Source organism: Hemiscyllium ocellatum, chromosome 15, assembly GCF_020745735.1.
Source record: "Hemiscyllium ocellatum isolate sHemOce1 chromosome 15, sHemOce1.pat.X.cur, whole genome shotgun sequence".
NCBI classification, from domain to species: Eukaryota; Metazoa; Chordata; class Chondrichthyes; order Orectolobiformes; family Hemiscylliidae; genus Hemiscyllium; species Hemiscyllium ocellatum.
In genome coordinates this window covers 4,118,335-4,190,423 of record NC_083415.1, presented here as the reverse complement: position 1 = coordinate 4,190,423, position 72,089 = coordinate 4,118,335, and the positions used below count along the sequence as shown (strand labels likewise).

Sequence of the window (72,089 nt, the reverse complement as noted above, 5' to 3'; positions counted from 1 at the left end):
TCTCATAAAAGCAACACTCACAAAAGGTTAGGGAAAGTTTAGGGAACATTATGGGACAGTTCATGGATAAATGTGAGGATCCGGGATCATTAATTGTAACAGTCTGCGCAGAATAATTGGAGATTGTAAAGAGAGCTATGGAGTTAGTATGGAAAAAGGGAACGGGGGAAAGAAGGGTAAGAAAATTATGGCTAAACTAAGAGATGCATGCTTAAAAAAGAAAGAGGAAGCTAAACAACAACACGAGCAGAAGGTTTACAACAGTTGGTTACATAATGCTACAAAAAGGGGGCTAAGTGTCACTAAGGATGGGCTTCCTTTGACCCTCCATGAGCTCAAGGTTGCATGTGCAAATTTTGATGAAAATATTAACAAGAACAAACGGTTGGCCAACCAAGCGGTGGAGACGTCATTGTCAGACCTGAGGCTGGGTGCAGGATGGGAAGATAAGGGAATTAGTTCTAGGAATGTGGAATCCCCTCCCCAACCCCCTCCATCGGGTACAATACCCCAGGAGGCACGTATTGAAAGGAGTTTTACCCCAAGCACAGGTAAAAAAGGATATTGGCCTCCACCACAGTGTGAACCCGAACGGCAATTGCCCTACCCTTGGACAGAGGAGGCTGACGATGACAGTTCAGAGATAGAAGAACCCTCAGGTCACATGTTCCCTATGCGTACTGTTCCTAACCCTCAAGGGGGACGGGTAATAGTCCCCGGCCAGCCGCGCGCTAACCCTCCTGTCGCTGCGATTCTTTACCCCCCTACCCTAGAAATTTTTACGCCATGGAAACCGCAGGAAATTTTGGCACTGACTATGAATCTCCCTGACAAAGATAAGGATCCACAAAAATGGTGTGAATCAGTTGAAAGTATTTGGCAGGCTTACGGGGCAGTGGGAGAAGATATCTGGAACTTTTTGAGGGTTGTGTTTCTTGGCTCTAAGTGGACAAAATTTTTGGAAATATTAAATATGCCCCCTGGTGCCAACAGTTGGACTGCCTTTACAGCACAACACCCGAATCAACAACAACAGGAGCAGGAAATTAAAGAAGCAATGCGACAGGTCCTCAGAAAACTGGTTGATTTAGCAAAAATCATTGATTTAAAACCAAAAAAGGGGGAGGGTGCTGAGGAATACCTACAGAGGTTTAATGAAACTTATGGCACATATTCTGGGGACCCTCTTTTCCTTTTGGGAGCGGGGGCTGTCTCACAACAGTATAATAGTCTCTTGATGAACACTTTGCCTAAACCTACACAAGATAGATGGAAAACTAACAACTTAAATTGGATCAATTCCTCACAGGGTGATACAGCTAGGGCAATTAAAGCATTATGGGGCGAGGGTGACGGTCCCAAGGCCGAAAAACCTATTAAATCCGAATTTGTTGTACGGGAAAGTGATCAAAATACCATGGCCCCCTTGCGGCAACCTCCCACCCTTTCCCAGCAGACACAGCAGCAAGGGCTGTGGAGATTACCCGGTCCCCAGCTGCAGTCTGACAATAGAGGCTATCAGCTGGAACCGGATTTTTATGTCCCAGGCTGGCAAAACCAAAAGGTCTCAGAAAGCTGAATTAATTGCATTAACTAGGGCATGTGAGCTAGCCTCCGGACTTACAGCTAATATATATACTGACTCTAGATATGCTTTCAGGGTTGCCCATGATTTTGGGACACTATGGGAAAATCGAGGCTTCCTCACCTCGTCTCGGACCCCTATCGTACACAGGGAGGAAGTCATTAATTTGTTACAGGCCATTCAAAGTCCTCGCGAATCGGCCATTATTAAATGTTCCACGCACTCTGCCGGAATGGATCCGGTTTCTATGGGAAACAAACAGGCAGATGAAGTTGCTAAACAGGCTACGGAGCTCCCTGGCTCCTTTATGATGGTTCAGAGGAAATCTATTCGGGCCTCAGTTCCTGACAAGCCGCATCCCTCCACCGCTGATATTGTTGCTTTACAGGGGGACGCCCCTGACAATGTACTTCATGAATGGACTGATCTGGGATGTTTCAAGGACGTTGACGGTCTTTGGAAAACCCCAGTAGGCCAGGTGTGTATGACTGATGTTTTAGCCGTCTGGGTGGTCGATGTTGTCCATCACTTAACATACTGTGGGGCTAGACAAACTGCAGATTTAGTCTGGGAATCTTGGTGGCATCCCAGTGTTCTGCAATTGGCTAGAGCACAAACTAAAAAATGCTTGACATGTATGCAGCATAACCCTGGCAAGGGGGTCCCCTGTGAACAGGGTAGAACCCCGCTGCCTGAAGGCCCCTTTGATACGTTGCAAATGGACTTCACTGAGCTACCCAGAACGGCCAAGTGTAAATATGTTTTAGTTATTGTAGATGTTTTTAGTAAATGGATTGAGGCTTATCCTGCAGCCGATAACAAGGCTGACACTGTTGTTAAGACTTTACTCAAGGAGATTATTCCTAGATTTGGTATGCCGCGGACACTCAGTTCCGATAATGGCCCTCATTTTGTGGCCCTTGTTAGTCAAGAACTTTGTAAAGTTCTTAATATCAAGCAGCAGTTCCACTGTGCCTACCACCCTCAGAGCGCGGGAGTGGTGGAACGTGCTAATCAGACCTTGAAATCTAAATTGGCCAAACTGTCAGCTGACAATGGTCTCTCGTGGCTCCAAAATTTGCCCATTGCCTTGTTTCAACTCCGGGTGTCCCCGGCAGGGGCCCACCGTCTCTCCCCTGCCGAGATTTTGTATGGGCGGCCCCTCCGCACTCCCTTTAGCTCTGACTTCTCTGATTCTCCTGTTGACATACATCAGATGTCAGATGGGATGATCTCCTATGTTTTATCCTTAACTGATGCCTTACGCATGAACCATGCGATGGTTAAAGCTGCCAGGCCTTTGCGGTCGGATTTGCCATTGCCTCCAAACATCCGACCTGGCACCTTTGTATTGATCAGAAACTTTGCCAGAAAGCACGGCTTGGAACCCCGGTGGGAGGGCCCTTTCCAAGTCCTCCTTACCACCCCTACTGCTGTTAAGGTTGAGGGTCGTAAAGCCTGGATCAGCCTACACCATTGCAAGCTTACTGGGGAGGAATGATAATAAGGGGCAGCTACTGCTGTATGTATTTTCTCTTCCCTTGACATAGGTGCCACTAAGGAAGGAAGACTGAAGAAAAGTGAAACGATGAAACCTACACTCTTTCTCTTTGGCCTCTGCCTAACAGCGACACGGACATCAATGCAGACCAGTAACACCACCAGCGGTGCACCCCCCACTCTCCAAGGGCCTACAAGCAACTCTAGTGCAGCCACCGCGGAGACGTGGATAAAAACAGGCACCCCCGCGATGACTTCACACTCTACAGATGTTACTACTAAAATGACTAATGGTTTTGTGAGTGTGGCACCACGTATTGCTTCTGATGGCCCCAATGGTACAGTAATAGTCCCGAGGGATCTCGTGAGTACTATGAGTGACAATATGACTATTAGCACCCCCCCCAATGAGTTTATCACTGCCCAGAGTGATAGGTACCCAGTCTAATAATATAAGTGAGTCCAGTCAGACCCTAGCTACCCCTTGCAACCTCATCGGGGATTGGTGGGTATGGAAACAGGAGAATAGCATAACGCTGAATAACACAGGCCCCATGAGAATAGTTCAGGTCAGAGTGAATGCCACGTGTGATCGTCATGGCCCAGGTAACAGTGGGTTTAACCAGACAATTTGTCCCTTGGTCGGCTTTCCTGACTACTCTAAGGCCACTTCTAATTATAGCAGCATAGTCATCCAAAATCTTGCATGGTCACAGGATTGCGTAGAGCATTTGCAAAACCTAACAGGACTTCAACAGTGGTGCCCTGGATGTAATATTACAACTCTGGATGCCAGGACAGAATGTCCTCGTAAATAACAATTCATAATACTGGCATCTGCCAGGAAGTAATGTATGTATGCCTACGAGGAAATGGCACCAAATCCGAGGATACCTATACGTACTTAAATGATACACGCACGTGCTGCCATGCCTTTGCAAATAATACTGCAGCGGACCCCAGAGACTATTTGTTCAGAAGAGACCTGTGCCTGGTGGAATTTACTGTGTCAGCTGTTGGGATGGCTAAAGTCTATTGGGCTGGACATTCTCTCCATTCTGGCCATCATTCTTGACATTTGTATTAGTATCCGAATCGCTTGGGCCCTTATTAAGAGAAGTTGTCAGACTTGTCCCGCACGACGCCGATGTAAAAAGGAGACAAGCCCGACATGGACACAGAAGGAAGGATTGACACCTACACTTTTGACTGATAGCAATTCAGATGTGGAAACAGGAAAAGAGTTTGCTCGACTTCAACGGATTAATATCTGAGGATTATCATAAAATGATAAAAAGGGAGGAATGATAAGTTGGAAATAGATATAGTGACCATATAGAAAATGGAGCTCAGAAAAGTTAACTAAGATGGCCCCGGCATATTGGCTGTATTTCCCGGCATCCTAAGCGACAGGCTAAGCGAAACTAATTGCTAACATAGCAATTTGTAAGAAGCCAGCCTAGTTGTATAAACAATCCTTCCCACAGATCTGAGAATGATATAGTACATAGCACTAGGTCAAAGGGCAGCCATCAGAGGAGTACTGGTGCCTCACGGTCTAGCTGTAACACAGTAATGAGGTTTGAATGTTTACATTTAAGAGCATCTCTGAGATCTGACTGTTACCTTGAAGAGCAGGAGAAGAATAATGGGGGCTAATGTCTGACTTTAAAGATAGTGTTAATATCTTAACCAGATGGCTGCTGGTGTCTGTGTGTTAGATTTAGAGCATTTTTTGATGTGTAAGCTTACAATTAAGTATACTTTAATTAATATACTTTTTGATAGCCTAATGACACGGGACTCTGTATTGCGTGAGAAGTTATGTATAAATGTAACAACTTTCCCTATCGAGAGTGAGAGAATCCACTCTTTAGTACCCGGCGTGGTCTAAGGTGGCTTTTCTCCCAAGCCTTGTTTGTATATTCATATACTGACAGTCTTGAATAAAAACAGTGCTGTTGAAAGGTATTAATTAAGTGGTGGTTCTCTGTTCTTGGACAGGCGTTCACAAGAAGCCCAGGAGCTCAAGGCTGAGCTTCCACAACATGTTCCAGGCATCCACCACCCTCTGCGCAAAGAACTTTCCACACATATCTCCATTAAACTTTTCCCCTCTTACCTTGAACTCGTGACCCCAAGTAATTGAGTCCCCCGCTCTCGGGAAAAATCTTCTTGCTATCCCGCCTGTCTATACCTCTCATGATTTTGTAGATCTCAATCAGGTCCCCCCTCAACCTCTGTCTTTCTAATGAAAATAATCCTAATCTACTCAACCTCTCTTCCTCACTAGGATCATCCATATCAGGCAGCATCCTGGTGAACCTCCTCTGCACCCTCTCCAAAGCATCCATATCCTTTTGGTAATGTGGCAACCAGAACTGTACACAGTATTCCAATTGTGGCCGAACCAAAGTCTTATACAACTGTAACATGACCTGCCAACTCTTGTACTCAATACCCTGTCCGATGAAGGAAAGCATGCTGCATGCCTTCTTGACCACTCTTATTGACCTGTGTTGCCACCTTCAGGGTACAATGGACCTGAACACCAGATCTCTCTTGTACAACAACTTTCCCCAGGACTTTTCCATTTACAGTATCGTTCACTCTTGAATTGGATCTTCCAAAATGCATCACCCCTCACATTTGCCCTGATTGAACTCCATCTGCAATTTCTCTGTCCAACTCTCCAATCTATCTATAATCTACTGCATTCTCAGACAGTCCCCTTCACTATCTGCTACTCCACCAAACTCAGTGTCATCTGCAAACTTGCTAATCAGACCATCTATGCTGTCCTCCAGATTATTTATGTATATCACAAACAACAATGGTCCCAGCACGGATCCCTGTGGAACACAACTGGTCACATTCTCTTCCTCTACTACTCTCTGTCTTCTGCTGCCCAGCCAGTTCTCTGACCATCTAACTAGTATAGGTTGGACCCCATGTGAGTTCTCTTTCTCCATCAGCCTACTATGGGGAACCTTATCAAAAGCCTTACTGAATTCCTTATTGCCTCTGCTAAGAACCATGATATCGGATTAGACCAAAGAGACTTGAACAAACAGCTCTGCCAACCATCCAACCCAAAATTTGAGTCCGTTACGTGGATGACGACCTTTGTCATCACTAAACAAAACAAATTAGAGGAAACCTTCAAGACCATCAATAATACCCTTACTGACATAAAATTCACTAAAGAAGCAGAAAACAACAACAAACTCCTATTCCTAGATGTCACGGTAGAACAAACAGCTAATGGGGAACTTCGAACCAGCATCTACAGGAAAACAACACATTCAGACCAACTACTGAACTACAGGAGCAATCATCCCAACACCCCAAATGGAGTTGCATTAGAACATTATTTCAATGAGCCACCACACACTGTAGCACAGGGGAACTATGAAGCACAGAAGAAAATCACCTATACAATGCATTAAAAAAGAACAGGTACCCAATGAACACAGTCCACCGATTTCTCAGCAACAAACCCAAACAAGCAGACAAAACACATCCAGAAACCTTAGCCACTCTCCCCTACATCAAAGACACCTCAGAAATGACTGCCAGGCTACTCAGATCCCTAGGCATCATGGTGGCCCACAAAACCCACTAACACACTGAAACAGCAGCTAATGAACTTGAAAGACCCAAATCAGATAACAAACAAAACTAATGTCATTTACAAAATATCTTGTAAGAACTGTAACAAACACTACATTGGACAAACAGGCAGAAAACTAGCCACCAGGATACATGAACACCAACTAACCACAAAAAGACATGACCCGCTCCCACTTGTATCCTCACATACGGATGAGGAAGGACACTACTTCAACTGGGATAACATATCCATCCTAGGACAATCCAAACAGAGACACACACAAGAATTCCTAGAAGCATGGTATTCCAACTAGAACTCTATCAACAAACACATTGACTAGGATCCCATTTACCACCTGCTGAGAAAAAGAATCAGAAACCTAAATACATAAATAGAAAGCGGGCTTTGCCACCAACGCTTCATCCGGAGGCTCACTGAAGATGTTACCTAGTATGGTGACGAAATGTCTGAAAAATGAACCTTTCAGCTCAGTGAGCAAACCGACATCCAGTCTAGTGAAGTTATCTGGGTGGAACTGTGTAATAAGAAAAGAATTATCAGCGTATTGGGATTGTAATATAGGCTCCCCAATAGTCAGCTGGAAAATAAGAAACAAATTTGAAAGGAGATCTCAGTCATCTGTAAGAATAATAGGGTGATAATGGTAGGAGATTTTAACTTTCCTAATATGGAATGGGACTGCCATTGTGTTAAGGGCTTGGATGGAGAGGTATTTGTTAAGTGTGTACAAGAAAATTTTCGGATTCAGTATGTGGATGTACCTACTAGAGAAAAAGAAACTTGACATTTTTTTGGGAAATAAGGCAGGAGTTAGGTATCAGCGAAGGAGCACTTTAGGGCAAGTGATCATAAATCTATTAGTTTTTAAATTGTGATGGAAAAGGATACAGCGGATCTAAAACTTAAAGTTCAAAATTAGAGGAAGGCTGATTTTGATGGCATTAGGTACGAACTTTCAAAAGCTGATTGGGAACAGATATTATCAAGTAAAGGGATGGCTGGAAAGTGGGAAGCCTTCAAAAATGAGGTAATGAGAGTCCAGAGACAGTATGTTCCTGTTAGGGTGATGGCAAGGATGGTAGGCTGTAGGGAATGCTGGATGACTAGAGAAATTGAAAGAAGGAAGCATAAACAGCAGGGATCGAGTGAATCCCTAGAGAATATAAGGATGGTAGGAATGTGTTTAAGAAGGTAATCAGGAAGGCAAAAAGGGGACATGGGATAGCTTTGCCAAACACTGTTAAGGAGAATCCAAAGGGTTTCTGCAAATACATTAAGGACAAAAGAGTAACTAGAGAGAGAATAGGGCCCCTTAAAGATCAGTAAGGACACCTAGGTGTGGAACTGCAGGTGGTACTAAATGGATGCTCTGCATCAGTGTTTACTGTGAAGGATATGGAAGCTAAAGAACATGGGAAATAAATACTGATATCTTGAGAAGTGTCTATATTACAGAGGAAGAGGTGTTGGACATCCTAAAAATGCATAAAGTTGGATAAATCCCTGGGATCGAATCAGGTGGATCCTAGGATTTTGTGGGAAGTTCTGGAAGTGATTGCTGAGCTCCTTGCTGAGATACTTGTATCATCAATAGCTGCAGGTGAGGTGCTGGAAAATTCGAGGTTGGCTAATGTGGTGCCATTATTTAAGAAATGTGGTTTAAAAAATGCCAGGGAACTATAGACAAGTGAGCCTGGCATCAGTGGTGGGCACATTGTTGGAGGGAACACTGAGGCGCAGGATGTACATGTATTTGGAAAGGCAAGGACTGATTAGGAATAGTCAACACGACTTTGTGTGTGGGAAATCATGTCTCACTAACTTGAGTTTTTTGAAGAAGTGATGATGAGGATTGATGAAGGCAGAGTGGTAACATTGTCTGTATGGACTTCAGCAAGGATTTCAGCAAGATTCTGCAAAGTAGACTTGTTAACAAGGTTAGAACATGTGGAGTCCAGGGAGCGCTAGCTATTTGGATGCAAAATTGGCTTGAAGATAGGAGACAGAGAGTGGTGATGGTGGAGGGTTGCTTTTCAGACTGGAGGCCAGAGACCAACAGTATGCTGCAAGGATTGGTGCTGGATTCACTGCTTTTTGTCGTTTATATAAATGATTTGGATGTGAATATAGGAGGTATGGTCAGTAACTTTGGAGACGACACCAAAGTTGGTGGTGTAGTGGACAGTCAAAAAGGTTACCTCAGATTACAACGGGATCTTGATCAGATGGGCTAATGCACTGAAGAGTGGCAGTTTAAGTTTAACCTAGATAAATGTGAGGTACTACATTTTGGTAAGGCAAATCAGGGCAGGACTTAATACACTTAATGAGTGTTGGGTACTCGTTTTCCCTGATAATAGGAATAATCAGGCACAGAAACTCCACAATGTCTTCTTTAAGTCTTTGTTGCAGAAGTGTGTCAGTGACATGGATGGGACAAGACAACTGCAAAGATGGTGTAAGGCTGCTGCTTCCTGTCCAATCATGGCTCACATTCTTATATCCATGTGATTTCTGTGGTTTAGTGTTTTCTGTCCACAGCAATGTTAATTTCTACAGTAATGTCAATTTCCATAGCAATGTCAGTTTCTACATCAATGTCAATTGGAACTTATCCCTGCGGTTACCCCCTGCTGTCCACTTAAGCGCTTCAACCATTAACCACAATAGTTCTGTGAAGAGCATCACATCACTACCCCCATGCTGTTGGCCTAAGTGATCCAACAATTTTAATGGTCCCATGTTCTCTCTATAATCAGTTACCCATTTAGCAATACAAAACTACTGTTCTTCTCCTTTAAGTAGCTACTAAGAACTCATCGCTGATCTAATCAAGTGCCACTATGTTTTTGCAATGCAAGACCGCTATTCTTTGCCCTGTAAGCATCTGCTAAGAACTCATTCCTGACCTAATTAAGTCCAACTTAACCCTTTCTTGTTGTGTGAGCTTCCACTGAATCCACATTAAGGTTCTGGGAGTGTTGCTGAACAAAAAGACCTTGGACTACAGGTTCATAGTTCCTTGTAAGTGGAATGGCAGGTAGACAGGATTACGAAGAAGGCATGTGGTACGCTTGCTTTTATTGGTCAGTGTATTGAGTATCAGAGTTGGAAGGTCATATTGCAGCTGTACATGACATTGATTAGGCCACTTTTGGAATGCCGTATTCAGTTCTGCTCTCCCTGCCATAGGAAAAATGTTGTGAAACTTGAAAGGGTTGGAAAAGATTTACAAGATTTTGCCAGAGTTGGAGGGTTTGAGCTACAGGGAGAGGCTGAATAGGCTGGAGCTACCTTACCTGGAGCATTGGAGGCCTTATAGAGGTTTATAAAATCATAAGGGACATGGATAAGGTCTTTTCCCCAGGGTAGGGGAGTTCAAAACTAGAGGGCATAAGTTTAAGGTGAGAGGGGAAAGATTTAGAAGGGTTCTTAGGGGCAACTTTTTTTCACGCAGAGGGTACCTAGGGGAAATGGTGGAGGCTGAAACAATTGTAATAATTAAAAGGCACCTGGATGGGTATAAGAAAAGGAAGAGTTTAGAGGGTTATAGGCCAAACGCTGGCAAATGGAACACGGATTTATTTCAGATATCTGGTTGGTTTGGACGAATTGGACCGAATGGTCGGTTTCAGTGCTGTACCTCTCTATCAGTCTATGACTCTAAGTTGGGGTTGTCCTCCTTGGAGATAAGAAGGCTGAGATGAAAGCTGATTGAAGTTTTCAAAATCCTAGAAGGTTGGACAGAGAAGAAGACTTCCACATTCATCAGAGATTGTCCTGCACCTCCATACATATCATTTATTGTATCTGTTACTCCCGATATGGTCTCCTCTACAATGGGGAGACAGGACGCCTCCTTGAAGAATATTCCAGAGAACATCCCGGGACACACACACACGAAACAACCGCACTGCTCTGTGGCCAAGCACTTTAACTCCCCTTCCTACTCCCCCAAGGACATGCAGGTCCTGGGACCCTCCAACCACAGGGAACAATGTGGATTTCACCAGTTTCCTCATTTCCCCTTCCCCACCTTATCCCAGATCCAACCTTCCCACTCAGTATTGCCCTCCTGACCTGCCCTCCATGTCCATTGGCCTTCCCACCCATCTGCTCCACCCCCTCCTCTCCTTCCGATCACCTTCACCCTCACCTCCATCTACCTAGTGCACTCCCAGCTACCTTCCCCTCAGCCCCATCCCCCCTCCCATTTATCTCTCAGCACCCTGGCCCATAAGCCTCATTACTGATGAAGGGCTTTTGCCTGAAGCGTTAATTCTCCTGCTCCTCGGATGCTGCCTGACCTGCTGCGCTTTTCCAACACCACTCTAATCTTGAGTCTGATCTCCAGCAACTGCAGTCCTCACTTTTTCCCAGAGTAAATAGTGTATGAAACTGTTTCTACTTGTAAAGGTTACAAGAGTGAGAGGCATAAATTTAAAGTGATGTGGAAGTGAAGCAAGGGTGATGTGAGAGAAAGTCTTTTACACATAAAGACTTGCTAGGTTACGGAATGCATTGCCTGAAAATGTGGTGTGAGACATTTAACATAACATTAGATAGTTTTTTGAATAGTCATCATATGCAGGGCAATGGGGAAAAGGCACCGATCCTCTGAAAAATATCCAACCCAGATCCAGATTCTCACCTTATCCCTGTAATGCCACATTTACCGCACTAATCCACCTAACCTGCACATCCCTGGATACTATGGGAGCAATTTAGCATGGCCAATCCACCTAACCTGCACATGTCTGGGGTATGAAATGAAACCAAAGCAGCCAGAAGAAACTCATGCAGACATTGGGAGAATGTGCAAACTCCACATAGACATTCACCTGAGTGTGGAATCAAACCTGAGTCCCTGGTGCTGTGAAGCAGCAGTGCTAACCGCCTTACCACCCATTTTTATTTGTGGCGTATTTAACCTTGAAGAGATCAGAATTCTCCACTACATTAATTTATATTAATATAAATTATAAAATATTTTACAATAATATTTTGTAAGATCTGTTGTCCATGGACATGCCAAAAAAGCTTCCAGCCTACCACCATATTTATTCCTGTCTGAAAGTGGCTTCCTATGGGTTGAAGTTGAGCCCATGTTTCACCCTGATAGTTCTTGAAGTGAATGTCTGCCAGTTCATCTCAGAGGGCAGTTAAGAGTCAGTCACATTGCTGTGGGTCTGGAGTCACATAAAGGTCAGGTCAGGCAAAGATGGCAGATTTTGTTCCCTAAAGGACATTAGTTAAACAGATGGATTTTTATAATTCATGAGCATCACTGAGACTAGATTGAAGTAAATGTATGTAAATACCATCAGCTGCTGTGCTCAGATTTGAGCCAGTGTTTCCAGAGCTTGGGCCTTTGGACGACTGGCCCAGTGGTACCACCACGAAACCACTCCTCCCCAAACATACACTGACCTTTGGTATTGGTATTTTTAACAAAATTATTCTTCCATTAGATGCAGGTATCACCTGGTAAGGCCAGCATTTGTTGCCCAGTCGTAATTGACCACTTGCTACAGGTATGAGGCCAAATTGTAGACCAGATCAAGCAAGGATAGCAGATTTCCTTCCCTAAAGAACTTTAGTGAACCAGGTGGGATTTTAGGATAGTCTGCCATAGGTAATTTGATTACTATTAATGAGACTGACTTTATATTCTAGATTTTTATTAATTCAATCTAAATTCTCACAACTGCTCTGTTGAGATTCCAATGCATGTTCCCTATTCATAAGCTTGAGTCTCTGGATTGTTAGTCTAATTACATAACCAATGCACCACCATCTCCACAAACCTGGCAGCACGGTGGCTCAGTGGTTAGCACTGCTTCCTCACAGCTCCAGGGAATCAGGTTCCATTCCAGCCTTGGGTGACTGCCTGTGTGGAGTTTACATGTTCTCCCCATATCTGTATGGGTTGCCAATCACAGTCTAAAAATGTACAAGGGAGACGGGTTAGCCTTGGAAAATGCAGTGATAGAGGGATGTGTTAGGAGGCTGGGGTTGGGTCTGAGCAGGATGCTTTTTGGAGGATTGGTGAAGACTCACTGAGCCAAATGGCCTCTTTTGCACTGTAGAGATTCTATGTTAGTTTAAGCTTGTGAACAATAACTGACAGATTCTGGACCTTGGCTGGGTTACGTTGTTCACTACCCACCCTGAAAAAGTATGGATCTCGATTTGTTGTTTCAAGAAGACCAATCATAAAACAGACAGCACATTACAATTATGACTATTCTCATTTCATTTCTGAAAGGTCCATGATCATGAGGTTTGGGGATGAGAATGCAGCAGAACCTTCATGTCTATGAAAGACACACTTGGGGAGGCGATAACCAAGTGGCATTAGTGCTGGACAGTTAACCCAGGGACCCATATAAATCCCACTATCACAGATGATAGAATTTGAATTCAAATAAAAAAAATCTAGAATTAAGAATCTAATGATGACACTGCTGATTGATGGAAAAAAAACATCTGGTTCACACATGTCCTTTACAGAAGGAAACTACCATCCTTACCTGGTTTGGTCTACATGTAACTCTCGACCCACAGCAATGTGGATGCCTCTTAATTACTCTCTGGGCAACAAGGGATGGGCAATAAATGCTGGCCTGGCCACTGGCACCCTCATCCCATGAATGAAGGGGGGGGAAAAAAAAATTCAAGCATACCTACTGAAAGAAAATGTGGCTAGTGAGGCTTAATTTGACTGGACGGTTGTGTTTTCACGAGACATTGTTGAGAATTTGATCAGTAACACCACAGAGAATGAGCCTGAGGGCTGCATACCAAGTCTATAAGCAAGTGGCCCTCCTCAGAGGACACACACACACACCCGGAACCTTTCGACGGGGTTGGGAGTCGGTATCTTTAGGCGGACGGACCCGCCCCCCTGTCGGTAGTGGTTTCCGGGTGTTCCAGTCATCCCCTTCCCCGGATGGTTTCCGGGTGGTGTAGATTTTCTCTTCCCCGGGTTGGGGGATTGAGGGGGCCGGGGAGCAGCAGCAGCAGCAGCAGCAGCAGCAGCAGCTATGGCTACCCGCAGCCTGACCGATGCCTATGTGCTGATGCGGAACCGAGCGGCCCAGAGCCGGCAGTTGCTGGCCGAGCAAGTGAGTACAAAGCCGGGACAGGTCCTGTCCTTGGCCCTGGGCCGAGGCGGCGGCGGCGGCGGCGGCAGCGCTGCGGTGAGTGCCCGTCCCCAGTCCCCAGTCCCCGTGTTAGTCTGTCAGCCGGGGGAAGGGAGCAGCAAGCCGGGCGGGCACCAGGCCCGGGCACCGGCACCAGGGGGCCATGGGCAACATTGATACCGAGTCTAGCAATAACCCTCCAGACCGCAGTGTGGGTATACAGGTTATTATAGAAGATACAGGTGTGGAGTATTCTGTATGATTTGTACACGCTGTGTAGTATAAAACTAACTTTATTATACAGAATATCACTCCAAGGGCCATTCGGTTCCTTTAAACCGCTGAATAGTCACAGAGAAAGAGGCCAGGTCACCCCCATGAGCAATTCACTCAGTCCTGTTAGCCCCATATTTCTTCCCCCGATACCCCCCCCCCCTTCCCCTCCGATAATCATCCGATTTCCCTCCTATAACCACGACTGCTTTTGCCTCCACTGCAATCTCAGGTGGCGCCTTCCAGATCCTGACCGTCTGGTTCCTGAAGAGAAGTTTCCCCCTGTTACCTGTGATTTCTGTTGTCGTTCGCCTAAAATCAGTTTCCACTGGCTTTCCAACTTTGCTGCCAGTCGGAACAGGTTTTCCCATCAGCTGTGTCCAGGCCTTGCACGATTTTGAACCAAATGTCTCAATCTCCTCTTCAAGGAAAACAGTGGCAACTTCTCCAATTTACCCGCGTAACTGAAGTGTCTCATCCTTGCTAATGTGCTTTTAAATCTTTTCTGCACATTCTAGCTAAAGTGCAATGCCTGATGTTGTAGTTAATACTCCAGTTGAGGCTGATCCTAAATTGTTATGAAGATTTACTGTAACATCCTTGCTTTTAGACACTATGCTTTTACTTATAAAACACAAGGTTCTGTCTGCTCTGTTTCACTACATTCCACTTGCAATGATTCATGCGTATAAACCCAGGTCCAACACCATATCTGGATTTTTTTTTGTTACGCTGCCTCTTGTTATTCATATGAGATGTATTTCTCTTTTCTGCATTAAATATCATTTGCTGCATGCCAGTGTATTCCACCACTCATGTCCACTTGATTTATTCTGCTCATGATTCATTATACTCTCAAATTTTATTTGGCAACCTCACCTCATCCAGTCTAGAAAACAATCATTTCCCACAACTCTGTTTTCTGTCACAAAGCAAACTTTGTGCACACGCTGACCCTTTTACGTTGATTTTGCTACTAAGCCTGTATTATAGCATTTTACAAAAGTCAGTCAAGTAGCAGAAGGAGAATGCTTATGAAAACATGGTAGTAGTGTCATGTTAATATTGTGCTGTCTTGTGTTCTCCAGTCTCTTCTGTTTACTATGAACCTTCAACCTGGTTCTTGGTTGTATTATCCATATGACGTGTGATATGGATTTTATTTGTTCATGGGTATTGCTTGCTAGATCAGCATTTATTGTTAATTCCTGATTGTCCAGAGGATAGTTAAGAATCAACTGTCTTGCTAAGGATGTTAATGGACCAGATGGTTCTTTTGCAACTATCAACATGGTCCCACATTATGTACTTCCAGCAAATGTAGTTAAGCAATATTAATCAACATTATCTGCTTGCCATTAGGCTTGCTTTTATTCCAAATTTTAATTAATTTCAAATCATACCATCTGGCATGGTGGGATTCAAACTCATGTCCCCAGAGTTCTGTTTTTCAGTCCAGTGACTTGACCACAACACCACGCACCTGCTTCGTCTTACTAGTTATTTATTTTATTATCTGAGAACTCTGAGTTTATTTGTGCTGCATTCTCCCCTTGTGGAAAGGGACTGTGACTGTAACATCCCCTTCCAGACAACCATTTGTTACACTGTTTTGCGTGTCAACCTTTTTGTTTCAGATTCATTCTCACTCCATTGAGGTGTTCCTCTTCCAATTAGTTATTTTTCCACCGAATTGCTTCCTGTCTTTCTCCATAGCTAAAGTCTCCTTCTGCTATTTGACCCATCTCATTCCCTAGATCCAAATCGAGCAATTGACGCTTATGATGGCTGGATGCGCTCATCCAAATTCTTTGTAATGTTTGTGATGTGTCCCACCTTGATTACCCTCCCAGGGTGAGCTATTTCAGATTCTCACCATCTTCCAGGTGAAAGAAAATTCCTCAAATCTCTCCTTAACATCCTGCCTTTCACCTTACAAATATGACCCCTTGGTGTGTAGAGTTTTGATTTGGGATTTTATTTTGAAAGCATATATGTTTAATGGTTTAATTCTACTTTAACAATGATGTAATGAATAACTTATGAGTCAAATTTGAACAAATCTGCAAAATATACATTTTCCTTTACTTGGAACCCCATAACTTGTAGAAGCAGCAGAATGCTTTTTCACTCAAGTCCACACACGCTGTATAAGGTAAAGACTATCTACTATTCAGGATGATTTGCAAGTAACTACATTTGCTGGGAGGACAGAACAAAAGAAGTGGGAGCTGGAGTAAGATCTACAGCCCCTTATGCCTGTCCCACCATAACATAATCATGACACTTCTGCCCCACGCCTCATGCCAGCTCCTCATAGCCATCAACTCCTCTATTCCAAACATTTATGTACCTCCTATTTGAATACTTTGTGTTCTATTTTCACAACTCTTTACTACTCAGGAGAATAAATTTATTTGTACCTCAGTTTTAAATGCATGTATCTTTCTTTTGCAACTATGTCCCTTAGTTCGAGATTCCTTCCCTAGTGGTAACATCATCTCAACATTTGCATATCAAGCTCCTTCAGAATCTTGTATGTTTCAATTCATTATGTGGGACTTCAGTAAATAGATTCTGGAATATTATCGTAACAATATGCCAGACATCAAAAGTGCAACAGGACATCTTGGTGGCTTTAATATCTAAAATTATCTCATGAAGTTTATATTTGAAAAATTAAATCAAACAGTAAATTAAGATTTTTAAACTTATTTTGTAGTCAAAAAGTGTGGTGCTGGAAATGGCATAGCAGGTCAGGCAGCACCAAGGAGCAGGAGAGTTGATGATTCAGGCATAAGCTCTTCAGGCTTAGAGTTGAAAGAATCCATTTGTATAGTATGGTGATATTACAGCTTTAAGAGATATATTTTGTCTTGGTTTCTTTTTTTTTAATGAAGAAAGGTTGTGACAGATGGCAAGCAGTCTGCTCAAAGCCTTTTAAAGTAAACAGCTTGTGAGGTCTTGGGGTTTTTTAACAAGTTGGAACAATAGAAACAGCCTGAATGGTCGGCATCAAGTTTGCACAGAACTAGGATTTGTTTTTTAGTTTTGGCCTTCAGTAGCGGGTGCTGGGGTCTTGAAACCGTAGGGAGAAGCTGTTTCTCCTGTATCTCTCTCTCTCACTGTTAAAAATTGGGGTTCTCTTACTGCTGCTAAAATTGCATTTGAGGCAATCTATTTTACTGAATTTACATCTGCAAACAGTGTGATTATTAGCTGTTACTATATCGGGACAGGTACTGTTTAGTAGTTAAATCTATTATTCTATTAAGTTTAGCAATACTGTTGTTATTCCAATTTTGCTTTTGTATTTTAATTATAGTGTATGAATAAAAAATGGTAGTTTGACCCAAAGGAATTACGTCTGGAATGCAACATCTGGCACTCGCCTTTAAAATAGGAAAATGTTAGGGTCTAAGCTATCTTTTTCTATTTTTAGGTTGTTTCAGGTATATGCCCTTCATCAGGAACGTGGGGTGGGAGTTGGTGTGAGTGGAGAAAGGGAACTGAGAGATAAATAGAATGGGGATGGAGCTGGGGGGAAGGTAGCTGAGAAGGCGATAAGTAGATGCAGGTAGGGGGGTGATGGCGATAGGTCAGAGAGGAGTGTGGAGCGGATAGGTGGGAAGGAAGATGGACAGGTGGGACAGATTAAGAGGATTGGAGGGTTGGATCTGGGATGAGGTGTAGGGGAGAGGAGATGTTTATTTAGCTTCACCTTCAGTACATCTGTTCTATTCACCTTAGCCATTCCCAATGGTGGTAAGTTCCAACTTCAAACCACTCTTCACCTGAAGATGTTTCTCATGAATTATACTAAATTTATTATGAATGATTCCCCTGGCCCTTGGTATTGGTCTTGCTTGCAAGCAGAAGCATCTCCTCTCTATTTATCCTCTCGGTATGTAATTCTGAAGACTACATAGCCCACCCCTCCACCTACTCTTTCTTTGAGAAAATTGACCCTATTTGTTCAGGTTTTCATGATGTGTATAAACTCTCAGTTCTGGCATCATTTTAGTAAATCTTTTTCTGCATCTGTGCCAGGATCCCATTTCCTCTTTGATTTGAGGATTACTTAGTTTACTGGGTCATCCCAGCAGCTGGATTTAAACCGAGGTAGTCATGGGCTTTATCACTTCAGGACATCCCAAAGTGCTACGCAGCTAATGAAACACTTTTGAAGTGAAGTGTAGTCATTGTTGCATCGTAGGAAATATGTCGGCCAAATTAGCACAGCAAGCTCCCACAAACAGCAATACGCTGTTGGCTGGATAGTTTATTTCAGTGACATCAGTTGAATATTGATAAATATTGACACATGGACTGGCTGATATTTTACTGATGTCTTCACCTCTAGCCCAGCGCACTGATGTCAAACGCACCTCTGTTGGATAGTAGTCTTAATCAATATTGGGTGTATCAGGGAGGAGAAAACTGGGACCATCAGAGCCTTGCTGGTTACTAAACTACAGCTTTTTCTGCCCAGACTTTGCAAGAAGCCAGGAAGCAAACCAGTTTATTCTGGAAGAAAAGAGCCTTTATCTTTCTCTGCAGGTTATGAATTGGTCACTGAAGGAATGATGTGATTCAACATGTCCAAGTATTTTGAGTTAAAAGGAGGACTCTATATCATGGTAATTCTGACCAAAGCTGAGAACAGATCTCTCAAGGTGACCTCTTTTTGAGTATGAGAGGTTGATGCTGTAATTAATGGATGTTCTGTACTTAATGGTATGTTAATTAATGCAAGAGGTTTTATTGTTAAAGGCTAGCTTGTAGCTGACAGTGACAGAAGTACCACATATAGCACAGTAATGTCTACCAATAAACAGTTTATATCACAATATTAATAGTGAAATCATATCCGTATTATTTTGTCTTCTGAGAACATGTCATGGCAGCATTGAGATCAGGATTAGAACCTAGCTCCTGACCAGAACATGTACCTATAACCTTGACAGAAAAAGCTGAGTTAAAAATTTGAGAATGATTTGGTAGAGAAGAAGCCATTCAACTCAGCACAGCTGTGAGGGCTTGCTGAAGGATCTCTCCAATCACTCCCACATCTCTGCCTTGCAATGACAAAGGATATGAATTAACAACACAACATGCTGGAAAAAGCTCCGACCTGAAATGTTAATGCTTTCTCCAAAAGTGCTGCCTAACCTGATATTTTTACCAGCATTTTCTTGGATATTTGACCTACATATTTGATTCTTTACCCGGACCCTGGCCAATGCCCTCGCTATCCTGCCCATGACCTGCAAACTCTTCCAGAATCTGTCTTACTGCGTTCAACTCCTGCCCTGTAAATCTACTGTGAAATAAAAATCCATCAGTAACAATGCTAACCTGACAAAAAATTGTGGAGTATCAATGAATGTCAGAGCAATAGAACTAGGAAATCTACATTAGGTAAGACATTTGGAAGAGAAGTTCTGCGGTATTTAATTCCTCAGTGATTATTCAGTGAGTGCCTACTGATCTGATGAGGTGCTGTAAAGTCTTGGTGCCAGCCCAGTTTGCTGTTAACCTCTCCAAAAGTTATTCAAAAAAGTAAAATATGTTGGAAGAGTTTCAAGGAAGCAATTTATTCTTGCTACTTTTTTCTCGTTAATGCCTGCAATATTAATCATGCTATTTAAATACATTTTTTCTGGTTTACAATTAATGGGGAATGATTTAACATGAGTTCTAATTAATGCTAGGGTTTAATCAATGTATGGTATCAAGCATGCTGCATGAATTGTTTGTGGGTTGTATAACTGTACCTTGCGGCAGCTTGTATTTATGTATTGATGCTGGAGTTTAATTACTGCATTGTGGAATACAAAATTTGAGAATGATTTGGTAGAGAAGAAGCCATTCAACTCAGCACAGCTGTGCGGGCCTGCTGAAGGATCTCTCCAAGCACTCCCACATCTCTGCCTTGCAAATATTCCACTTGCTGTTTTTAAGCAATTCTCTTTTCAAAGCTACTATTGAATTCACCTCCACCAACTCAGACAGTGTCCTCTAGATAATCAGAGATGGACAATAAACTCTGACCGAACTCCACATTCTGTGAATGAATTTTTTTAAAAATCCAGTTTAGAAATACCACTAATTTATTTTCAGTATTGTCATGTTTGTTCCTTTTAATTCCCAATTGACATTAAATCTGTGACCTGTGGAGACTGCTACTGGAAACATTTTCTGCCTACCACTTTTATTGAGACTCTTCGTGATTTTAAATACCTTTGTCAATCCCCCATTAATATTATCCATTTTAAGATTAAACTGAATGTCGAAGGATATTTTTACCGATTGCCAGTGCTGTTTTGGTTGTTAAGCCTTCAGCATCTTTAATCTCACTTCATTACTGAAGCCTTTGATTTCTGCTACTACCCTAATAGCTGTTGAGAAGTCTGGAAGTGAGCACGGTATTTCTGTTTGTCCACAAGTATGTTGGAGCTGGGATTCACCTGTACCTTGAGGAATATGTGCATCTTTGCCGGCTTTAGTCATGGAATATTTTGGAATGTAAATGTGCTGCGGTTTCTTCAGTGTACATTGTAGCATATGGTTTTAGATGCAAGCAGTCAAGAGTGTGATGCTGGAAAAGCACAGCAACTCGGTCAGCATCCGAGGAGCAGGAGAATTGATGTTTTGGGCATAAACCCTTCATCAGGAATGATGAAGGGCTTGTGCCACAAATGTCGATTCTCCTGCTCCTCGGATGCTGCCTGACCTGTTGTGCTTTTCCAGCACCACTCTCACGACTCTGATCTCCAGCATCTGCAGTCCTCACTTTCTCCTAGTATGTGTGTTGGTGCTGGATTTAGGAATGATTAATGAATGGAAAGTCTCTTCAGAATCCAATGCTATAGATGTTTGGGATTGTCTCTGTCTATTTCCTAATGGACATGGCTTCTTAGTCCAAGCTGCCTGAGTTGGTTACTTCATTCAGAGGGATCATCAGTTGCCGAGTGTAAGAAGCAGGATGATGGTAGGGGTGGGATCTCGTGATGATTGGAGTTTCTAAGATTGGTCTGAGATACATTGAGGCAATGTAGAGAGTTCTACGTTGTATTTAAGCTATGCTGTGATTAACTGGAAATAGTTGGTGCTGTTGGATTTGAATCTGGAGTTTCAGGTTCAGAGGCAGGGACAATACCCGCTGGATTGCAGGACTTCTAGAGGGATATGTAATGGTCAGGTTCAGAGTGTGAAGTAGAGCTAAGGACGTCTGTTGGAGGGGAACCAAGGTGAGGAAGCTGTTGCCCAAGAGTTTACATTTGGAGAAATGCAGAGTTTGTCAGGAGTTGTAGGGATTCAGGACTTTACAGAAATAATGAAGATCAGGGCTGGGAAAGTGGTTAAACACAAGGATAAGAATTTGGCTCCAAGTCCCCAACACTTCAATGTAGGTTCAGCAAGGCAACAGTTGTCTTGGGCTCTGTCTGGTGTAGGATATGAGTGTTATTGAATCATATACAGTCATGGCCCAGTTAGCTATAGCACATTTTAGCCTGTGCTGACAATAATGCATCAGGTGTGTCTTTTCCAACTCTGACATGCTGATAGACTTTAATGTATTCTAATCCTCATATACTTCAATTACAATTCCATATTCTAATGACTCTGATTGTCAGACCTATCTGCTGAATTACTCATTAAGTTCATTAATAACTGGCTTTGATTCCTGATCTCTTGTTTTTGGATCCTTCACAAGTGGAAACATCAATAGAGCTTTGTATGTGCTGGGTCTCACAGAAGGTGGAGGTTGAGAAGCCAGACAAGATAACATTAAGATGGTCATATCGGCAGATACAATGAGGCCTTCATTTCAATATGGGCTAAGGTAATGGCGGAGGTGACCGAGGTCTGAAGTCAAATTAGTTGGTCTTTGTGGTTGCATGGATGTGGAATTGGAAGCTCGTTTTGAGATCTGGTAGAATAGGTGGTGTGCCAACATTTGGTCAAACTGAGGCTGCAGATGGACTTTGTCTTCAGCTGCTCCCAAACAATCACTCAGTTGGGCTTATGAAGCAGTGGCAAAGTCCCTGCCCCTGGACTGGGAGGCCCAAGCTCAAGTCCCACCTACTCCAGAGATGTGTAATAACATCTGAACAGGTTAATTTGAAAAATAATAGATTACATTTTTAAAAAGTGTTTAGCTGAAACAAATTGTTTAGCAAATAGTCTGGAACACTGACTAAGCAGAGAATTTGAGGGAGTTGGTGGAGAAATTGTTATCTACCTGAAAATGTAACTAAATCTGTCAAGTCTAATCCACAGCTGTTAAGGTTTCCAGGTACACAATGTCAAGTTAGCAACAGCTTGCTGAATGTGACAGTGTTTGGTACAGGAAGGCTTACCTTCTCCAGACAATTTGAGAGTGTTCCAGTTGATAAATGGGCATTTACATTCTGACAAAGATGGTTTAGTTCTTTGTGCAGTGTTAGACAATCTTAACCAGAAACCCTGTCTGTTTGGGAAAACTTAATAAAACTCTTGACCATTTAATGTTCAGTTCAACATTTAAGCTAGTCTGCTGCTACAGTGCGGAGGGAGTGCTGTCCTCGTGGTTACTGTTCTTCAGATCAGCTGCGAAACTGAGCAGTGGAGGAAGAATGGGGGATATTAAGGCTGGCATGCCTCTCTCAACCAAGAATGGGGGATATTAAGGCTGGCATGCCTCTCTCAACCAAGAATGGGGGATATTAAGGCTGGCATGCCTCTCTCAACCAAGAATGGGGGATATTAAGGCTGGCATGCCTCTCTCAACCAAGAATGGGGGATATTAAGGCTGGCATGCCTCTCTCAACCAAGAATGGGGGATATTAAGGCTGGCATGCCTCTCTCAACCAAGAATGGGGGATATTAAGGCTGGCATGCCTCTCTCAACCAAGAACATCAAAGAATTGATTTAATGAGTCATTTATGTGGTGCTGCATGTGGAATCTCACTGTTGGCCCAGTTGGCTCCTACCTATGTTTGCCCATATGATAGTAGCTGCACCTGGAAGGTCATTCAGTATTGGTGGAGAGCACTTGTGATGTTTCGGAGAGATGTGATAAGTTGTGATCTCAGTATAAGTCCTTGACAAGCTTCAGATGCTATTGGTGCTGGTGAGCCTCTCTGTGTGGAGCTTTTTCGGTTAAAGTGCAGTAATTAATTATTAAAATGTTATTGCAGGTTTTATTCTCCAGGTGAATTCACCTAGTTTACACTGGCTCAGTAACCCTCCCTGCCCTGCCCTGCCCTGCCCTGCCCCACCAACCACACTTATCAGTTGCATAGACTAACTAACCTACCGTCCTGAGGAGTGCTCCTTCCACCCTTCTCTGCATTATAATGAAACATCCTGGAATTAATGTTGTCATGCAGTTTAATTTTGTTTCCTGCAGATAAATGAGCTGGCTGCTCTTGGCCAGTGAACTTGGGGTAACTGCACTGACACATGGTTATAGTCCTTACTGGGGATGTTGCTTTCTGTTAACTTACAATCTGTTATGTGTTTTTTACTCACTGTCTGATCTGACCACTTGTGTCTGTTTCCTCTGTTCTGGTCTCCCTGGTTGGCTGGGGTCTGATGGATGCTGCCAATCGCTGCAGGAGTTGGATGAGGTACTGTCCAATTTATCATTTGTAAACTACAAATGGGCAAACGTTTTGGTGCTAAGGCCCAATTTAGTCTTGTGTTGAGAATTCACCCTTAACAGGAATTTTTAAATGACTGCAAATCTTTACTTTGTTTCAATGCTCCCTCTTCTATCATTAATCATCTTTGACATAAAACATTGCAATCTTTCATTTAAAATATCAAATGAAAATTCTCTGGAGGATCGACAGTTTACTGTGTTTGACAGCAGAGGATGCCCAGTGTGGTCTTATACTCTATAACATGGTTTAGTAGAGTGTACTGAAATATTTGACATGCCCCCCCCTTGTGTTGTTTGCTCCTGAGTTAGTATTATTTTGAATCAAATCATTTGCCAGGACTTGTCCACTTAGAAACTGGCGCTCAGTAGCAGCATTATATACTAGCTACAAGATGCACTGCAGAAATTCACTAAAGATCCTTAGACAGATCCTTCCAAACCAATGATCACATCCACCCAAAAGGACTATGGCAGCAGATGCGTACATGGGAACCATCATCTACAAGTTCCCCTGCAAGCTACTCCCCATCCTGAGTTGGAAATATATTGCTGTTCCTTCTCTGTTTGGTCAGAATTCTGAGATTCCCTCACTAAGGACATTGTGGGTCAACCTACAGTATGTAGACTGGTAGTGGCTAGCTCTGGGCAATAAAATGCCAGCCAGATAGAGATGCCCATGTCCCACGAGTGAACAAAAAAGACACAGCCCAAGTTTGTCATGCTGAGTTGAGACCTAAGCGTGTGTACTCAGCGGTTCTTACCCATTGAATGTAGTCCTGTTTTATTCATTGCTGAATTCTGCAGCCAGAGCCTCTGGTATCTAATCCCACACATTCTTTATCCTGCTCTTGCTCAGTTACACAGGTAGCCCAGCCCTCAGCAAGATACCTTTCACAGCCTTGCCCTTATTTCTAAGTAAGTTTGTGGTCTTACAGTCTTTTCTCGTGATCCTCTGCCACACCAGCTGTATCCTCTCCCCCTGACTTTGATTAACCACTCACCCTAGCTCTGTCTGCTCCATTAGAGGCCAGTCAGTGGCAGCATCCCCTTCTATGAGTTTTTCCCTTAGTCGTCATTTCTCTCTCCCTGATCAAGTCGTCATTTCTCTCTCCCTTATCTATTGCATCCGCTGCACCCGATGTGGCCTCCTCTATATTGGTGAGACAGGCCGCTTACTTGCGGAACGCTTCAGAGAACACCTCTGGGCCGCCCGAACCAACCAACCCAATCACCCCGTGGCTCAACACTTTAACTCCCCCTCCCACTCCACCGAGGACATGCAGGTCCTTGGACTCCTCCACCGGCAGAACACAACTACACGACGGCTGGAGGAGGAGCGCCTCATCTTCCGCCTGGGAACCCTCCAACCACAAGGTATGAATTCAGATTTCTCCAGCTTCCTCATTTCCCCTCCCCCCACCTTGTCTCAGTCGGTTCCCTCAACTCAGCACCGCCCTCCTAACCTGCAATCCTCTTCCTGACCTCTCCGCCCCCACCCCACTCCGGCCGATCACCCTCACCTTGACCTCCTTCCACCTATCCCACCTCCATCGCCCCTCCCCCTAGTCCCTCCTCCCTACCTTTTATCTCAGCCGGCTTGGCTCTCTCTCTCTTATTCCTGATGAAGGGCTTATGCTCGAAACGTCGAATTCTCTATTCCTGAGATGCTGCCTGGCCTGCTGTGCTTTGACCAGCAACACATTTGCAGCTGTCTCTCCCTGATCAGCAACTTCAAGGATCTCCTATTTGATAATGTTCCCAAATATCCCTGGCCCTAGTTTGTTATTAGACAATCGGTGCAGGAGTAGGCCATTCTGCCCTTCGAGCCAGCACCACCATTCATTATGATCATGGCTGCTCATCCTCAGTATCCTGTTCCTGCCTTATCCCCATAACCCTTGATTCCATTATCCTTAAGAGCTCTATCCAACTATTTCTTGAAAGTATCCAGAGACTTGGCCTCCACAGCCTTCTGGGGCAGAGCATTCCACACACCCACTACTCCTCTGGGTGAAGAAGTTTCTCCTCCACTCTGTTCTAAGTGGCGCCTATCCCTTACTTTTAAACTGTGTCCTCTGGTTCGGGACTCACCCATCAACGGAAACATGCTTCCTGCCTCCAGAGTGTCCAATCCTTTAGTAATCTTATACGTCTCAATCAGATCCCCTCTCAGCCTTCTAAACCCAAGGGTATACAAGCCCGGTCACTTCAATCTTTCAACGTAAGACAGTCCCGCCATTTCGGGAATTGACCTCGTGAACCTATGCTGCACTCCTTCAATAGTCAGAATGTCTTTCCTCGAATTTGGAGACCAGAACTGCACACAATACTCCAGGTGTGGTCTCACCAGGACCCTGTACAGCTGCAGAAGGACCTCTTTGCTTCTATACTCAATTCCTCTTGTTATGAAGGCCAGCATGCTATTAGCTTTCTTCACTACCTGCTGTACCTGCATGCTTGCTCTCCTTGACTGATGTACAAGAACACCCAGATCTTGTTGTACTGCCCCTTTACCTAACTTGACTCCATTTAGATAGTAATCTGCCTTCCTGTTCTTGCCACCAAAGTGGATAACCATACATTTATCCACATTAAACTGCATCTGTCATGCATCCGTCCATTCACCTAACCTGTCCAGGTCACCCTGTAATCTCCTAACATTCTCCTCACATTTCACCCTGCCACCCAGCTTTGTATCATCAGCAAATTTGCTAATATTACTTTTAATACTTTCATCTATATCATTAATGTACATTGTAAAAAGCTGTGGTCCCAGCACTGATCCCTGCAGCACACCACTGGTCACCGCCTGCCATTCCGAAAGGGAGCCATTTATCACTCCTCTTTGTTTCCTGTCAGCCAACCAGTTTTCAATCCAAGTTAGTATTTTGCCCCCAATGCCATGTGCCCTAAGTTTGCTCACCAACCTCCTATGTGGGACTTTATCAAAGGCTTTCTGAAAGTCCAGGTACACTACATCTACTGGATCTCCCTTGTCCATCTTAACATTGTTACATTCTCAAAAAATTCCAGAAGATTAGTCAAGCATGATTTCCCCTTCATAAATGCATGCTGACTTTGATCTCTCCTGTTACTGCTATCTAGATGTGTGATAATTTCATCCTTTTATAATTGACTCCTGCATCTTTTCCACCACTGAGGTCAAACTAACTGGTCTATAATTCCCTGTTTTATCTCTCCCTCCTTTCTTAAAAAGTGGGACAACATTAGCCACCCTCCAATCCGCAGGAACTGATCCCGAATCTATAGTGAGAGGTGTCTGGCTGCTACAACCAACAGAGTGTACATTCTTCCCATGCATGCCTCTTCCCTGAAATTCTATCAGTCTTTTTCGTATTATTTTTCTTGGCTTACATTTTGAGTGTGGCATGGCCTTGAGTATAACCTGTTTGTTGCTGGCTGTTTGATTAGAGTAGCCTCATTGTGCAGTGGCTGCCTTCTGTACTCCATTGTATATCATAAATATTTGATTGGGCCCTTGATTTTGCCTTGTGGGGTCAGCAAGGTGCTTGAGCAGCATAGACAGTAAAAGTCGAAAAGTATGGCACTGGAAAGCACAGCCAGTCAGGCGATATCCGAGGGGCAGGAGAATCGATGTTCCGGGCATAAGCCCTTTATCAGGAATGTGTGTGTAGGGTGGGGTGGGTGTGGGAGGAGTTGGGGGTGAGGGGAGGGAGGGGAAAGGGGGCTGAGAGTTAAATAGGAGCATGGGTGTGGGGCTGGGGGGAAGGTAGCTGGGAAGGCGATAGGTAGGTGCAAGTGGGGGTGGGGGTGATGGTGATAGGTCGAAGCAGATAGATGGGAAGGAAGATGGACAGGTGGGAAATTTCAAGAGGGCGGTGCCAGGTTGGAGGGTTGGATCTGGGATATGGTGGGGGGGAGGGGAGATGAGCAAACTGGTGAAATCGATGTTGGTGCCGTGTGGATGGATTCTCAAGATGGAAGATGAGACATTCTTCCTCTGGGCTTCAGATAGCTAGGATTTGGTGTTGGAGGAGGCCCAGCACTCGTATATCCTTAGTGGATTGGAGTGGGATTTGAGGTGATTGGCCCCGGGGCAGTGGGGTTGTTTGGTTCATGTGTCCCCGAGATGTTCTCTGAAACGTTCTGCGAGTTGGCGTCCTATTTCCCAATGTAGAGGAGACCACATCGAAAGCAATGGGCACAGGAGATGAGACAGCAAAAGACCATAAATTGGCAGGGGGAGTCTGAGTCTTTGAAGGAAAACCATGAGGCAGTGGTGGACTCTTAATTCACTGTGTCAGGGAATGCAGGGATATTTCACTGGATCGATTGACTGGCGATTTCATCCCGCTGACCTGTCCACACTTGGACTACTGGGTATAGTTCTGTTTATTATTCTGATCTCATCATTATTCTAGAGGTGTGGGAAATGTACTTGGTGTGATTACTTACTGTATTCAAATATGGTTGGAGAGAAGTTGTGGAACAACACTCCATTTTCTCCAAAGGATATAATGGTGTAACTTTGAGTGTACCGTCAACCAAGCTGTCTGCTAACCGGGGTGTCTCAGTCTTCAACTGGACAAGTTCATTGTGTGGGTTTTGGGAGTACAGCAGAAACCTTTCTTTGAGCTGGCGCAGTTGAAATGTTGTAGCAGAAATTGCCTGACCAGTGAAGCCTGAATCATTGTCCTGTTCCCCTACCTGGTTGAGAAAGCAGGGTTTTGAAGATGTTGTTAGAGGAGCTTTGGTGAGTTATTGCGGTTCATCTTGTAGATGTTACACGCTACTGTCTCTGCGCATCACGAGTGAGAAACCGAATGTTGAAGTTGTTAGATGTGTTGCTTTATCCTGTGTGTTGTTAGAGCTGCACCCATCAGACAACTGGAGAGTATTGTGTCCCCTCCTGAGATGTGCCTTGTTGATTGTGAACTGGCTTTGGGGAAGCAGGAGACAAGGTATGCAGAATTCCTAGCCTCTGACCTGCTGTTGTAGCCACTGTATTTATATAGCTAGCAGAGTTCAATTTTTGGTGAACTGTAACTCCCAGAGTATTGTTAATAGGGATTTAGTGATGGTAATGCCATTGAACATCAAAGGGTGAGGCTTAGATTCTCTTGTGGGGGGCAGTCATTGTCTTACACTTAAATGGCACAAATGTTACCTACCACTTCTCAGCCCAAACCTGGATAATGTCCAGATCTTGTTGCGTTTGAACATGGACTGCTTCAGTATCTGAGGAGTCACAAATGTGCTGAACTTTGAGCAATCATTGGTGAACATCCCCAATTCTTACCTAATGATGGAGGGAAAGTCATCGAAGATGGTTGGGCTGAAGACACTAGCCGAGACACTAGGTAGACAACTCCTGTCGTGATGTCCTGGAGCTGAGATGACTGACCAACAATCACAACTATCTTCCAGGTATGACTCCAACTAGTGGTGAGACATCCCCCAATTGCCATTACTCCAGTTTTGTTTGGGCTGCTTGCTGCCACACACATTCATTGATGTCAAGGGCAGTCACTCTCTTACCCTGGAATTCTGTCCATGTTTGAACCAAGGCTGTAATGAGGTCAGGAGCTGAGTGGCCCTGGCAGAACCCAAACTGAGTATCATCTGCTACTGGCTAGCACTATTGATGATTCCTTTCATGACTTTGGTGATGTTGGAGAGTAAATTGATAGGACAGTAGCTGACCAGGTAGGATTTGTCCTGCTTTTTGTGCATAGGACATACGTAGGCAATTTTCCACATTGCCAGGTAGATGTCAGTGTACTGGAACAGCTTGCCTAGGGTGCAGCAAGTTCTAGAGTACAAAGGTTTGGTGTTTATGGGATTGCTGGAAGGATTTACAGCCTTTGCAGTTTTCAATGCTAGCTCGCATATGGAGTGCATCAATTTGTTTGAAGACTGATATTTGTGCTGTTGGGGAATTCTGGAGTAGGCTAAAATGGATCATCCACTCAGCACTTCTGGCAGAAAATTATTGTAAGTGCTTAAGTTTTATCTTCTGCACTGATGTGCTGCCACTCCACCCCATGCAAAAAAAAATATTGAGCATGGGAATGTTTGTGGAGTTGTCTCCTCCTTCAGTCAGTTAATTTTTTACCACCATTCATATCTAGATGTGGCAGACCTAATCTGATCCATTGGGTTTGGGATTGCATAGCCATGTTGCATGCTGTGTGGCACTCCAAGAATCCTGTGTCCTAGCTTTAGCAGGTTGATGCCTCATTTTTATACAGTCTCCTGCACTTCTTAGTCAGCCATGTTTGATTTCCTGGCTTGTTGGTCATGGTAAAGTGAGGGGTGTGTCTGGCTATGAGGTTACAGATTGTGGCTGAATATAATGTTGCTTCTAATTGCTCATGGCACCTCTTGAGTTGCTAGATTTGTTCAAAGTTTGTCCCATTTATGGCAGTGATAATGCCAAAGAACATGATGGAGGGCATCCTCAATATGAACCAGGTCATCTCCACTGCCCTGAAGCTCTTCCGCTCCACCCTCCTTTCTGACCTATCGCCTTCATCCCCACCTCTATCCATCTATTGTACTCTCAGCTAGCTTCTCCCAGCCCCACCTTCTCCCCCCCCCCCCCCCCCCCCCCCCCCCCCCCCATTCATTTTTCCACCCCAGAGGCTCCCTGCCTTCATTCATGATGAAGGGCTTATGCCCGAAACGCCGATTTTCCTGCTCTTTGGATGCTGGCTGACCTGCTGTGCTTTTCCAGCACCATTCTAATCTAGACCCATCCTCAATATGAAGAAAGGGCATCATCTCCACAGTGGCAAGATGTTGGCCTCACTTCTACCAATACTGTTAGAAGCAGACCCGTCTGCGACAAGTAGACTTGTGAAGATATGAGGTAAAAACAATGACTGCAGATGCTGGAAACCAGATTCTGGATTAGTGGTGCTGGAAGAGCACAGCAGTTCAGGCAGCATCCAAAGTGCAGCAAAATTGACGTTTTGGGCAAAAGCCCTTCATGGTCAATTTGCTTTTCCCTCTTGTTGTTTCCCTCACTACCTATCAAATATCTAGTCTAATAACGCTGTCCTTTATGACCCATTGCTATTGGTCTGGAGTCAAATACAGGCGAGACCACTGAAGAACAGCAGCTTTCCTTCCCAAAGGGCATTAGTAAGCCAGGTGGGTTTTATGACAATTGAGAAAGCATGTTCGCCATTAGTTTTTAATTCCAGACCATTTAGTGAATTCAGATTTCATTATCTGCCTTGGTGGGTTTCGAACCTAAGTTTTCCAGAATCTCAGCTTGGTGATCTGGATCACTAGTTGGTGACGTTCTTCTGTTCTTCCTGGAGATGTGCAACTAGAAGATGATGTTGGATTGCTACGCAGAAGGAGTATATTGACTGTTGTTTGTCTTGTTGACAGATAGCTGATGATCGTATGGCATTGGTGTCTGGGATCAGCCTGGATCCAGAAGCTGCCATTGGCGTAACTAAGAAACTGCCTCCAAAGTGGGTGGATGGAGTGGAGCAGGTAAGTGGCTGCTAGCCCATTTCTGGGTAACACAGTCTGTACAGGGGATGTTGGGGACTTCCCCAATTTCACTGTGGAAGTTAGATCGGTATTAAGGATGTTGTACGTGTAATGGTTGGGGATTGTCCAAGAGTCTCTTCAGTCAGTAAGTGTTTGATGGTAAGAGTTGAGCTTCTAGATGATGACCAGATAGGGACGCCTGTTCTATCATCAGTTGTGGATCTTGGGGGAAGGTTTTTCTGGCACAGTATGGGCAAGCTCCCTAAAATCAAATCTGGCAGATAGATGGACGAAAGTGAGGCTTCCCGCAATCAGAGTCTGCGTCTTTGTGGTGGTAAGAAATGGGGAGATTCTCTGTAACTAACCGTTGCTTGGGGTTGCATTCTATGTGACTTTGTGACCAATAGCAACAATATATTATATATTGCCTTCAACATTGTAAATTAGATGTATTATAGGCATCCTGTAAGATAAAGGTTAATTCCAAGTCTCAAAGAGATATATAGACAAGGAACTGCAAACTTGGTCAATATGGCAGGTTTTGGGAACAGCTTAAAGGAACCAGACGTGCAGTAGTGGAGAATTTAGAGATTTCCAGTACTTAGTACTAGGCAGGTGAAGTCACAGCTGTCAGTGGTATTGTGGTGAAAAAGAAGGTGAGAGGGCAGAACTGAAGGAACAGTTCTCTGAGAGACATGGGGCTGGTGGACGTTGCTGAATTGGAGTGGAATGAGATCATGGAGAAATTTGAATGCAGGGGTAAGATTTTTTTTAAAATGCGAGATGTTTGTGGAAACAGTGTGAGGTCAGTGAGTAGAGGGATGATAAAAGAAATGGGAGGTGTTGTGAGCCAGAATCCTGGCAGTACGGTGTTGGATGAGTTGAAGTTTACATAATATGGATAAAGAGAGACCAGCCAGCAGAGCATTCGGAGACAAAAGCAGAAAATGCTGGGAGACATGAAGGCTGCGGGGTCCCCGAGTGGATAATGGGATGCATTCAGAAAGTTATGGTCACAGGAAACAAAGCACATGGGGCAAGTGGGCAGAAGCAGAAAAGGGGGAGGATATCGGTCTGGGTGAAATAGACAGTACTAGGGATGAAAAACAGTCAGAAGCTGAGTTCAGGGTAAAATGGAACATAAAGATATAATCATTTTGGTTCAACTTAGGGCAATGACAGGGATGGGAGCATAGCTGATGGCAGAAGCCGAAAGCTTCAATGGCTTTAACCTTTCCATAATGCTTAATCAGCAAGCGTTTCTGTTTGTGTAGTATTGGAAGTCAGACGAGCAGTATGAGAAATAAGAGACAATGCAGAGCTCAAGAGAGTTGGTGATGAGGTAGAGCTGGATATTGTCAGTGTAAACTTGGAACCTGGTGTGTCTTTGTATGATGTTGCTGAGAGACAACATGTAGATGTGATATCGGGGGACACCAGAGATATTGGTACAGGAACTGGAAGAGAAGCCATTACTAGTGAGTTGTCATCTGTAACTGGCTCAATAAGAACGGATCAAGGCGTGGGCAGTTTCACTCAGCTGGGAAGCAGTGGAGAAATATTGGAGGGGGATGTTGAAACTAATGTGTCAAAAGATTGTAAGCAGATTGAGGAGTATAGGTAAGGATCGTTTATCTGTGTCATATTCACTTTGGTCTTAATTTGGGATGTCAGTAAGGGCTGTTTGAGAATGAGGTCATAGATAGCGACCTGAGGATCAGATCAGTGTATCTGTCAAAATCCATCAGATTAAGATTTTAGTATGTGTTTTTAATTCTTTTTCTTCTTTCAGATTCAGTTTGACATCACCAGAATAAAACAGAAGATGAAGGAGCTGGCTGGTTTACATGACAAGTATCTGAACCGGCCAACACTGGATGACAGCAGTGAGGAGGAGCATGCGATAGAAATCACCACACAGGAAATAACACAGGTCTGGAATCCTTCTGCAGTGAGGGGGCATCAATAAGAGTGGAGGGATCTGGCGGTCAGAAAGGGTGTATATCCTCTGCTTTAATCAGAAATTAACTATAGAATTTTAGGCATCACTCAGTCTGTAAAATCAGTACTAATTCTTCTCCCCTTGAGCCATCTATTCACTGCCATTTTTTTTTATGCATCCTATTTGTCAGGCAGCCCACTGGAGGCTGGCTGTATGAAATTATTCCAGGCTGCGTGAGGTAAATTTTTGATGGCCAAAGGAATAAACTGCTGTGTGGGCAGACAGGAAAATGAAGTTGAAATCACAACTCAAAGGGCTAAATGGCCTGTTATTGCACCCAAGTGCTTTGTTCTATATGTTCCTTTCCAACATTATGAGCATAACTTCAGGATTGCTGGCTGCCGCTGGAGCTTTGTTGGCTGCATTTGGATGGCTTGCTTCACTCGTACAGTAGAGTTGTACCTTCTATTTTGCCGCTGCACATCTGCATTACTCAAAAATCCTGCCAAGCTCATTTCAATTTACAGTCTCGGCTACCAGAATGGTGAGCAGCAACAGACTGCATAGTTTTCAGCACAGGAGCAGCCCATTTGACCTAACAGGCATTTGACAGCATTAATGTTCCACTTTAGCCTCCTGCCACTCTATTTACTTTGATATCCTCCTAGTCATAGAGATGTACAGCATGGAAACAGACCCTTCGGTCCAACTCGTCCATGCCAACCAGATATCCCAACCCAATCTAGTCCCACTTGCCAGCACCTGGCCCATCTCCCTCCATACCCTTCCTTTTTGTATATCTATCCAGATGCTTTTTAAATGCTGGAATTCTACCAGCCTGCACCACTTCCTCTGGCAGCTCATTCCGTACGCATACCACCCTCTGCATGAAAATGTTGCCCTGAAGGTCTCTTTTATATCTTCCCTCTCTCACCCTAAACCTATGCCCTCTAGTTCTGGACTCCCCCAGAGAAAAGACTTTGTCTATTTACTCTCTTCATGACCCTCTCCTATTCTTTTCTTCCAGGTCTACTTAAGGAGAATTTGGTTAAGTGCATCTTTGCTATTTAGATTCTATGTTCTCACTACTTTCTGGGTGAAGAGGTTTCTTCAGAATTCCTTATTGCTGGGTATCCTATAATAATGGCCTGAAGTTTTACACTTGCCCGCAGTTTTAAAGCCTTTCAGTAGGTCACCACTTGGCCTTTTTTTACAAAAGGAAATAGACCAATTCTATACATACTTTCCTAATGGCTATGGCAATGCATTTTGAAATACTTTAAATAAATTTTCACACTTCTCCCAGTGTTCTAAACCTTGATGTAATAAGGCATCCAGAAGTGTAAGCATTACCCTAAATGTGGTGTAACCAGAGCTGGCTGGCAGACAGGAAACAGTGGGAACAAACTGATAATTTTCTGAGTGGCAGTCAGTGACTAATTAGGTCGGTGCTTGGACCCCAGCTACTCAATATGTATTAATGATTTAGATGAGGCAACTAGTGGATGGTGTTTACTGGGGCTCTCAAGGCTTTAGATAAGGTCCCATGTTGAGTAGCATGTAAAGGTAAAGTGCATAGGATGGGTAATGTACTGTCAATTATAGGGAATTAGTTGGTAAACAGGAAACAAGAATAGGCATAAACAAGTCATTTTCTGAGTGGCAGCCTGTGTCTAGTTGGGTTCTGCAGGGATCAGTGTTTTTACTGTAACTAATCACAAAATGGAGATGCCAGTGTTGAACTGGGGTGGGCAAAGTCAGAGGGGGTCAAACAACACCAGGTTCTAGTATAGCAGGAAACTAAAAACTTTTGGAACGCTGCTCATTCGTCAGGTGAAGTCACTGGAGCAGTGTTGCAAAAGCTTGTGATTTCAAATAAACAAAGAACAAAGAAAATTACAGCACAGGAACAGGCCCTTCAGCTCTCCAAGCCTGCACTGATCCAGATCCTCTATCTAAACCTATCGCCTATTTTCTCAAGATCTGTATCCCTTTTCTCCCTGCCCATTCATGTATCTGTCTAGATACATCTTAAATGACGCTATCATTCCGGCTTCTACCACCTCCACTGGCAACACGCTCCAGACCCCCACCAACCTCTGCAAAAAGAACTTTCCACGCTTATCTCCCCTAATCCGTTCTCCTCTCACTTTGAACCCTAGTAATTGAATCCTCCACTGTGGGGGAGAAAGCTTCTTGCTATCCACCCAGTCTATACCTCTCATGATTTTGTAGACCTCACTCAGGCTCCCCCCTCAACCTCCATCTTGCTAATGAAAATTATTCTAATGTATTCAACCTTTCTTCATAGCTAGCGCCCTTCATACTAAGCAAAATCCTGGTGAACTTCCTCTGCACCCTCTCCAAAGCAACCACATTCTTTTGGTAATGTGGCAACCAGAACTGTATGCAGTATTCCAAATGTGGCTGAACCAAAGTCCTGTACAACTGTAACATGACCTGACTTAACATGACAAAAGATAACATGATCTTTTGTACTCTATATTCTAATGAAGGAAAACTGCCGTATGCCGCCTTGACCACTCTACTGACCTGCGTTGCCCCCTTCTGGGAATGATGGCCCTGAACACCAAGATTTCTCTGGACATCAATTTTCTCCCCAGGATTTTTCATTTAATGTATTGTTCGGTCTTGAATTCCAAAATGCATTACCTCACATTTGCCCCGATTGAACTCCATCTGCCATTTCTCTGCCCATCTCTCCAATCTATCTGTATTCAGCTGTATTCTCCTACAGTCCCCTTCACTGTCTGCTACTCATCTGCAAACTTGCTAATCAGACAACTGATACTTTCCTCCAAATCATTTTTATAGTGGTCCCAATATGGATCCTTACGGAACACAACCACTCACAGGTCTCCATTTTGAGAAACTCCCTTCCATGACTATTATATGTATCCTGTTGCCCAGCCAGTTGTCTTTCTATCTGAGGGATGACATCAAGATTGGTGTCATTAGTAGTGGAGTCAAAGACATTAGGAACATTTAAGCGAATGCTAAACAGGCACATGGACAGCAGTAAATTGAGGGGTGTATAGGTTAGGTTGATCTTAGATTAAGATAAACGCTTGGCACAACATCATGGGCCAAAGGGCCTGTACTGTTCTATGTTCAAACCTTTCTATTTACCAGGCAACATCCTGGTAAATCTCCTCTGAACCCTTTCCAAAGCTTTCCACATCCTTCCTATAATGCGGTGACCAGAACTGAAAGCAATAGTCCCAAGTGCAGCCGTACCTGAGTTTTGAGGGATTGAGGTCCGCTGTACAATCAATAAATGCTAACACACCATACGCCGCCTTAACAAACCTATTAACCTGGGTGGCAACCTTCAGGGATCTATGCATATGGACACCGAGATTAGATTCCCTCCAGTGTGGAAACAGGCCATTTGGCCCAACAAGTCCATCCTGACCGTCCGAAGAGTTAACTGACCCAGACCCATTCTCCTACATTACCCCTGATTAATGCACCTAACATTACTGGCAATTTAGAATGGCCAGTTCACCTAACCTGCACATCTTTGGACAGTGGGAGCACCTGGAAGAAACCCATGCAGACATGGGGAGAATGTGCAAAACTCCACACAGACAGGAGTCCGGAATCAAACCTGGGTCTCTGATGCTGTGAGCCACTGTGTCGCCCAAAGATCTCTCTGCTCATCCACACTACCAAGAATCTTACCATTAGCCCAGCACTCTGTATTTCTAAAGCTCCTTCCAAAGTGAATCACTTCACACTTTTCTGCATTAAACTCCATTTGCCACCTCTCAGCCCAGCTCTGTAGCTTATCTATGTCCTTCTGTAACCTGCAATATCCTTCAGCACTGTCCACAGCTCCACTGACCTTGGTGTCATCTGCAAATTTACTAATCCATTCTTCTACAACCTCATCCAGGTCATTTATAAAAAATGACAAACAGCAGTGGCCCCAAAACAGATCCTTGGGGTACACCACTAATAACTGAATTCCCGGATAAACTTTTCCCATCAACCTTTGTCTTCTTTCAGCTAACCAATTTCTGATCCAGACTGCTAAATCACCCTCAATCCCATGCTTCCGTATTCTCTGAAATAGCCTACCATGGGGAACCTTAGCATATACTTTTCTGAAATCCTGACACACTGTATCAATGACTTTACCCTCATCCACCTGTTTGGTCACCTTCTCAAAGAACTCTAAGGCTTGTGAGGCATGACCTACCCTTCACAAAACCATGCTGACTATCCCCAAACAAATTATTCCTTTCTAGATGATTATAAATCCTATCTCTTATCCTTTCCACACTTTACCCGCAACTGAAGTAAGGCTCACTAGCCTATAATTACCAGGGTTAGCTCCATTCCTCTTCTTGAACAAGGGGACAACATTTTAACTAGAGGGAATAGGTCTAGACTGTGTAGGGAAAAATATAAAATGGACCTATGGGGTGACCTTTTCATGCAGAGGGTGGTGCACGTATGAAATGAGCTGCCAGAGGAAATGGTGGAGGCTGGTACAATTACAGAATTTAAAATGCATCTGGTTGGGTATATGAATAAGAGAGGTTTAGACGGATATTGCCCAAGTGCTGGCAAATGGGACTAGATTAAGTTTGGATGACTTGTCGGCGTGGCCCTGTTGGCCCAAAGGGCCTGTTTCGGTGCTGTACATCTCTATGACTCTATTTGTTATCTCCCAGTCTTCTGGCACTATTCCTGTAGACAATGATGACATAAAGATCAAAACCAAAGGCTCTGCAATCTCTTCCCTGGCTTTCAAGAGAATCCTAGGATCAATCCCATCCGGCTCAGGGGACATATCTATTTTTCACTCTTTCCAGAATTGCTAACACCTCCTCCTCATGTACCTCAATCCCATCTAATCTAATAGCCTGTTATGTCAGTATCCTCCTCAACAACATTCTTTTTCCTGTGTGAATACTGACAAAAAATATTAATTTAGCGCCTCTCCTATCTCCCCTGACTCCATGCACAACTTCCCACTACTGTCCTTGACTGGCCCTAATCTTACTCCAGTCATTCTTTTATTCCTGATATATCTACAGAAAGCTTTAGGGTTTTCCCTGATCCTACCTGCCAGTTACTTCTCATGTCCCCTTCTGGCTCCTCTTAGTTCCCTATTTAGGTCCTTTTTAGCTAACTTGTAACTCTCAAGCACCCTGGCTGAGCCTTCACACCTCATCCTAACATAGGCCACCACCTTCCTCTTGACAAGGGACTCAACTTCTTTAGTAAACCATGGCTTCCATCACTCGACCACTTCATCCCTGCCTGACAGATGCATGCTTATCAATGACACGCAGTAGCTGTTCCTTGAACATCCTCCACATTTCCATTCCCTGCAGTTTCCTTCCCCATCCAATGTATCCCAAATCTTGCCCAATTGCATCATAATTGCCTTTCCCTCAGTTATAACTCTTGTCCTGTGGTATATACCTATCCCTTTCCATTACTAAAGTATACATAACCGAATTGTGGTCACTATCACCAAAGTGCTCACCTACCTTCAAATCCATCACCTGACCAGGTTCATTGCCCAGCACCCAATCCGATGTAGCCTCACTCCTAGTTGGCCTGTCTACATACTGTTGAAAAATGTGGTGCTGGGAAAAGCACAGCAGGCCAGGCAGCATCCGAGGAGCAGGAGAATCGACGTTTCGGGCATAAGCCCTTCTTTAGGAATGAGGCTGGTGTGCCAAGCGGCTGAGATAAAAGGTAGGGGAGAGGGGCGCTGGGAATGCGATAGTTGGAAGGAGATTAAGGTGAGGGTGATAGGCCGGAGAGGGGGTGGGGGTGGAGAGGTTGGGAAGAAGATTGCAGGTCAAGAGGGCGGTGCTGAATCCAAGGGTTGGGACTGAGATAAGGTGGGGGGAGGGGAAATGAGGAAGCTGGAGAAATCTGCATTCATCCTGTGTGGTTGGAGGGTTCCTAGGCGGAAGATGAGGCGCTTTTCCTCCAGGCGTCGTGTTACCATGTCTGGCGATGGAGGAGGCCAAGGAAATGCGTGTCGTTGATGGAGTGGGAGGGGGAGCTAAAGTGTTCAGCCATGGGGCGGTTGTTTGGTTGATGCAGGTGTGCAAGAGGTGTTCCCTGAAACGTTCCACAAGTAGGCGGCCTGTCTCCCCAATGTAGAAGAGACCACATCGGCTGCAGCGGATTCAGTAAATGATGTGTGTGGAGGTGCAGGTGAACTTGTGACGGATATGGAAGGATCCATTGGAGCCTTGGGGGGAGGTGTGGGCGCAAGTTTTGCACTTCTTGCGGTTGCAGGGGAAGGTGCCAGGAGTGGAGGTTGGGTTGGTGGGGGGGTGTGGACTTGACGAGGGAGTCGATCAGGGAGTGGTCTCTCCTGAATGCTGATAGGGGTGGAGAGGGAAATATATCCCTGGTGGTGGGGTCTGTCTGGAAGTGGCAGAAATGATGGAGGATGGCGATTGGAGGGGCGGGGTTCAAGGGCGGAGGTGAGGGAAGTGGAGGAGATGCGGTGGAGAGCGTTATCAACCACGTTGGAGGGGAAATTGCGGTCTTTGGAGAAGGAGGCCATTTGAGTTGTTCAGTAGTGGGAATTGGTCCTCCTGGGAGCAGATGAGGCGAAGGAATTGGGAATATGGGATGGTGTTTTTACAAGGGGCACAGCGGGAGGAGGTGTAACCTAGGTAGCTGTGGGAGTCGGCCAGTTTGTAGTCAATGTCTGTGTTGAGTCGGTCGCCCGAGATAGAAATGGAGAGGTCTAGGAAGGGGAGGGAGGAGTCTGAGACAGTCCAGGTAAATTTGAGGTCGGGGTGGAAGGTGTTAGTAAAGTGGATGAACTGTTCAACCTCCTCGTGGGAACACGAGGTAGCGCCGATACAGTCATCGATGTAGCGGAGGAAAAGGTGGGGGGTGGTGCCAGTATGGTTGCGGAAGTTGGACTGTTCCACATATCCGATGAAGAGGCAGGCATAGCTGGGGCCTATGCGGGTGCCCATGGCAACTCCTTTAGTTTGGAGGAAGTGGGAGGATTGGAAGGAGAAGTTGTTCAGAGTGAGGACCAGTTCAGTCAGTTGAAGGAGGGTGTCAGTGGAAGGGTACTGGTTGGGTCGGCAGGAGAGAAAGAAGCAGCGGGCTTTGAGGCCTTTGTGATGGGGGATGGAAGTATACGGGGACTAGATGTCCATTGTGAAGTTAAGGCGTTGGGGGCTGGGGAAGCAAAAATCATGGAGGAGGTGAAGGGCATGGATGGTGTCCTAAACATAGGTAGGGAGTTCTTGGACTAAGGGGGACAGGACAGTGTTGAGGTATGCGGAGATGAGTTCTGTGGGGCAGGAGCAGGCTGAGACAATGGGTCGGCCGGGGCAGTCAGGTTTGTGGATTTTGGGCAGGAGGTAGAAACGGGCGGTGCGGGGTTGTGGGACTATGAGTTTGGAGGCGGTGGATGGGAGATCTCCTGAGGTGATGAGGTTATAGATGGTCTGTTTCCCTCCAGACCTTCTCCCCAGCAACCCCAGCCCCACCCCCTCTGAGCAGGAACGATCAGTCCTCAGCAGAGGCCTCACCTTCATCCCCTACGCTCCCGGATCAATGAGTTCAACACGTGGCTAGATATCGAGCATTTCATCCACTGCCTTTGCCTCCGCGCCAATTCTTCAACAAGGACTCTCGCCCACCCTCTGACGACCCTTTCTCCTGCCTCCAACACACCCCACACACCTGTTCATCCACTTTACTAATACCTTCCATCCCGACCTCAAATTTATCTGGACCGTCTCGGACTCCTCCCTCCCCTTCCTAGACCCCTCCATTTCTATCTCGGGCGACCGACTCAACACAGACATTGACTACAAACCGGCCGACTCCCACAGCTACCTAGACTACACCTCTTCCCACCTTGCCCCCTGTAAAAACATCATCCCATATTCTCAATTCCTCCTCCGCCACATCTGCTCCCAGGAGGACCAATTCCAATACCGAACAACTCAAATGGCCTCCTCCTTCAAAGACTGCAATTTCCCCCCGACATGATTGATGATGCTCTCCACTGTATCTCCTCCACTTCCTGCTCCTCTGCCCTTGAACCCCGCCCCTCCAATCGCCACCAGGACAGAAGCCCACTGATCCTCACCTTCCACCCCAGCAACCTCCAGATACATCGTATCATCCTTTGTCATTTCTGCCACTTCCAGACAGACCCCACCACCAAGGATATATTTCCCTCCCCTCCCCTATCAGCGTTCAGGAGAGGTGACTCCCTTCGTGACTCCCTAGTCAGGTCCACACCCCCACCAACCTAACCTCCACTCCCGGCATCTTCCCCTGCAACCGCAAGAAATGCAAAACGTGCGCTCACACCTCACCCCTCATCTCCCTCCAAGGCCCCAATGGATCCTTCTATATCCGTTGCAAATTCACCTGCACCTCCACACACACCATGTACTGTATTTGCTGCACCCGATGTAGTCTCCTCTACACTGGGGAGACAGGCCGCCTACTTGCGGAACGTTTCAGAGAACACCTCTGGGACACCTGCACCAACCAACCCAACCACCCCGTGGCTGAACACTTTAACTCCCCCTCCCACTCTGCCAAGGACGTGCAGGTCCTTGGCCTTCTCCATTGCCAGACCCTGGCCACGCGACGCCTGGAGGGAGTGCGCCTCATCTTCCGCCAAGGAACCCTCCAACCGCATGGGATGAATGTAGATTTCTCCAGCTGTCCCAAACCTCGGATTCAGCACCACCCTCTTGACCTGCAATCTTCTTCCCGACCTCTCCGCCCCCACCTCCACTCCGGCCTATCAGCCTCACCCTCACCTCCTTCCACCTATCGTATTCCCAGCGCCCCTCCCCCCTACCTTTTATCTCAGCCCGCCTGGCACACCAACCGCATTCCTGAAGAAGGGCTTATGCCTGAAACGTCGATTCTCTTGCTCCTTGGATGCTGCCTGGCCTGCTGTGTTTTTCCAGCACCACCTTTTTCAACTCTGATCTCCAGCATCTGCAGTCCTCACTTTCTCTTCCCTGTCTACATACTGTGTCAGGAAAACCTCCTGCACCCGTTGGACAAAAACTGACCCATCTAAGGTACTCGAACTATAGCGCTTCCAGGCAATGTTTGGAAAGTTAAAGTCCCCCATAACAGTTACCTGTTACTTGCACTCCTATTCAGAATCGTCTTTGTAATCTCTCCTGTACCTCTCAAGAACAATTTGAACCCCTAAGGTCTCGTTGTTAGGCAACACTCCCCAGGGCATTACCATTAAGTGTATAAGTGCTGCCCCACCAAAATATAGCATCTTACATTTATCTAGATTAAACTCGATCTGTCACACCTTGACCCATCTGATTCAGGTCCCATTGTACTCTGAGGTAATCTTCTTCACTGTCCATGACACCACCAATTTTGGTGTCACAGAGATGGACAGCATGAAAACAGACCCTTGGGTCCAACTTACCCATGCTGACCGGCTATACTAAATTAATTTAGTCCCATTCGCAAGCATTTGGCCCATATCCCTCTGAACCCATTCAATTCATAAACCCATCCAGATGCCTTTTAAATGTTGCAGTTCTACTAGTCTCCACCACTTCCTCTGGCATTTCATTCCGTACATACACCACCTTCTGCATGAAAAAGTTGTTTCTTAGGTCCCTTTTAAGTCTGCCCCTCTCACCTTAAACTTGTGCCCTCTAGTTTTGAACTTCCCTATCCGAGGGAAACAGCCTTGACTATTCCCCTGATCCATGCCCCTGATGTTACAAACCTCTGAGGTCACCTCTCCGCCTCTGACGCTGCAGGGAAAATAACCCCAGCCTTTTCAGCCTCTCCTTGTAGTTCAACCCCTTCAACCCTGGCAACCTCTTTGTAAATCTTTTCTGAATACTTTAGGTTCAACAACATCTTTTCTAACTATACCTCCAATAGTCGCATCCAAATCATTTATAACAGTGGCACACCACTGTTTCCAGGCCTCCAGTCAGAAAAATAACCTTCCACCACCACCACCTTCTGTCTCCTACCTTTGAGCCAATTTTGCACCCAAATGGCCTGTATTCTATGACATCTAAACTTGTTAATCAGTCTACCATGCAGAACCTTGTTGAAAACCTTACTGGAGTCCACCACTCTGCCTACATCACTCTGCATTGTCACTTCTTCAAAAAAAAAACTCAATCAAGATATGAGTTGTCATATCCCATGCATGAAACCATGTTGACTATCCCTAATCAGTCCTTGCCTTTCCAAACACATGTACATCCTGTTCCTCAGAATCCTCTCCAGCAACTTGCTCACCACTGATGTCAGGCTCACTGGTCTACAGTTCCCTGGCTTTTCCTTACCACGTTTCTTAAATAATGGCACCATGTTAGCCAACCTCTGGTTTTCTGGCACCTCACCTGTGGCTATCAGTGATACAAATATTTCACCAAGTGGCCCAACAATCACTTCCCTAGCTTTCACAGAGTTCTAGGGTACACCTGATCAGGTCCTGGGGATTTATCTTCCTTTATGCATTTTAAGATGTCCAGCATCTGTGTAATATGGACACTTCTCAAATATCGCTATTTATTTTCCCAAGTTCTCCAACTTCCGTGATGTTCTCCACGGTAAACAATGATTCAAAATACTCATTTAGTATCTTACCCATCTCCTGCAATTCTACACATATACCACCTTTGCTGATCTTTAAGGAGCCCAGTTCTCTTTAATGTATTTTGGATTCTCCTTAACCCTATTTGCCAAAGCTATCTCATGTCCCCTTTTTGCCCTCCTGATTTCCCTAGGGACTCACTCAATCCCTGCTATCTATACATGACATATACTTCCTTCTTTTTCTTGACCAGAATCTCAATTTCTCTAGTCATCCAGCATTCCCTACACCCACTAGCCTTTCCTTTTGCTCTAACAGGAGCATACTGTCTCTGGACTTTGTTATCTCATTTCTGAAGGCTTCCCACTTTCCAGCCATCCCTTTGCCTGCAAATATCTGCTCCCAAACAACTTCTGAAACGTTTTGCCAAATACCATCAAAATTGACCTTTCTCCAACATGGAAGATTTACCCTATTGACCTGCATGGCAACTTACAGGGATCTCTGCACATCTCTGTGCATTACCAAGAATCTTACCGTTTATTCCTGTTGCTCCTTCCAAAGTGAATTACCTCACACCTTTCTGTATTAAACTCTATTTGCCACCTCTCAGCCCAGCTCTGCAGCTTATCTACGTTCTTCTATAATCCTTCGGCACTATTCACAACTCCACCGACCTTCATGTCATCCACAAATTTACTAATCCATCCTTCTACATCCTCATCCAGGTCATTTATAAAAATGAAAAATAGCAGTGGCCTCAAAACAGATTTTTGTGGTACACCATTAGTAACTGAACTCCAGGATGAACATTTCCCATCAACCATCACCCTTTGTCTTCTTTCAGCTGGCCAATTTCTGATCCAAACCACTACATCACCCTCAATCCCATGCCTCTGTATTTTGTGCAGTAGCCTACTGTGAGGAACTTTATTAAATGCCTTACTGAAATCCATATATGCCATGTCAGTGTCTTTATCTTCATCCACCTGTTTGGTCAACTTCTCAAAGAACTCCATGAGGTTTGTGAGACATGACCTAACCTTCACAAAACTGTGTTAACTCTCCCGAATCAACTTTATTCCTTTCTAGATGATTATAAATCCTATCTCTTCTAACCTTTTGCAACACTTTACCCACATCTGAAGTAAGGCTTACTGGTCTATAATTACCAGGGTTGTCTCTACTCCCCTTCTTGAACAAGGGAGCAACATTTGCTATCCTCCAGTCTTTTGGCACTATTCCGATAGACAATGACAACACAAAGATCAAAGCCAAAGCCTTGGCAATCTCCTCCCTGGTTTCCCAGAGAATCCTGGGATAAATTCCATCAAGTCCAGGGAGATTATCTATTTTCACACTTGCCAGAATTGGTGACACTTCCTCCTTGTGAACCTCATCTAGCCTAGTAGCCTGTATCTCTCTCCGTATTCTCCTCAACAACATTGTCATTTTCTCGTGTGAATACTGACAAAAAATATTCATTTATTGCTTCTCTTATCTCCTCTGACTCCACGCACAACTTCCCACTATTGTCCTTGATTGGTCCTCATCTTACCCTAGTCATTCTTTTATTCCTGATAAACCTATAGAAAGCTTCAGGGTTTTCCTTGATCCGATATGCCAATGACTTCTCAAGTCCCCTCCTGGCTCTCTATATAGGTATTTTCTGGCTAACTTGTAACTCTCAAGCACCCTAACTGATCCTTCAAGTCTCATCCTAACATAAGCCTTCTTCCTCTTGACAAGAGATTCAACTTTTTTAGTAAACTATGGCTCCCTCACTTGACTACTTTCTGCCTGCCTGACAGGTCCATACTTATCAAGGACACGCAGTAGCTATTCCTTGAAGAAGCTTCACATTTCAATTGTGCCCACTCCCTATAGTTTCCTTCACTATTCTATGCATCTTAAATCTTGCCTAATTGCATCATAATTGCCTTTCCTTCAGTTATAACTCTTGCCCTGCGGTATATACCTATCCCTTTCCACCGCTAAAGTAAACATAAGTGAATTGTGGTCATTATCACCAAATTACTCCTTCACACCTCACTTAGTTCATTACCAAGGGTACCAAATCCAATGTGGCCTCACCCTTTGATGACCTATCTGCATACTGTGTCGGGGAACCCTCCTGCAAACATTGGACAAGAACTGACCCATCTAAAGTACTCAAACTATAGTATTTCTAGTCAATATTTGGAAAGTTAAAGCCCCCGTAACAACTACCCTGTTACTCTTGCTCCTATCGAGAATCCTTTCCTCTACATCTCTGGAACTATTTGGAGACCTAGAGAAAACTATGTAGAACTTTAACTTTTAGATCAGGTCTATCCTTTCTCATACCTATTTTAAAACTAATTGAATTATATCACTTGCCCTAAAGTGCTCCCCAAGTGATATCTCAGTCACTTACCCTGCCTTATTTCCCAAGAGAAGGTCAAGTTTTGCTCCTTCTCTAGTTGGTACATCTACATACTGAATAAGAAGATTTTCATGTACGCACATAGTAATTTCCTCTCCATCCGATCCTCTGACACCATGGCAGTCCCAGTCAACGTTTGGAAAGTTAAAGTCCCCAAGCGTTACCACCCTATTATTATTATTACATATAACTGAGATCTCCTTCCAAATTTTTCTTAATTGCCCACTAACTATTTACCTATAGTCCAGTCGCAACGAGGTGATAATCCCTTTCATCTCCTTCCTAAATAACCTCGGTGAAAGTACTCCTTGGCATATCCTCCCTCAGTACAGCCGTAATGGTATCCCTCACCAGAAGGGCCACTCCCCGCCCCCCACCCCCTTTCTTTCTATAGCATCTACTCCCTGAAACAGTAAGCTTCCAGCCCTGTCCATCCCTGAGCCATATCTCTAACAGCTATGATATCTCAGTCCCATGTTTCTAACCATGCCCTGAGTTCATCTGCTTTATCTGTCCGACCTCTTGCCTTGAAAGAAATGCAGGGTAAATTATCAGTCCTAATTTGTTCCTTGTTTTGCTCCTGCCTGCCTTGAGTACTTGACTTTCCCCTTTTCTCATCTGTACAGTCTCAGACTTATCTCTTTTCTCAGTATCTCTTACCTCCCTTACAAGTTTAAAACCTCTCGAGTAGCACTAGCAAATTCTCCCGTCAGCATGTTAGTCCCCTTCTAATGTGTCCTTTTTATACAGATCACTACTAGCCCGGAGGTGATTCCAATGATCCAAAAATGTGTATCCTCCCCTACCAGCTCCTCAACAACATATTCATCTGTTCTCTCCTCCTATTCTTACTCTCTTGAGCACGTGGCACTAGGGGTAATCCAGATATTTCTCCTATCTTGGACATAATTCTTAAATTCCTGCCTAATTTCCTATATTCTGTCCTCAGAACCTCATCCTTTTCTCTTCCTATGTTGTTAGTTCCACTGTGTACAATGACTTCTGCTGGTCCCTCTCCCCTTTGAATATTTTACATCCTCTCCGAGACATCCTTGACCCTGGCACCATTCTGATATCTTGTTGCTGGCCACAGAAACATCTGTTTGTGCCTCTATCAAGAGCGTCCCGTATCACAGTCAATCACTTGGAGCCTGATATACCCCTTGTTACAGTAGAGCCAGCCTCAATGCCACAAATTTGGCTGTTGGTGCTATATTCCCCTGAAAGTCCATCACCTCCTTCGTTTTCCCAAACAGCATATTTGTTTGAGATGGGGATAGCCACAGGAGACTCCTGCACTACCTGTCCTGGAGGAAGCCGATCTACCCAACTTTGTCTGTGGTTTCTCTACCTTCCTGAAATTGCCATCCATCACACCCCCTAGCTCTTGTAAATTCCTCATTGCCTCCAACTACCACTCTAACTTATCCATGCAATCCAATAGGATTTGCAATTAAACACACTTCCATGGTAATGTTGAAATTCTCCCTAATCTCCCACATCGGACAGGAAGATTACATCACTCTACTGAAGCCATCATTGCACTTTAACAATCTACAGACCCAGAAAACAGCACAGTCTTACTGCTCTAGGATAGCTTAGCTGTTTAATCTAGAGTCAGATCTGAATAAAATATAACAACAAAAAAATTCACCATACTCCTCTATTGTAGATTTACAAAAAAAGGGTATGAGTTAAAGTAAAACACATTTAGGGTGTTCCCCTGCTGTGAGAGATCTCCATCCTGCAGTTTCTCCAAGGCCAACTGTGAACCTCACTGTTTTGTTTTCTTCCACTGAACTTGCATGTCCAGAGATACTTGAAACTCTCAGCTGGTCAGCCAGATCTGCAGGTTCACATCACCACTCAGCTGTTTCTTTTCCAAGGAAAACAGCCCCAATGTCTACCTTCATAAATGATTTTGTGTTATCTTTTCTCTCTAATCAATACTGTCACTCTCCTTATCTTTTCTGTTTCTCCGAAATAATGCTCAAGATCATTTTCTGTTCTTCTCCAGTTTGCATCAGCTTTCTGTTAACGTCATATCTTCAAAATCTTCCTGTAAAGACAATTGCTTCTGGATGTGTTTTTACCTTGTACTTTGCACATTGAACCATATAACCTCAGGAGGGACATAGCTCAATTGACTGGCTGGCTTGTGAGGCAAAACCTTGCTAGCAGTGTAGGTTAAATTCAGTGGTTGCCAAATTATTGGAGACTTTTTGAGGGACGGGATTAATCAGCATTTGGAAAGACAAGAATTGATCAGAAATAGTCAGCATGGATTGTTAAGTGGAGATCCTGTCTGACAAATTTAATTGATTTTTTTTCAAAAGGTGACTAAATATGTTGATGAGGCTTGTGCAGTTGATGTGGTTTACATGAATTTCAGTTAGGCCTTTGACATGGAAGTCTGGTCCAATTGATCCCTGGGATCCAAGGCAAGTTGACACACCCGATCCAAAATAGTGGTGAAGGGTGATGGTGGAGAGTTGTTTTTGTGACTGGGAGCCTATGACCATCGGTGTGCCACAGGGGTTGGTACTTGGAGATCCTTTCTGTTTGTTATGTACGCTAGTGACTAGGATGTGACTGTGGAAAGTTAGTTAGTTTAAATATGACATGAAAATTGGTGTTCATAGCAAGGAGGATGGTCTCAGACAGCAGAGTGACATTGAACAGCTGGTAAATTGGGCAGAACAATGGCAGATGGAATTTAATCCTGCTAATCCACCAAAATTGGAGGTGTACTGGACAGCAAAGAAAGTTCCCTCAGAGTCCAATGGAATCTTGATCAGATGGGCCAATGGGCTGTGGATTGGCAGATGGAATTTAATTTAAATAAATGTGAGGTACAGCATTTTGGAAAGGCAAATCAGGACAGGATTTATACACTTTATGGTAATATCCTGGGGAGTGTTGCTGAACAAGGAGACTTTGGACTGCAGGTTCATAGTTTCTTTGAATGTGGAGTCTCAGATGGACAGGATAGTGAAGAAGGCAGTTGGTATGCTTTCATTTATTCGTCAAAGTATTGAGTATAGGAGTTAGGAGGTCATGTTGCCACTGTATAGGACATTGGTTAGGCCACTTTTGGAACATTGGGTGCAGTTCTTGTCTCCCTCCTATAGGAAGGATGTTGTGAAACTTGAAAGAGTTCAGAAAAGATTCACAGGGATGTTAGCAGGGTTGGAGGGTTTAAGCTATAAGGAGAGGCTGAACAGGCTGAGGCTATTTTCCCTGAAACGTTAGAGGCTGAGGGGTGACCTTGTAAAAATTTATAAAATCATGAGGAGCATGGATAAGGTAAATAAACAAGGTCTTTTCTCTGGGGTGGGGGAGTCCAGAACTAGAGGGCATGGATTTTGGGTGAGAGGAGAAAGAGTTAAAAGGGACTGAAGGGGCAACAATTCCTACATTTTAAAAGGCATCTGGATGGGTATATGAATAGGAAGGGTTTAAAGGGATGTGGGACTAGACTAATTTCGGTTATCTGTTCGGCATGGATGAGTTGGACCAAAGGGTCTGTTTCCACGCTGTACATCTCTCTGACTCTAAGTTTGATGCATTTTGGGAGGTCCAATAAGGAAAGGATATACACAAATGAATGATTGTTCCTCAGTGCTCCCCAGGGAACTAAAGGACCTTGGCGTCCAAATTCACAGATCCCTGAAGGCATCGATACAATTTGACAGGCTTGTGAAGGAGGCATACAGGATCTTGCCTTCATCAGCCAGGATGTAGAATATAGAAACTAGGAAGCCTAGTTATAACTTTATAAAACATTGATTAGACCACAGATGGTCTGGTTCTGGTCAGCACATAATCAGAAGGATCTGATTGTATTGTAGAGTGTGCAGAAGGAGATTCAGCAGGGTGTTGCCTGGGAAGTAAAGTCTCTGTAATGAGGAGAGACTGGGTAACCTGGCTTTGTTCTCCTTGGAGCAGAGGAAACTGAGCGAGGATATATTGAAGTATACAAAATGTTGGGAGGCATAGACACAGTAGATCATGAGAATGTGTTTTCCCCATGACAAACCTGTTTAAGACCGAAGGGCCTAAGTTTAAGGTGAGGAAATCGTCTGAGAAAGAAAATTTGATGGCAGAAATATAGAATGTGATGCCTGAGATGATGTAGGCAGGTATACTTGCAATATTTAAGTATCTGAATGAGCATTTAAAATGAAAAACTGAAAGAACTGCAGATGCTGAGCTTTTCCAGCAATTTCTGTTCTTGTTTCTGAGCAATTAAAATGCCAGGGCATCGGAGCCTGTTGACCAAATGCAGCTAAATGGGATTAGTATTGTTTAGTGTTTGTTGGTTGGCATCCACATGGTGAGTCAAAGGGCCTGTTTCGATGCTGTGTGACTCTCATTCCCAAACCAGTTGAGGTTACCATGAAGGACTTTCCTTCCCAACCTCTCGCCTTGCTGCCAGAGGAAGTGGTGGAGGCTGATACAATTACAGCTTTTAAAATGCATCTGGATGGGTATATGAGGGTGTAGGTTTGCTCGCTGAGCTGTAGGTTTGATATCCAGACGTTTCACTACCTGGCTAGGTAACATCATCAAGTGAAGCCTCATATGGGTATATGAATAGGAAGGGTTTAGAGGAATATGGGTCAAGTGCTGGCAAATGTGACTCGATTAGGTTGGGATACCAGTAGGCATGGACGAGTTGGACCAAAGGGTCTGTTTCTGTGTTGTACATCTCTATGACTCACCTGAGATCTGGTGACACTCCGGTTAAATCACCACCAGAGTCTCTCTCCAATGAGAGAGCAGCCCTTAACTTTATATTTGTTTTTATACCCACCCTTTTTTTAAAACATCTTTTTCTCTAAGCTTACCCAGCTTTACTTCAATCCATCTTATTTATAGCTATTCCATTTAATTTTATTCTTCACCTCCCCTGCTTGAGAGTGAATGACTTTAATATCACGCAGCAAGACCAAATAACCTGAGTAAACTGAAGTCCGGATGGAAAGGCTGCAGGTGTAATTTCATCGTAAAGGAATATGGTTTGTATTTAGAAAGGGAAAACCATTCAGTATGCCACGAACACCCATGAAACTGTACCATAGTGAAGTTTCCAGCAGAGGAGTGGGGAGGAAATCTCTTCAAAATAATGTCAGGCAGTAGCAATCCGAATACAGTCAGATCCTATTGTATACAATCTGTCCAGGTGCAAATACTACACCAAAGGTCAACTGAATAGTTGACATAGGAGGATGCACATTTCCACTGAAGATTGTCTGCTGCAATTTGGCAGCAGGAACACTGGGGGAGAAACCGTATTAGTGCCATTCCTTCAGAGAATTTGCAACTCCTTTTGCTCACCAGTTCCTGTTGAAAGTGACATCAGAGAGGCATACTATTGTGCAGTGTACAGATATACATCAAACATATATTGTTAAAATCTTACCCATTAGCTGACTCATTCTTCAATCAGAAAGTAAATGATCCATTTTGGTGATCTGTTCTGCTTTTGTACAGTTTCTGTACAATAACAATGTTTCCCTCGTTTGTTATTTAAAACTGTACTGAAACGTGGAACGGAGGTCCTGACCTTCCTGTTACCGCCTGTTTTCCTTTCAGATGTTCCACCGATGTCAGCGAGCGGTACAGAGCCTGCAAAGCAAATGGCGCAGTTGTACAGAACAGGAAGAACGGGTCCTTCGAAACGTTGTCTCTTCTCTAGCACAAGCCCTTCAAGATCTGTCGACCAACTTTCGGCACGCCCAGTCCAGCTATCTCAAACGTATGCAGCTGAGGGCTGGGAGCCATTTTAATCTGAATGTCACTGTTTGAACATCATAGGCCCCTTGTGTATATCAATACGAACAGTGTTCTGTAGGACATGGGAGGGTTTGTACTGACATGAATGGAGGCAGCACCACATATCTTCAAATTAGAACTGACTTTACTAAACTTACATTAGCCTTATCAGTTTACAAACAGGAGAGTTGTTACCATAACTACTGTCCACTTTCGGGTTTCAGTTGTTCCTTCGTTGAGTCAGAGTATCTTAAGGTATCAGCAACCATGAGCATAAGAACCAGGAGCAGGAGTAGGCTGTCTGGCCCTTCGAGCCTGCTCCACCATTCAATAAGATCAAGGCTGATCTTGGACTCAGCTCCACTTACCCACCCTCTCAGCGTAATCCTTAATTCCTTTATTGTTCAAAATAAACTACCTTAGCTTTAAAAATGTTTACTGAAGTAGCGACAACTGCTTCCCTGGGCAAGGAATTCCATAGGTTAATAACCCTCTGGGTGAAGAAGTTCCTTCTCAATTTGGTCCTAAACCTGCTCCCTCTAATCTTGAGGCTACGCCCTCTTGTCCTAGTTTCACCTGCCAGTGGAAAATCCTCTCTACTTCTATCTTCTCTATTCCCTTCATAATTTTGTGTTTCTATAAGATCCGCCCTCAATCTTCTGAATTCCAATGAATATAATCCCAGTCTACTCAGTCTCTCCTCATAAGCCAACCCCCCACAACTTCGGAATCAACCCAGCGAGCCACCTCCACACTCCCTTCAGTGCCAGTACGTCCTTTCTCAATTAAGGAGACCAAGACTGCACACAGACTCCAAGTGTGGCCTCACCTGCACTTTGAACAGCTGTAATATAACCTCTCTGCTTTTAAACTCGATCCCTTTAGCAATGAAGGACAAAATTCCATTTGCCTTCCTGCTGATCTTGGTCACTTTGAATGTCTTCTCTTTCAATTTGATAGCCTCCTTTATTTCCTTAGATCCCATGACAGATTACCCCTTTTCCTACAGTCCTTCCTTTTCACTGGAATATACTTTTGCTGAGCACTTTGAAGAATTGCTTTGAAAGTCTTCCACTGCTCGTCAACTGTCCCATCATAAAATCTTTGTTACCAGTCTACTTTAGCCATGTCCTCCCTCATCCTATAGTATTCTCCCTTGTTTAAGACAGGATCCTGGTACTGGATTTTATCTTCACACACTCAATCTATATTTGAAATTCAACCATTCTGTGATCACTCCTTCCAAGAGGATCCCTAACTATGAGGTCATTAATTATTCCTGTCTCATTACACAGGACCAGATCAAGGATAGCTTGCTCCCTCGTCAGTTCCATTTCATAGTGTTCAACAAAACTATCATGGATATACTCAACGACCTCTTCCTCAAGGCTACCCTGACCAAGCTGGTTTGGCCAATCTACATCTAGATTAAAACCCCCATGATAATTTTCATACCATTTTTACATGCATTAGTTACTTCATTGTCTATTGCCTGCCCCAATGCGATATTATTATTTAGTGGTCTGTAGACTACGCCTGTCAATGACTTTTTCTTCTTCGAGTTTCTCATTTTCACCCAAATGATTTTAACCTCATTCTCCATAGAACCTATATCTCTCAGCACTGCCCTGATGTCGTCCTTGAATATCAGAGCTACACCACCTCCCTTACCTTCCTGTCTGTCCTTCCGAATAGTCTGATAACCCTGGATATTTAATTCCCAATTGTGACCATCCTGTAACCATGCCTCTGTAATGGCTACTAAATCATAGTCATTTGCGACGATTTGTGCTGTTAACTCATCAACCTTTTGCTAGTTTTCATACCCTCATAATTTCTAATGTATCTGATAATATCTCCTGAGTTATCCTTCCGTTTTATTACTTTCATTGTCTGCTTTGAACTTAAAACCTCCTGCACACATGCTAACCTGCTGTTTACCACCATACTCCCTGTTGTTGTGTTCACCCCCCCCCCCCCCCCCCCCCAACCAAATCACTAGTTTAAAGTCCTAGTGACCCACCCTATTCATCCTCTTCAGTAGAACACTGGTTCCAGATTGGTTCCGATGAAGATCATCCCATTGGTACAGATTCCCCGCACCCACCACCACCACCACCACCCATCCCCAGTTCCAAAACGGATACCCCATGAAACAGAACCCCTCTTTCCCGCACCACTCACTTAGCCACGTGTTTACTTCCCTAATTTTCTTATCCCTAAGCCATTTGCACATGGCTCAGGCAATAATCCAGAGATTATGACCCTCAAGGTTGTGTTCCGTAATTTTGTCCCTGGTGCTGTGAGGCAGCAGTGCTAACCCCTGAGGCAAGGTGCTGCCCCAGTGTTGATATGTGTTTCAATCCCATTCTCCTGCTTCTCTTTGTAACCTTTGGTGCCCTTACTAATTCTATTTATGGTGTTCTCAATCTCTCCACACCATTATGGACACTATTCTCAATCTCTCCACACTACTCTTTACTCTCTCAATTGCTTCCTGAAGTGTGATGCCCAGAAATGAACACAATACTCGAGCTGAGGCCTAAGCACATTTACAAATGCTGAGCCAAGCTTCCTTTTTTCTATATCTCTTGAGAGACTTCAAGTTTTACAAAAATGTACTTCAAGGTTTTGAAATACATGTTCTGGATAGCATATGTATATTTTGGAAGCCTTGTAAAAGTTTCTGTGTTTAACAAGTATGTGCAAGCATTCTGACATTCTTATGTCAGAAAATCTAGTCACCTAGCAGAAAGCAATATGAGCTGACATTCATTGTACACATGTAGAATGAGTGAGGAATTGTATGCTGCTTGTATCTATTTATCCCAGCAAGATTCAGCAACTCCAGGGGAATGTGCAGACTTTAAAAGGGGCTCCAAAGTAGTACTAAAGCTTTCTGTTTAAGCTTGCTGAATCAGATATGCTAAATCAGCAAAAGGGATTAACGTTTTATTCATATGTTGCATGTTTGCTTCCTTCTATTTATAGGATTTTTGTTTTGTGATAGGTTTGAAGAATCGAGAGGAAAGGTCCAAACACTTTTTTGATACATCTGTGCCACTAATGGATGATGGTGAAGACAACAATCTTTATGACAAAGTGGGTGCATTAATCATCAACACCAGGCTGCAACGATACTAATCTGATACTATTATCTGAGACCTATAGGGAGAATAAGCTGGGGCAGTTTTCCTTGAAGCATTGGAGGTTGAGGGTTGATGTTATAAAAGTGTGTAAAATCACAAGTAGCATCGACAGGTTCAGTAGTCAAACTCTGGATTAGAGTGGTGCTAGAATTCTGTATTCCTGATGAAGGGCTTTTGCCCAAAATGTCAATTTTCCTGCTCCTCAGATGCTGCCTGAACTGCTGTGCTTTTCCAGCACCACTCTAATCTAAACTCTAGTTTCCAGCGTCTGCTGTCATTGTTTTTACCTCAGTAGTCAAGTTCCTTTCCCCAAGTAGGGGAGTCCAAAACTAGATGGCATAGGTTTCAGGTGAGAGGAGAAAGATTTAAAAGGGACCTAAGGGACAACGTTTTCACACAGAGGCTAGTGTCTGTATGGAATGAATTGCCAGAAATAGTAGTGGTACAATTACAACATTAAAAGGTGTCCGGATGGCTACGTGAATAGGAGGGGTTTAGAGAGATATGGGCCAAATGCTGGCAAATGGGACTACATTTAGGATATCTGGTCAACATGGGTGAGTTGGACCAAAGGGTCTGTTTCCATGCTGTATATCTCTATGACTCTTGATTTCGTGACAGGGTCCCCATTGCCTTATAGTGGAATGTATCAGTGGGAACATTATTTGCCTTCTACCTGTTGTATCCAGCGTACTAGGACAGTAAATAAAAGCAAAAATTGTAGATGCTGGTAATCTGAAATATAACAGAATGCTGAAGAAAATCAGCATGCATGTGGACAGGGATGATGTGGAGGTGCCGATGTTGGACTAGGGTGTACAAAGTTAGAAATCACAACACCAGGTTATAGTCTAACAGGTTTATTTAGAAGCTCCTTCATCAGGTGGTTGTGGAGTATAAGATCATAAGACACAGAATTTATGGTGTGATGCAACTGAAATTATATATTGAAAAAGACCCAAATTGTTTAAGTCTCTCATCTTTTAGAATGACCATGTTGGTTTCAGTTCTTTCATGTGTAAATCCCAGAACTTTTTTTTAAGTTGCATTCTCAAGTGAACTTTAACAATAAATGCTATGTCGGCCCAGATAATGCATTGAAGGTGTGAGATGTCCTGTGTGAGGCTGACTATGCCCCAATGCTCAGATTGATTCTATTTCTAAAAAAAGGATTTACAGAACCTTACATGGATTCATGCAGTATTTGAGCAAAATAAAATGTATTTCTGCAAGTACAAATTCACCACACAAACTTGTATGCATGTGCGTGTATAGGAGGGAAGGTGGTGGTATGAGTGTCTGTGAGAAAGTATGTGAATGTGTGTGGATGTAAAGGGGTATATGTCTGAGGGGGTAGGTCTGGGTGTGTGTGTGAGAGAGCGTATGGGAGAGGGCCTACGTGAGTGTATGCGTCTGCAGAAGTATGTGTGTTAGCGCATACTGGAGAATGTAAATTTTATTTTAAAAGTTCTGGGATTTACATATGAAAGAACTGAAAACACCATGCCCATGCTAAAAGATGAGAGACTTAACAAACAGCTGAAAATGTGTTGCTGGTTAAAGCACAGCAGGTTAGGCAGCATCCAAGGAATAGGAAATTCGACGTTTCGGGCATAAGCCCTTCATCAGGAATGAGGAGTGTGCCAAGCAGGCTAAGATAAAAGGTAGAGAGGAGGGACTTGGGGTCGGAGAGGTCAGGAAGAAGATTGCAGGTTAGGAAGGCGGTGCTGAGTTGAGGGAACCGACTGAGACAAGGTGGGGGGAGGGGAAATGAGGAAACTGGAGAAATCTGAGTTCATTCCTTGTGGTTGGAGGGTTCCCAGGCGGAAGATGAGGCGCTCCTCCTCCAGCCGTCGTGTTATGTTCTGCCGGTGGAGGAGTCCAAGGACCTGCATGTCCTCGGTGGAGAGTTGAGCCACGGGGTGGTTGGGTTGGTTGGTCCGGGCGTCCCAGAGGCGTTCTCTGAAGTGTTCCGCAAGTAAGCGGCCCGTCTCCCCAATATAGAGGAGGCCACATCGGGTGCAGCGGATGCAATAGATGATGTGTGTGGAGGTAAAACCTCTCCGTCCCCACCCCACTCCGGCCTATCACCCTCACCTTGACCTCCTTCCACCTATCACATCTCCATCGCACCTCCCCCAAGTCCCTCCTCTCTACCTTTTATCTTAGCCTGCTTGGCACACTCTCCCCATTCCTGATGAAGGGCTTATGCCCGAAACGTCGAATTTCCTATTCCTTGGATGCTGCCTGACCTGCTGTGCTTTAACCAGCAACACATTTTCAGCTGTGATCTCCAGCATCTGCAGACCTCATGTTTTACCCAAAGACTTAACAAACAATCCAGATCCTTTTCAGTATGTAATTTCAGTTGCATCACGCTGTAAACTTTTGCTATAAATTCTGTGTCTAATGATCTTAAACTCCACAAACACCTGATGAGGAGTAGCGCTGCAAACGCTAGTGCTTCCAAATAAACTTGTTGGACTATAATGTGGTGTTGTAAGTTCACATTTTGAGTCCAAAGATTCCTGTTCAGAACAAGGGGAGTGCTATTCAAATAATCAGCAAAACTGTTGTGCTTCACCTTTGAACAAACTAAACAAGACTGTGTGATACAACTCGTTGTACTTAAAGGCAGCCAATGTTTAGTACCAACTAACCTCAGACCTCTTGGAAACAAATTAGAAAGGTTCAAAAACTGTAATTGAATATTAATAAGATGTTATTTACAGATTTATTTCCATATCTTTGTTCTTGTATTTCCTCGCACATTAATGAGGTGTGAACCAGCCAATAAACACTGCTGTTGTTCCTTTCCAGAGTAAACTGAGCATTTGAGAGTTTAGATCAGAGTGGTGCTGGAAAAGCACAGCAGGTCAGGCAGCATCCGAGGAGCAGGAAAATCAACGTTTCGGGCAAAAGCCCTTCATCTGGAGTTTGAGATGTTATACAGTACTTACCAGTTGTGAAATTGTTTAATACAAAAATTGTTAGCAATGATTGCTCTGTCGCAGCATTAAATTACTTTCCATTTTAAATATAAATAGTTTTATGTTGTGGGGGCCTGTGGTACAAAGATGGAGTGTAGGATTATTCAGAGCTAAGCATTTTGGGGGGAGTTATTAAATAAGTATGTAATTTAAGGTAATAAGAGCAAAATACTGCTGATGCTGAAAATCTGAAATAAAGGGAGAAGATGCTGGAGAAACTCAGCAACTCTGGCAGCAATTGTGGAGTGAGAGAGACAGTTAACATTTTTGACTGTAGAATGACTTACTTGAAACGGAAGAGACTAGAAAAGTGTATGTTATATGTGGAAGTCAGGAACTGCTATGAAAGGATAGGTTATGACTTGTAGCCAGATAATAGGGGCTTTGCACTTTTCTGAATACTTTTTTCCAAGTGCCCTATGTGGCCCTCATCCATTCTTATGTGCTGTGGTAGTGTAATGACAGCAATCCAGTGGCATTAGCTAATGAATTAAAAGATACAGTTCAAATCCCATTACAAGATTGTGAGAATTTGAATTCAGTTTAAGGAAAAGTACGAAAATGTAAAACTGGTACCCATAAAAGTGACCTTGAAACTGTCAGTTTCTGATCGGAACTGACCTTGATCACTGGTGTCATTGAGGGAGGGAAATCTGTCTGCCTTAAGTCTGATCTACAGATTAGTCTGGTTCCTCACCAACATAGCAGAAGGGAGGACTGCAAATGCTGAGGAAGGGCTGATGCCCGAAATGTTGATTCTCCTGCTCCTCTGATGCTGTCTGACCTGCTGTGCTTTTCCAGCACCACACTCAATTCTCACCAACATCATTGACTGTCATTTCCTGTGAAGTGGCTAAGTATGTAATTTAGTCCAGGCTACTAGGTCATAAATGCCAGTTGTTTTCGTGATGACTGCCTTCCGAGAACGTAGCAAGGGAAGGTGTGCGCAATTCACTTAGATTTCCTGTTGTACCCTGTCCATGATTAATTTAGCTGGCCTTGTATACTAAGGGTATCTGAGTAGCCTATATTCCTTTTCTGTTGCATTCACAGGGTTTTACCCACGATCAGCTGCTCCTGGTGGAAGAGAACACTCTGATGGTGGAAGAACGAGAAAAGGAGATCCGACAAATTGTGCAGTCAATATCGGACTTGAATGAAATTTTCAGAGAGCTGGCCAGCATGATCGTGGAGCAGGTGGTTTGATTTTTGAGAAACATTTATATATAAAAATAAAATTCCTTTTCAGCTTTGCCACCAGAAGGGAGGAATCATGCGCACGTACATCTTTTGAGCCTCTGTGTTTTCCAGTTTCAGCTTACTCCCCAACCCCAACCAGCTCCATATTCAACCCTGTTCTTCAGACACCACCAGATTTCGCTGGGGGAGTGGTAGTGATCCGAGGTTGAAATTTTTCTGAGAAGAAGGTGGCCCACTTGGCCCATTCTGGTGAAGGGAAACCCAATTTAACAGCCCTTCAGAGCAAAGTGGCAGTGGGAACACGTTACTTCCAAAATTAACAAATTCTTCAAATTCTCCCACCCAAGATTCCCTTGCTGACCCAACTTCACTTGTCAATGAGTCACAGCAAGACTCTGCAGCATTGGAGCATCCTGTTGGCCAGTATACTGCAAGGGCAGGTATCTGATAAAAGTTTGATTAACCGTACAGCTGCCTCACTCTGTATGTTCATTATCAGGGGACCATCTTGGACCGGATAGATTATAACGTGGAACAGTCCTGTATGAAAACAGAAGAGGGCTTGAAACAGTTACAGAAGGTATGATTCTATTTATCCAGGAGTTATTTGTTATAAGTTGAATGCAGCTCTCTGCAGTGAATATAGTGAACATACTACAGAAGATATTGTCTTTTAATTTGCTTGTATAGTTATTGGCTTGATGACATGGCTGGGCCACTATTTTAGATATTTTCAAATCAACCTGATCAGTGATGGTATGACACACCTCTGGAGGAGGTGGGACTTGAACCTGGGCTCCTGGTTCGAAGGTAGGGATAGAGTCACAGCACCACATGACTCCATTACCTGGGGTTCTAGGATCTATTATAACTAGCAATCTGTTGTTGAACTGAAACCTTTATTCTGTTTTCCTCTCCAATGTTAAAGACCTGAGGGAAACTCGTTCTGTCAGTTCTCCTGTCCTGTTTTCTTTCCCTGGCACTGAGTTAATATCTGGTATGCAGGAACATAAGGAGGCCATTCAACTGCTTGAGTACATGCAGACACTTAATTGGGTCATGATTGCCCTGTATTTTAGCTCCATTTACATGCCTGTGATCAATATCCCTGAATTCCTTAGCTAATAAAATTCTGTCAGTTTCATTCATGGAAGCAACTAATGCTCTGTTATCTACAGCGAAATTTTCCCTACCCTTTGCATGGAAAACTTTTCCTGATTATTTCTCTCTCTTTCTCTTTCCCTTGCTCTCTTCCTGCCCTGCCCCCATCTTAATTTGTCATTTTCACTATTCAATCTTTTTAATATTTTAAATGCCTCTTTCAGCCACCCTTCAACCTTCTGTATTCAGGGGTATACAACAAGCTTACATCTTATAATTTAACCCTGTACTTTTTTTTTAAACAAAGGGGTAAGTAATTACGTGGTAAATAATGAAAGATTATTTCAATTGGTCAGTGCCTTAGGGGAAGTTAGCAGAAATAGCTTTGCTCATTACTTTTTAAAATGTAGAATCACAGCAGCTCATGAAGGGGTGTTGATTGGATTTTAATAATTCTTCCACAGAGAATAACATTTAGAAAAATGCAGGATCAGAGTGGGATTAGAGTCAGCAGTTTCACTGTTGAACTGTCACAGGTGCAGTGAACTTGAATGATGTATCATCGTGTATATATGATGGGATATAAATGAGTTTTTTTTAATATTAAAAAGATTCTTACAGTTTGCTTTCTAATTTTGCAGGCAGAGCAATACCAAAAGAAGAATCGAAAAATGTTGGTCATTGTGATCTTGTTTGTGATTGTAGTGGTTCTCATTATCGTGTTGATAGGCGTCAAATCAAGGTGATTGGCAGAAATTCGCCTACAGCAGGAGCTGTGAGGAAAATTCGCTGGTTTGGTGATTAAAAAATAATGTCTGCAAGGGGGAGCTATGGAACAGGATCAGATCCCCATAATTCCTTCACTACAGAAAATCAGGAATATATTGTGATTGCTGTGTTGTAAATTGAATTTGGGGAGTAGGGGTTGGGGGGAAAGGTGTGTTCTCTCTTGTGTTGCTGCGAGCAGTACTTGGACTTGCTTCTTTCCGCTTTTCGTCCTCCAGCTGATGATCTGCTCGTGGCCTGTAACTAATTGATCTCCCACCACTGGGGACACGCTCAGCTCTACAAGGAGCATCATCAGTGTCTTGAGGAGCGGAGAGGGGGTGCTTCACTGGTTGCCTTGAGCACACCTGATTCCTCTGCCATCCTTTCCTTTCAGTGCACTAATGTGTTGCAGCAGTTCTGATTTTTGTGGGATGGACTTTGTTTCCTGGAGGAGATGACAACTAACCAATCTTTATATTTATGGTTGTGTCCAACTGTAACCATCAAAAGCAAAAATCATTAAGACTTAAAGAGCAAACAATTCTTGAACATGTATGTGTTGTTAAACATTATTGTCTCCTTTCTGCTTGGCAAACTGTGTGCACGTTGGGAATACACAGCAGTCTACGCTTTCCCTTTGGGTTGTCATGGTAGATCTTCCCCTTGCAAAATGGCAGCAGTACAGTGCAATGGCAGTCCATGTCTGTAATTTGTTACTGTAAATTACCCCCTTACCAGGTGACAGAAAGCTGAGAGAGGGAAGGATGTGTTAGAAAGTTGGGAGAGTCTTATTGAAGGCTTCCCAAACTGTGGGTCAAAATTTTGGAGTTGTCAGTTCTGAGGACCGAGGTCCCTTTAAATCCACACCTTTTTTTAAATGCTGGGCATGGCCTATCTTTGAAGTTCTATCCCTTCTTCAAAAAAGCCAACTTTTTTTTCCTGCAGTTTATATACTTCGCAAGGTGCTTAACCTCAATTTTCTTTCAGTCTTTCAAATCTCTCTCCTCTTTGCTTTCTCAAATTGTCCATCCAACCTGCCTGTCACTTGGATAGTGGAAAGTTTCAGACTTCAAAACGCGGTTATGTTGTGGAAAGGTTTGGGAAGCGGTGTGCTTGGCTGGCCTGAAACTGTATCAGGGACAGAGGTCCCTGCACTTGTGGCCACGGTTAGTAATTGATTGACTAAACAAAAGGCACCATCATTAAGAAGGAAAATAATGTGTGATGCTAGTGGTTGGAACAGATTTAGTTGGGGTGAAATCAGAAATATACAACAAAGTGAGAGATCTTTATTTGGAAAACCAGGGCATTTCACTCAGGATATCCAGACTTTCTGTAATGGTCAGGGATCTTTCAACTTCTCTTTGTCTCTTTCTGCAGGAGTGAGACTTGAGCAGTTTATCACTCAGTTGGCTAGAACTAGGCGCCAAATTGTGTAATGTACTTAGTAGATTGGCTCTGAGTGAGCAGAAAGCACATGATTTGAGTGTGTGCTGTGTATCTGATAATCCCATTATCAAATCAGGTGAATATTGGAACTTGGTGGAGAGAGATGCTTTAATTTGAATTTTCTACATTCTCCAGTGAGAAATCTTTTTATTGTTGTAACGCTTGTGTTTAGATGGACCAGAACAATTTGTTTATTTTGATTTTACCTTTAATATAAATGGAATAAGCAGTTTGGAACACTCCAGCTTTCATTCTCTTTTTCTCAAGGGGAAGAAGTGTTTGTATCTAGCTTGTTTGTGACTCTCACTGTTATGGTTCCCTCGTGCATTAGGTTCCAATGTATTGAGTTTGATTGATTGTGTTTCCGATAACCTGGAGTTTGTCATGCATGTGAGTCCCATTTCCAGGTAATGGGAGTGAGCTGAATGTACTGCCTAAAGTGTACTTAACAGTATTGTGAAACTACTTTAGAAGGCATTTTCTGAAGGGAATGTACATTAATTTAGACTGTGCTCTTGGGCACCATGCCTGTTTTATGCCCTTGGATGGGAATTTTAATTAAAAACAAATGGTTCATGGTATTACTTTGTTAACTGTTGGGTTCCTGTCTTAACTTATTGAGTGACAGCATGCAGGAAATAGAATGAGGTTGCAGTGAATGCAGAATAATGGAGAACGTTTGAGGTGGGAAAGGGATGCAAAGTAGATAGAAACAGCCAATTTCTAGTAGTTTAGCAATCTGGAACACAACAGATTTGATGCAGAGAGTAAAGGTTGCTGAACGGAGCTACTGATTGTAGCAGTGACCGTGCCAGCATTAACGAATGGATTTGATAATGTGTTGAGTGAATGGCAGAATAAAGTGATTGTGAAAAAGAGTAGACGGATGGGAGCAAAATGAGCATAAGGATACTACTCAAGGGGAGGAATGAGCATCCACATGGACTGGTTGGACAACCCATTTTCAGGGTAGGAATTTATGCTTCGTTCTGTATGATTTTAAAAAAAACAAAATGGAGGGCAAGAAAAGAGACCTGAGTTTGGATGTCATTGGAAGGGACCATTGAACTCAGAGAGACAGACTGCAGCAAAAGCAGAAACAAACTGCAGATGCTGGAGATGTTCAATTTTAAAAGTAAGTGCTGCGAACCCTTCCTCAGCAGGTCAGGCAGCACTTAGAAACAAAGAGAGCTAGAATTTCAGTTCAGTGTCTGATGAAAAGATTGGTAAGATTTTTGGAGTCCATTGTGAAGGACGAGATTTCTGAATACTTGGAAGTACATGCTAAAATAGGGCAAAGTCAGCATGGCTTCATCAAGGGGAGGTCATGTCTGACAAATCTGTTAGAATTCTTTGAGGAGGCAGTGAGCAGGTTAGACCAAGGAGAGCCAATGGATGTTGTCTACCTGGACTTCCAGAAGGCCTTTGATAAGGTGTCGCACATGAGGCTGCTGAATAAGATAAGGGACCATTGTGTTAGAGTCAAGGTGCTAGCGTGGATAGATGATTGGGGATAAAGGGTCCTTCTCAGGAGAGTGACTGGTGGAGTTCTGCAAGTGTCAGTGTTGGGACCACAACTTTTCACTTTATATATTAATGATCTAGATGAAGGAACTGTGAGGGCATTTTGGCTAGGTTTTCAGATGATACAAAGATAGATGGTGGGACAGGCAGTATTAAGGAGGTGGGGAGACTGCAGAAGGATTTAGACAGGTTAGGAGAGTGGACAAAGAAGTGGCAGATGAAGTACTACTTGTGAAAATGTGAGGTCATGCACCTTGGTAGGAAGAATAGTGGCTTAGACTATTTTCCAAATGGGGAGAAAATTCAGCAATCTGACGTGTGAAAGGACTTGGGAGTCCTAGTCCAGGTTTCTCTTAACATACACTTGCAGGTTGAGTCGGTGTTTAGGAAGGCAAATGCAATGTTGTCATTCATCTCGAGAAGACTAGAATATAAAGGCAGGGATGTACTTCTGAGGCTTTATAAGGCACTGGACAGACCACATTTAGAGAATTATGAGCAATTTTGGGCCCCATTCTTCAGGATGTTTTCGTCCTGGAGCAGGTCTACAAGATTAGTTCACAATATTGATTCCAGGAATGAAAGGCTGAACCTCTGAAGAACATTCTAGGGCTCTGAGACTATATTTGATGGGAGTTTAGAAGGATGAAGGGCTATCTGATTGAAACTTGTAGAACACTGAATGACCCGGACAGAGTGAACATTGGGAAGATGTTTCCATTGGCAGGAGAGACTAGAACCTGAGAGCACAGCCTTAGAGGAAGACCTTTTAGAACAGAGATAAGGAGAAAGTTCTTCAGCCAGTGAATGGTGAATGTGTGGAATTCATTGCCACAGAAGGCTGTGGAGGCCAGGTCATTGTGTATATTTAAAATGGAGATAGATATGTTCTTGATTGCCAAGGGTTAAGAGGATCAAAGTGAGAAAATGGGGTTGAAAAACCCATCAGCCGTGATCAAATGGCAGAACAGACTCATTCAGCCAAATGGCCTAATTTCTGCTCCTATATCTTATGGTCTTATGGAAAAGTCACTCACCTGGACCACTTATCTGTTTCTTTCACTCCAAAGGCACTGCCTAACCTCCTGAGTTTTTCCAGCATTTTCTGTTTTATTTCGGAGACTGAAAATCCAATTAAGAGAACGCGTTAGCAATTTATAAACTAAAACTACACTTTGTTGATGGGATAAGCTGCCCCAAGTATCCTGTTGTCTGGATTATTCTATGGAATAGGTTCAGCAGAATGAGAAAATGTCTTCCTCAGTACCTTGTAGACATAATTGCACCTTATTAATAATCTGAAATTCTATATCACGTATGATTTTTCTCGGTAGTTCAGGACACTAATTGTGCATGTAAAATATGAGTATTCTTTAATGTAGCATTGTGTTCTGGGACTGTCCAGATTCAGATGCAATGTAAAACACCCACTGAATGTTTGAGATGAATTCCCTGGCTTGCTGTAGTTGCAGTTGGCTAGACACAACTGGACCAAAGGTTGGAAGTTGTGTACGGTGTTGCTTACCTGTCTCCCCAGAGTCAATTACAAGGGACAAGTCAGGTGTGTGATGGAATACTCCGTTTACCTGGATGACTGAGGCTGTAATGACACTGAAAGCATGATCGCATCCAGGACAAAACAGACCACTGGATCATTGTTCCATTCATCAACTTCTCTCCTCTACAATCAACCCAGATTGGCAGCAATGTAGAGCAGTAACAAAATACACTGTACAACTTGCCAAGCCACCTTAGATAGCATCTTCTAAACCATGACCTCTAACAGCTAGAAGGACAAAGGGAGAAGGTACACTACCTCTCTTTGTGACTTATCATGCTGACTTGGAATGTATTTGTCATTTATTTACTTTTGCTGGGTGAAAACCCTGGAACTCCCTTCCCAACTAATCTGTGGGTACACCTACACAACAAGGACTGCAGTAGTTCTCCATGTTCTTTAGGGCAGTTAGGGATGGATCATACACCCTGAGTCTATTGGAGTGAGGAACTCATGAGAAAATGGACACAATCATTGCACCTTATTTGAATGCTGAAGTTGGATTACCTGAAGAATTCGCCTTTAATTGGAAACTCTGGCTTCATTATAATCCCCAAATGATGGGGATAACAAAGAATAATAATTGTTCATTGAGTTTTACATGGATTGTGTCGGATGAATCCAGTGTCTTATTCCAGACTTGATGTTCTTCTGTTTGATATGATCGATTACAAAGTACAAAATGGAAGAGGGAGTGCTCATGGCAGTAAAAACAATAAGGATAGTGTCTCAGGCACTTGTTGTAATTCCCTGACTGCTGGTTCAGTATTGAATGTTTTAGTCAGTAGGGCAATATGATGGTTGTACCAATAAACTGTACAGTTTGCAAATATTTATCTGCTGTTAGCTTCATACAATATTCATCATATACACACAGATCATTTGGCCTAAACATTCCATTCTGGCATTATTGTCACCTCTAATTGAGTCTCCTTCCAATGTTCCTCACCTAGTTTAATCAGTGAAATCCTCTCTTCCCTTTTCCCTCATAAAAATCCAGCCTCATTTCCAGCATATTTATACTAGTTGCTTCAACCACTTTCTTTGTAGTGAGTTCAACATTCTCATTAATCTGTCCCTGGGTTGAGAAGCTTCTTCTGAATTCACAGTCAGATTCTCGGTAACTATCTCATGGTCTTCTCAGTTGTCTGTTCCCCACTGGAAAAATGCTCAATTGTCTACTCTGTTAAGACTTTGGTTAATTTTAAATGACTCCTATTCAGCTACCTTTCAGCTTTTACAATTGAAAAGAGACCCAGGCTGTTCATTCTTTCTTGATCATCCTTCACTACTGATGCATCTCTTCATATATAGTCAGCCCATCTTAAGTTAGTTATGGCAACTTAATTGTTGTTTCAAGAGAACAATGTGTTTTGCTACGCTTTTCAGTAAGTGCACATGCACAAAAGACCTTTTCGAATTGCCTGAATCTCTCAGGGGTTTTTTGATGTCCATATGGATACTTTTCTAACGTTGTCCGCAGCATTATCCTTGCAGTTTACTTAGGTCCCATGCTCAGACCAGAAGACCAACGTAAATTTAAGGAGCTGCAAAAATTCCATTTAGAAGGAATTGTTTAAATTAGATTAGATTCCCTACCGTGTGGAAACAGGCCCTTCAGCCCAACAAGTCCACACCGACCCTCCAAAGAGGAACCCACCCAGACCCATTTCCCTCTGACTAATGCACCTAACACTAGAGGCAATTTAGAATGGCTAATTCACCTGACCTGCACAGATTTGGACTGTGGGAGGAAACGGGAGCACCTGGAGGAAACCCACACAGACACCGGGAGAATGTACAAACTCCACACAGACAGTTGCCCAAGACTGGAATTGAACCTGGGTCTCTGGCGCTGAGGCAACAGTGTTAACTGCTGAGTCACCGTGCTGCCCGGTGGTCCGTTGCTGTGTAAGTTCACTCTCCTATTACTTGTTTCAGAATATTAGATTAGTTTCCCCACAGTATGGAAAAAGGCCCTTCGGCCCAACGAGTCCACACCGACCCTCCGAAGAGTATTCCACCCAGACCTACCCTATTGGCAATTTAGCATGGCCAATTCACCTGATGTGCACATCTTTGGATTGTGGGAGGAAACCCACGCAGACACTGGGAGAATGTGCAAATTCCACACAGGCAGTCACCCAAGGCTGGAATCTAACCTTGGACCCTGGTGCTGAGAGGCAGCAGTGCTAACCACTGAGCCACCGTGCCACCCAACATACAATACAGAAAACGGTGGTTCCTGCACTGGCTCAACCCTTGGAATTGTGCTGGAATCGAAAGGTCTTGTTGTAGATGTAGAAGAGAATCTTCGGTCAAATTGATATTCTGACGCTTTGCCGAATGGCCCTTGTAGGGAAACAGATGGTGAAACATTGTATTGAAGATGTGTGGTAAAGACTGTGAAAGAAGGGATTGTCAATGTGGGATTAGGTGCACTGATGGGCTAAATATCTGACTGTTACCTTGTGTCATGTATGGGTAATAATGCTGCAGATGGATTGTTGAATCAGAGGTAAATTTCCCAAGCCTTCGAACATGGTTCAGAAATTAGGCTGCATTTGTTGCTTGGTAAATTTACATAAGTGACTTGATGTAACTGATGGTAGGAAGTAGACTTTGTAGTTGAGTGAACACTGAGTGGGCCTCCAGCTTTGTATATCAGGACTCCACCCATCTTCCACAGATGTCTACAGACCATTGTGTATGTGTAAGCAATGGAAATGAAGCCATTTCACTGGTTAGGTAGGACATAGTTTTGAGTTATTGTGAATCCATGCAATGCGAGCAAATTTTCATCAGTGCCCACACCACAGCAATTCACAGCTGCTTATGTGAAGCTAAGAGCCACATCAACTTAAAGGGAAGAGACTCGGTGGTAGAGTCCTTGCAAACTTATTACTGAAGATGACTTCTCCTCTAAGGTGGCCTTTGAATGATTGATGTCAGGTGTTAATAGCCCTCTGTGTATTCAGCACTTCTCCAAATTTATTCTCCAGCAGTTAGCTGGTGTGCGCTAATGAGAGCAACTCGACAGCACTGTTCGCTGGCTCTGTTTCTGCAGCTCCTGATACCGCAACGACAAGAAGTGAGTTCAGGCTGGGGATTCTATTTATTTTGGTGTAGAAACTGTTTTTATTTTCTTAAAAGATGTGACTTGATGAAGTGATGTTATTTTACAATATGCTTAAATGCTATTAATTCCTGTTTGGATTACGTTCATGATAAGCAGCCTGTTTCAGTTTAAAGTCTATGTGACTGTTACCCATTCAGCATTACTAGATTTTCAAACTGATTGCAAAGACAGCTTAACGTGTTCTTGTGCATGGGCCGTATGGTAGAAAAATGATTGTGCATCCCATCTCTGTGCCTCACATGCTTTTGTTTGTGTGGAAGGTGGAAGTAATATGTCTGATGCCTGAGTACTTAAACAGTTTATTGATAACACTTGGGTGTCAGTGTGAGATCAGACATCTATGTGCACTAGCTAACTTCATATAGTTTGTGCATTGCTGACTGTTCTGTACATTTATAGTACTTAAGTCACTAAGAAGGAAACTGGCCCTGTACATTCAATGCAGAGTCCTGGAACACACAAGTTGTATTTCCCATCATGATTGAATAAAGATGTATATAGCCTCTCTTGTAGAAGGGAGCTGTAATGATGGTTGGGGTTATAAAGGATGGGATACTTTGCCTGGTGCCCCTTGTTAAACAGTGTGAACTGTACAAAATCCTTGTATTGATATTTGTATAGTCTAGGGACCTGACCTAAATTTGAAATAAATGTTTGTATATACTTTTGCTTGTTTTTTTGTGTCAGCTGCAAATAACAATAAAAAGGAATTTGAAAAGCTTCAGCTACTGTTTTTTTTAAACAACCAATGCAGCACATTAATATCTACTGATTTCAATTGCCAAAGGGGGTTAGAAAGAAGTTGTTTACAGTTTTCCCCTTGGGGGCCCTTTTACACTCTCACACAGGAAACACTCTGGATTGTAAAGGCTAAAGTCATTATGTTCTCAGCTTTGTGAATGAAGGTTTGTGGTCTTTTTTTCTGGCTGTAATTTTCATACTGTTATATGTACAGCAGACATATCGCATTGGGGTACAGAATAAGAGAGTGTGTGTGACAGATCTGGTCTTATTAGAATCTTATCTTTTGCTGGATAAATGACTCCAATGGCATTGCACAGATCTTTAGAAGCAACATAGCAGCAGTGTTCAAGGAAGTGATTGAGATAGGGGACAAAAGCATTGAACTTGAGAGGCGAATGCTAGCATCTCAGAAGTTTGTGGCTGTTGACCTTTAAGACAAAACCTCAGTTAACAAATGTTCACTTTCAAAGAGGGTTTGGTGGCCTGAATTTCTTTCACTTTACTATGCTCGGAAGTTTGAATCCAGCCAACACTCTGCCTCTTAAGGGCTGAAGTGTTGGGAAGCCAGTGGTTCAGGGTGTCTGATTTAGCACAAATGGCCACTCCCTTGCTCCTGGATTGCAAGACTGAACAGTGTAAGGGACAGCAGTACCAGCTGAGTTTGAAGTATGTGTGTTCTGGAAGTGAAATGTTTAAAGAAGCTAGACATTGTTTGTCCAGTTTGAGTCCTTAGCTGCAAACTATGGAAGCTAAGCAGACAGTAAGACAGAGCTTGCAGTTATAAAGTGTTGTTCATGTGCTTAGAATGCCCCGACATTCAGCACAAACAGTGAAAAGCAGTAATTACTGTTCAGGCAACACAGTACTGCAATTGGACTGAACATAGTCATATGAATAGCAATGAGTTGAATGACCAGATAAATGATCTTTTGGTGACGTTGAGGGAATAAATGTCTCCAATACAATCACCTGAGCAGACGGACAGGGCTGTAGTTTAATGTTGCATCCATCAGGTGCACTGCAGTAACCTTCCAAACTCTCAACCACAACATCCAGAAGGACAAGGGCAGCAGGGACATTGGGACACTAGCTTCTCAACTTTCCCTTCAAGCCATGCATCATTCTGACTTGGAAAGCTGTCGCCTTCGTGGTCACTGGGCCAAAATCCTGGAATTTTTCTCCCTCATGGTTTGAAAAGTAAGTGAGTCATATCAAGTATTGTCACGAGTTGATTGGTTGTTGAGTAGATGTTGTTAAGGACTATTTCAACCCTAGTATTTTTTTAAAAATGTATATTTCTAAATTAGCATAAGAGGGAATGATTTGTCAGAATTTATAGGCACCGGAGAGAGAGCTGATTTGTTAGTAAGGGTGAAAGTTTTCTACTTTCTATTAATCTACAGCTAATATTTTTCAAAATAATTTTCTACTTGGTATCAATGTTTCTTTAGGCACAGCTGAAGAGCTTAGTCTCATGTGTTGCACAGCCTGCGGTATGTGGGAAATCTCTGATACCCCTGGCAGTCTGGCTCACCATGTCTGCAGGCAGTACCATGGTTTGACTAGTTCTGGGTTTTGGAGCTTCAATGTTGGCTGGAGACACAGCAGTGCATCTGTGAGGCTGAGAGATACCTGGCTGGCATGTTTTTAGGTGCAGTTACACTACAGCTTAAGTAAGTACAGTCAGAGAGGGTGACTATCAGTCAGAGGAAGGGCCACAGGCAGTAATCAGGAAAGTCTCAGAATTGTCATCTATCTCAAGAACAGATTTTTCTGTGTTGGAAAGCAGTGGCAGAGTAGTGCAACCAGCTGCACAAGGGGAGAGCAGAAATAAAGTAAGAGCAATAGTGGGAGGAGACACTAGTAGTGAAGGGTGTGGATGGACATTTTGCAGCTTGCAGACATGACTCCAGTATAATGCGTTGCCTGAACGGATTTCACTGGCAGCAGGGATTGCGGAGAGTGAATAGTCAGAGATAATGGTTCGCATTGGGATCAATGGAAAGAGCGATGAGGTCCTGCAACCAGAATTTAGTGAGTTAGATAGTGGATTATAAAGCAGGAGTGCAAAAAATTGTAATCTTTGATTGTGCTAAATGCCGGTGAGCATTGGAATAGATGGATAGAACAGATGAATGCACGGCTGAAGAATTGGAGCAGGAGGAAGGACTTATAGGTTCCAGGATCACTCGGTTTGGCATGGGGATTGAATATGAGTGGGATATGGAAACGCAATAGAGGGTGGATCACAGACTTTGGCTTTAAACTAATTAGAAGGATTATGCAACAAGTGCTGATTATGCCAGAAATGCTCACATTCCACAAATTTTTGTAAAAATATCTTACAACCAATGTTCCCTCAGTATTTCAATTTAGGTGTTCAGATAGAGTCAGAGTCATTGAGATATACAGTATGGAAACGGACTCTTTGGTCTATATCTCCCTCTAAA

At 43.6% G+C, this 72,089-nt stretch overlaps 1 protein-coding gene across 1 annotated transcript; it reads left to right on the top strand.

Annotated features, from left to right (window-relative positions):
• Positions 1-13,674: 13,674 nt before the first annotated feature.
• On the top strand, positions 13,675-69,616 carry stx16 (syntaxin 16). The gene is made up of 8 exons (XM_060836245.1): positions 13,675-13,846; positions 31,174-31,281; positions 33,074-33,214; positions 51,838-52,000; positions 55,028-55,119; positions 59,210-59,353; positions 59,856-59,936; positions 61,099-69,616. Exons 1-8 carry the CDS (start codon positions 13,766-13,768, stop codon positions 61,201-61,203), a joined length of 915 nt encoding a protein of 304 aa, XP_060692228.1. The 5' UTR covers positions 13,675-13,765; the 3' UTR covers positions 61,204-69,616.
• Positions 69,617-72,089: the final 2,473 nt, after the last annotated feature.

Excerpts from the sequence above, each read along its gene's own strand:
- stx16 (XM_060836245.1), top strand. The coding sequence starts at position 13,766 with ATGGCTACCCGCAGCCTGACCGATGCCTATGTGCTGATGCGGAACCGA. Across the intron at positions 31,282-33,073 it reads GGGTGGATGGAGTGGAGCAG|ATTCAGTTTGACATCACCAG; the intron begins GTAAGTGGCTGC and ends TTCTTCTTTCAG. Across the intron at positions 52,001-55,027 it reads CCAGTCCAGCTATCTCAAAC|GTTTGAAGAATCGAGAGGAA; the intron begins GTATGCAGCTGA and ends GTTTTGTGATAG.